This window comes from Phaenicophaeus curvirostris, chromosome 5 (assembly GCF_032191515.1).
Source record: "Phaenicophaeus curvirostris isolate KB17595 chromosome 5, BPBGC_Pcur_1.0, whole genome shotgun sequence".
NCBI classification, from domain to species: domain Eukaryota; kingdom Metazoa; phylum Chordata; class Aves; order Cuculiformes; family Cuculidae; genus Phaenicophaeus; species Phaenicophaeus curvirostris.
Genome location: NC_091396.1, coordinates 26,225,402 through 26,288,700, shown reverse-complemented (window position 1 = coordinate 26,288,700; position 63,299 = coordinate 26,225,402). Strand labels below are relative to the sequence as shown.

Genomic DNA, 63,299 nt, shown 5'->3' with positions numbered 1-63,299 from the left:
TTCCATTCACACAGCATCACAGTTCTGAACAACTGCTTGAATGTAGGTATCTAGCATCAAAACTATGTAGGCAGCTACCTATGTAAAGCAGTATCTGAAAGGATAGTTTCCTACTCTCCCACACCAAAGAGAGAGCAAACTGGGTTATCTTTTAAAATACAGTCAGTAGTATCAGTAGAGACTTTGCACTGGAATTTCCCTTGTCTTTAAAGGGCTGATTAGTACCTATCTCGTGTAAAACTTGATCAGGATTAAGAATCTCAACTTGATCAGGATTAAGAACCTCAAGAAAAATCACAAAAGTCATGAGCAAGTTATTGCAGAGAGATCTTGAGAAGTGTTTCCTTGATTTGGGTTAATACTGTAGCTGAATTCTTCTGAAATCCTTTAGGAGTCCCCTCTTCACATGTTCTTGTAATTTTGTTCTTTAAATATGTTATGGGTAATTCATAAAGTTTCTTGTCTTACATGCACACACACATATAATATAAAAATATATATACTTGGATGACTACATGCTGCTGTAGAGGTGTCAGACTTTGCATGTCAAAACGAAATTATATACAAGAAGCCTGACATCACAACTATATATTTTTCCTTCTTTTTAAAAGTATACTTAAGACAATCTAGTACGATGGACATTTACAACAAAATCACAAATTATATTTCTCCTATGGTTCCTCTCTGTTAAAAAAAAAGTCTCTGCAAAAGCTAAGAGTTGCATGGGAATCCAAAAAGTAGATCAATTGTGAAGAAATACAGAGGGATATTTAAATCAAGACATTCTTGAATGCCAATTCTGTACTTTATTTAGTCTACTTGCATACCTGAGACCTTTATTTCCCTTAAGAGGATGCTGAGGATTTCTGCAAGTTTAAAATAAACTGTGACTAAAAAATAAAAAAAAAAAACAACAAAAAACCCAACTCCCCCCCAAAACAAACAAATCCCCCCAGAACTGCGTCTAATAAAGTCTGTAACTGTGTTTCCTTTCAATTAAGTTCTGCAGCTTCTCATCTAATGTGCCATGATAGAGAGACTTCACTGTCCTTCACTTGTCATGTACCCACATGGAGAGGAAAGAAATAATTGGACAGAGGTAAAAAGGTTTTGTTCATTTGGAAACTGAAGTTGATTTATACACTCTCCAGGTGGCTTCCGATTCCATTTCAAAAGCTTTTGAAAATAATTAAACAAATGTGTTTGATGCTGAATTAAAAAATAAATCTAAGAACTGAATTTCTGTTTAACCAGAATGAGTGTGAGTAGGTGGTGATTACATGCAAATGATTATTGAGTGAAACAACACAGTCTGAATTGATGGGTGGACATGAGTTCTCCGTCTGTATCATATGTTCTTTCTGAAGCTTGCATCTAATTTGAGATTATGACTTGAAGTAAGTTCCTGAACTCTTTCTAGGCTCACTTTTTCTCCTTCGTTTCACTTCTTTCTTCCTCATAGCCATTATCTGAGATGCAAATTCTAGTCTTTGATTTAACAGAGAAGGCAAGCTGAAGTTTACAGAAATTCTTGAGGCTTTGGAGTTACCTTTCCTCTCTAAAATCTGTTGGGGTTTAGAGTATACATAGGGAGAAATGTCAACATACTATTTGGCCTAGTAAGGCATATTTTTTTCCTGGAAATAGTTCTACATTTGTAAGTGTAGAGCCTTAAGGAAAAGTTTTGATTCCTAACCAAAGCTAAACTCTATAACTGAAAGCTCCTTGATTTAAATACTTCAAGTATGGAACAGACCAAATATCTAAGACTTTGTTTTGTATCTTATTTTCCTTTTGTTGTAGTGTTAAGTTTGAGGTGTCTGAAAGATACGGCTAAGTGCTGTTTGTGTTGTTTGTTGATCATAATTCTTCTGAAGATGGACTGAACATCTGCATGCAGGCTGCTTTCCACCAAACTTGTAGACTGCCTGATAGACAGTACTCAAATCTCAAAATGCTGAAAGGGTCCAAACTATCAAAAATTGTGTTTGTCCTGGCAAAAGGTATTTTTACACTGATATGTAAAATGAATTTCTACTCAGATCAACAAATTACTTTTGTACCTCAAATAGGACAACTCCTTAGAGTTTTTGCATTCAGGACCAGGGACTAAAAACTAAATATACAGAGGATGAAACTGTGGCTGATGGTCCCAGCTTCATTCTGGAACTACTTAGCAATGGGGAATGCTCAGCTGGGACCAAAACTTCTGGTGGATTTGAGTATCTGCCTGTAGGAAAGAATGGATGAGGCCAGTGTTGCTGGGTCATCTTGAGAGTCTATCTCAACTCAGCTCTGCCCCAGAAAGGAAAAGGAGCCATTATCATGAGAACCTCTACTGGAACTCCCTTTTTTTTCCTATGCTTTCTGTATCTTGTCTTGTGGCTCTCAGATTTATGAAGTTATTTTAGTGTTACTCATATGGTCAGTGTTGTATGGCTAAAACCATACACAAGAATGAGCATTATAAGGAGTCATCTAAAGGACAATATACAAGTACATTTTGCTTGAGATCTCTGTCTCTCTAGAGTTGATATTTTGAGTAACAAAGAAAATATCTCCTGACAGATTTTATACTTGTTCCTTACTTTGATACCATATTTACAGGAAGAATGCATTACATATTTCACGTTTCTGAGCTGCATGGGATTCTCTTAAATGAATCATAGATTCATAATTAAAATGTTCTGGTCCTCTCATCCATTATTCAGCAAGAATGAGTGTATTCTCAGAAGCTATTACATATGTAGTTGATATCATAGAAGGACCTTCCTAATATTCAGCTTAATTTTTTTTCCTATCTGAATTTTATTGCTTACTCTAGTTGAGTCTGAGGAGGATTTTTTCCTAGACTTGCTTGGGCAAGCTTTCTGCTTGCAAGAACTTTTTATTTGGCAAGGCCAAAATCTGTTACTGAATATGCGTAAGTCTCAACCAGCAAAATCTGAAATCCTGCAGAGCCTTTACAGAAAAAAGAAGGGAGTTGGAGAAAGCCCAGACTTCAGTGGCAGATAACCCCTTTCTTATCTGAAAGGCCATAAGCAATGTTACTGGTGACTTATGACTAAATCCTGCAATGTGCTGATTTTTTTAGGTAAACTTACCTTAAGGGACAAGGGACATGACTTCAGCATACAGTAGAAGGGGGTGAAGAGAGGCACCTAGATGGTACTTACACATGATATAATGCCAAGCTATGTAGAGGCAGGAGTTCCTGAAAGCCATAGATCACCACCAGAATGCAGCTGGTCCTACATATTTAGGTTGATCTGTAAGGCTAATTAGCTTATATGCAATGCCATCTTTTCAGCTCTCAAGAAGGCTCAGGTAACAGGCGGACAGAGATTTCTTTGCTATGCATATGTGCAAATATATGATAAACTGCCTACCCACCAAGGAAATAAGAGGACCTCAATTCCCCTACAAGGCTGTCAAACAAAACCATCCAGCTATCAGTTTAGTTTCAATCTGTGGCCTTATAGTTCCCTCCCTAAAAAAAATGGAGCAATTTCAGCGTGAAGACTTGAGAGACACCAAGCTCAAGGGGACCGAATTGTCCACCAGGTAGCACACACTCTGGGGAAAGTAACTGTGGTTAAAATTCTCATAGCTGGTAAAGGGCTAGATCCACATCTTCCGCATCCCAGACAAAAAAAAAAAAAAACAGTACAATGACATTTCTATTCTCTGTAATTCTTATTCTGAACAACGTTGTGCATAGGATCTGTTTTGCCTTCTACATGACACACCCATGTTCTGTAAGGAAATGGATACTATTTGAACCTCCTCAGACATTCAGTAAGAGTTTCTGGCTGCATGTGATTAGCAGCATATGATGTATTTTTATGGTTTTTTGCTCAGTTTTCTATGAGTGCTTCAGTTAGTTCTTTAACGGTCTAAGCTAGAAAAAATGCAAAGTATTCTGAAATTGCTAAATCAAGCAAGACTGGGTGTCAGGCTGTAGAGAAATGTGTGATTAAGAAGAGAGGAAAAACTAGCTAGGCCGAGATTGAAGAAATTAATTTGAATATGGGAGAAAGAAGTTAAAAATGAATGCTTAAATATTTGAGATAAACTTTAATAGCCTTATATCTTTATTTGACCTAGACTGCAGAACAGCTTGTCTATCTTACACCTATGACCCTTGAGATATGCCTTGTATAATTTATCACCTAGGTAGCAATGCATTTGTAAGAGCTGATGTTGATGAAGATCTATCCTTCCAGGGCTAGCTAATACCAAACAGTGACTGACGCTTTTCCTGTATGAGGGAAAGAAGTTTTGCAGGAGAGCACTCAACACATTCAATTTTGTCCCAAGACTCTTAAAAAACTGTTTATCAGACTAATAGGACATTTTTTAATTCCTTCTATTATCTCCATTCCCCTAGGGAAACTTTCCATTAAATTCTTGTAACAATTAAAAGAAGGGTTGGTTATAAAAAGCAAACTGTGCGGCGTATGAATCCCAGCTAAATCTTTATGTGTACAGACATCTTTCTCTTGATATATCTTGCAAAAGATAGGAAGAGGGGCTTTTTACTGATGAGACTTTCAGGTACAATGGACAGTAAATAAACAACAGACTCTCTTGCTAGTTCTCAAATATATTTGTATACCACTGAATTTACTCTCATAGCATATCTCTGAAATCTCAAATGACACAGAAATATATAATTTCTTGTAAATTTAGTGCAAGTTGGCTGAAACTTTCACATCTCAAGGAGTCTTAATAGCTTTCTAGATCTAACTTGTTCAAAATGCCGCTCAGACACGACCTGCTTAATTCTTCCAGAAATACAATAATATTTTTAGCATATATAAGTAATGTTTTAGAGGTGAACAAATAAGTCTTTATACTTTATTTAATGTCAGTTGTACACTTCTGCAGATTAGAAGTTCATATTGCAAATAGTTTAGACATTCATTATTCAGAAGAATCTGGTAAATTCCTAAACAAATATTTTCTTTACCTGTAAATGACAAATGATTTTAAAAGTAGTATGCAGGAAACAAAAGCTTATGTGAAACTGTTATTTGATGATTAGTGTATTTATTTAAATCACCAGTATGATGTAAATTTTCTTATTTACAATTGCATAAAACTTTGAACTTTTTTTCTCTATAAAGTTTTGATCTGACTAATTTCACAGAATGGTAGGTGTTGGAGGGAACCTCTGGAGATCATCTAATCCAACCCCTCTGCTAAAGCAGGTTTACCCACAGCAGGTTGCACAGGAACATGTCTAGATGGGTTTCGAATGTCTCCAGAGAAGGAGACACCACAAGCTCTCTGGGCAGCCTGCTCCAGTGCTCTGTCACCCTCACAGGAATGACATTTTTCCTCATGGTCAGGTGGAACTTCTTGTGGTCCAGACTGTTGTCCCTTGTCTTGTTGCTGGGCACCATTGAAAAGAATCTGGCTCCATCCTCTCGACACCTGCCCTATAGATATTTATAAGAACTGGTAAGCTCCCCTCTCACACCTCTCTTTTCCAGGCTAAACAGACCTAGGTGTCTCAGCCTTTCTTCATAAGAGAGATGTTCCAGTCCTCTAATTATCATTGCGACCTCCTACTGGACTCTTTTCAGTAATTTCTTGTCTTCCTTGAGCTGGAGAGATCAGAACTGCACACACTCCTCCAGATGGGGCTTCCCCAGGGCAGAGCAGCAGGGGAGGATAACATCCCTCAACCTGCTTGCTGAACTCTTCTTGATGCACCTCAGGATACCATTGACCCTCTTGGCCACCAGGGCACATTGCTGGGTCACATTTGTCCACTAGGACTCCCAGATCCTTCTCTGGAGAGCTGTTTTCCAGCAAATCAACCCCTGACCTCTACTGGTGCATGGAGTTGTTTCTCCATAGGTGCAGGATTATATGCTTGCCTTTGTTGATCGTAACTAAGTTCCTCTCCATCCAACTCTCTAGACTGTCCAGGTCTCACTGAATGACAGCACAGCCTTCTGGTGTAGCAGCCACTCCCAGTTTTGTGTCATCAGCAAACGTGCTGAGGGAGCACTGTCCCCTTATCCAGATTGTTGATGAACATGTTGAACAATAGTTCTTGCTGGTAGATCCTGTAACCTCAAATGTCCCTCAAAAGGTGACCCAAACAGACTGCAACTCAGTGCAAGCACATTTTCAAAATCAAACTCAAAGGAATATTTTTTTCTTAACTTCAATAAGTTATTATCACTCAATATTACTAAGGAAATGACAAGGCAAATAAACCACAAATAATATCAGCTTTAGGTCGCTAAGAAACATACATTCTCAAACACAGCTGTGTTATTCTAGGTATGTAATGAAAGAAATAAACATCAGTATATAATTGAACTCTTACCAACTATGTAATAATACCCCAAATGAGTGTTTATTTTTCATTTCTAAAATATTGGCTTTCATTGTTACTTAAGACAGGTTGTTAAGTAGTTCATGGATGTATGGTCTGTTGTGACAATTCCCAGTCATAAGATAAAATTACTGTGTTGTAATAGCATTCAGCGCCTCCCTTATCTATTTCTCTATGAGATATTCATGAACATGGAAATGTGCAAAACCAGGGTTCCTGTCTTACTGATTTTAAGAAATCTATTTTCTGTGTCTCTGTCCCAGTCTCACATAGAACTCCTTCCTGCAGGGTCACCCAGAATTACCTTCTTTTGCTTACTTATAGAGAGCAATTTCTCTCAGAAGTTGTCATTAATTTTCCTTCACAATTCCCAGATAAATTTTCTACAGCTCAGAAATGAAAAATATTTTCCTAACTGCCACCTCTACACACCCAGAGTGACCTTAAAGAGGCAAAACGCAGGGTGCGGGGGAGTGATTCCTAACTTGTCCCTCTGTGGAGGGACACTTAGTGTCATTTGGACTTGAGGCACTTACTCAGGCTACCTGTTTTCTGGTTGGGCTCTGGTTGACTTTGTCAGGGTATGCTCAGGCAGAAAGGATCAAATATTATTAAACAAGCTGTTGTTGTTGTGCCAGGAGGAGCCAAATTAATTGATTCCTGGCCATGCAAAACTACTGGGATGTAAAAGAATTTAGGGGCAGAGGGGGGCAAGAAGGGCAGAAATGATAGTTGCTGCTGATGTTTGCACATCCAATAACGTAAAAGGACTGCAAGTCTGAGGAAGAAGACGCACATTGCTACCACTGTGGCAATGCATTACCTAAATCCATATATGAGGATCAGAATGCTTGTGGTATCTTTTACCCAACAAGTTTAGCAGTCCACAACCTAGCACTGCTATACATGTCAGCCTCCTCACACTCTTAATTGTATAATGTGCACACACCTGCACCTTCCCACCAAGAGCCAGACTGGAATTAGCTATTATCTTTGCCTGAGAAAACAAACATGCATATTATGGTCTAAAATTAAAATACTTTTCCTTCCCCTCTCACAGAGGCCATAAACAGACTAACAGAGAAACTGCTGTAATTCAGTAAGTTGATGTTTATATACAAACCAGGTCTGGTTTTAGCACTCTTCATAGTGGGAAAAGAGAGGCTTAACTACTGCTATGTTTAATGCGCAGCCTAGAGGTGGCTATTTTCTATGTGGCTATGGCAAGACTGGCACAAACAGACCTGGTGTGAACAAAATTCAACTAAAATTTTTCACTTTCTTTTGATAGGAAAATATTTTATAAGTGGCTATAAATCTGATATCATTCCCCTGTCCTCTCAGATAATATACATACATGGAAAAAACATAAGACAGTATGCAGAGTTTTAATAACATAGATACTGGGACTAAACCAAACACTGTTCACAACTACTTTGAGTCAAAATTCCTCAAAATCAGCAGAAAATTTCCCTTGACCTTGAAGGCCTCTGGTCAGGTCCACATAAGAGGTAAGTGTCCCTGGATTTATTTGTTAACAGTTTGCTTATACAAATATCAAATGTACCCTGAGTCATGTGAATGTTTGCAGTTTGCAAGGTTCCCCTGCTCTTCTGAAGCTTGAAATGTTTTATTTAGTTTTTCCAACATACTATATAGAATTGAGAGTGGATGAGAAAGGATGGGGATTAAGAAAACGGAGAAATGAGTGGAGAGGAGAAATAGAAGTTGAGGCAGAATCCAAGAATCAAAATAAGAAAGAAATTAATGGAAAGACAGTGTGGCAGAGACTGAGGGATATGAGAGAGCACATCCTGGAGATGGCATGATATAAGCTTGATTTACCTATTGTTAAATGGCAAATGAAAGAAACAAAGTTGGGAACAGAGTGCTTAGGACAAAGATTGCAGCCTATGCTTTGATATATCAGTTTCCAAGTTCTTGTGTGGCATTTGCGGGGAGGTCTGGCAAGGGGAAGGGAAGTGGGAGAGGCAGACTGAAACCACCTACAGAGAAAACTGTGTCTCCCCTTCTCCCCTCCATTTCCCCTGTACTTCACCCCCCTCCCCCCCACCCCCACTTCCCACTCTCCAGCCCTCTACACAGCTGCTTGTGTCTCAGTTAGTCACTAATGCACTCAGCATGTCTGCACTACGTGCTTGGACATCTGGTGGCAGCTGCTGTGTGCCAGCTTCCTGCACCATCTCCAACAGAGACACAGTAACTATATGGGTACAGTAGTGTGAAAGTTGTGCATGGGCACTGGTACTGTGCTCTGCTGGGAGCCATGTGGGTCAGCCAGAGACTGGGTGCTTTGGGATGGTGCTAGGAACAAGAAAGTTAATGGGTCTGCACGATCTGCCACAGGAGAAACCTTGACACAAAGAGTTTCTTACGAACTACCTGGGCAATCCTGCCTGTGTTGGATTAGTGTGTTGTTTTGGGATCTGGGACAAACCAGTAAAACAGGCTGGTGAATCCATGAGGTAGATGCCAATCTGGGTTGCTGCCTTTTTTCAGAAGTAAACAACTAAGAGACATTGTCTTTCTAACTCTCTGTGGGACACAGGCTGTAAATTACATCTAGGAATGACTGATGAGAGCAGAACCGGGTGCCCAACTTCCAAGGGAGTGCTTTGCCCTCCAGCCGAAAATAGTAGCTTGTCTTGCTTCAATTAGCACAGCCTCTTCTCATGCCTTCCTATCAGTACTCAGAGCCCAAGAAAAGTATGTAGCACAGGACTTGCTACACTGGAGCATTTACAACCATTCCCATTACAAAACCTGGTTTCAGGGTTGATTATGGAAATGAAATCCAGTCTGAAATGCAGGAAACAAGGTTGCAGTCTAGGGACACAGGAGGAAAACTTATTAAAAATATCATAAATTATTGAGATTACAGTTAAATGGGTATAAAATCCTCCCTCCTCCTCTAACAGACCAACTGTAGTCTATGCAGAATGTACACTACTAGAGTTACCTAATGAGATTTGTGGTTTTTATATTCACCAAAGCTATGTTCTTCAACTCCCCTTAACAAGCTTGAAATTTTCACCAAAATATGTTCAGAAAAATATTTTTTTTAACTGGAAAAAAAAAAGTCTTTCTGCTGGTAACAGAAAAAAACCCGTTTTTCAAATTAGAAGCTTCCTTTTTCAAAGTTTCTGGTTTTTTTACAATATAGTTGTCTCCTATTTTCACACAAAAATAATACCATTCTTGCCCCCTTTCAATTGTTCCTGTTTGCTAACAAAACTGATCTCTATTGCTGTGATTTTTTTCATCATAGGTTCAAATAAATTCATTTTCTCGTCTGTCCACATAATAAAACCTAAATAAATGTATGTTGTAAGTAGAGGCTGTTCCACTGAGTTCAGTGGAATTTTGGCCTATTAGCTTCAGCTAGGCCAGAATTTCATTCTCTATGGGGATTCCTGCAAAAACATCTCTATATCACTGTAAGCCATGCATGGTCCTTTTCTGAGGCTTCAACACATGTCCTCCTTAATGGGATTGCTATCAAAACTAATTGGTGCTGGCTATGGTTCACATATGTAATAAAATCATGAGTGAGTCATTTTGGTGTTCCTGTACTACAAGGTCCAACACAAAACCCCCCAGACTGTACCTGTAACTATTTTTATTTAACAGATTAAGAAAATCTGCTATGATCAAAATGGTTCCCTTCTGAGCTGACACACAGATGCATATGGTGCTGCCAATGTTCAAAGCAATTCAACAGATAATTTTCTGAAAGGCTGTTGAAGATCTCTGTGGGTTTTGCTTTCACATCTTATACTGCAAAATATAGGTTCCATTGAGCACCAATTTGATCTTTGGAAAGAGGAAGAAATCACAAGGGGCCAGGTCCAGCAAACAGGGTGGGTGCTCAAGCACAGTGATGTTGGTATTAGCTAAAAACTTCTTCACAGACAAAGCGTTAAACTGCTTCACAGACAAAAAATCATGGGCTGGCATACATCAACATTTTCCAACCAAGGGCAGGAAAAATTCTATATTTGAACGTGTCCATTCGCAGTGAGTGAAGCAGTCAAGTTGAACCTTGTCTCACTGTGATGGGTTAGAATGTGTTCTATAATCATCTCTTTGTCTCTCCTGTCACACTCTTGGTTTCTGAGTTTTAGGATTAGTCTTGGGGGTTTTTGTAGAAGACTTCTATATGGCACTTTAGTAGATTCATTATCTACTGTGTCAAAGGCTTCACAGAAAACCGCTTTTTTGAATGCTGAGGGTTTATACTTTTTAGTTGTTTTGGTTTGTTCTCTCTGGAAAACTTAATTAATTTTGTACCACATATTATTTTACAAATTTTTAATGCCAGTAATTTAACTGGTTGTTGCCAAGGGATTAAGCAAATTCCAAAAGTTCAAAAATTTACCTATGTGATTTGTGTTGCTTACAATAGTGTCATGGGAACAAATCCGCAATGGGAATAAGATAGGTATAACTTGAAGCCATGCTCTGTTACGTTTCCTCACTGAAGATTTGCTTTAGGATTTTTCTGTTCCTACATACTAGGATCATTCCAAGCTAAAGGAAATATTTTTTTTATTTCTCACAAAGAAACCCCCTCAAAACAAAACAACTTATCCCAGAGCTATCTCCTTTGACTAAATTTTCTGCGCAGCATGAGGCCTTGAACCCAGGTTAAATTTGGACTGCTGTGTATCTCAGAGCAATATATTTTAGGGGAGAAATTCCATGTGACTGTGTGGGAAAGAAGGACATATTTTTGTGTCAGATTTTTTTATTTATCTGTTGATGGCAGCTCTTTGAATTGGTCAGTGTGTGTCCTACAATGGCATGTAAGAAGGCAGATGGTATGTGAAATGGACAAACTTATGTGTTATATACTCAGAGTTCATTAATTATTTCTGTGGTTTATCACATTAAATGTCATGTTGTGATGAATTATTTTTCTTGTATACATCTGTCTTTTCTTTTTGCATCACATACTAAAACGTCCATGCACCTGGTATAAACATGCCTAATCTTAGCCTACTTTTATAGAGCAACAAGCAAGAGAGAGACTTGCCAAAGTGGAATAACATCCATCCCTGCTAAAAACGCATGGAAGTACTGAAAATCCTAAGACGCATATCAAATAATAGTACTGAGAAAAGAACCTGTTATTAATCTGATGTCAAAAGGGCTAGAATTAGAAACCTCAAACTGTGAAGAGACTAAGAATTCTGCTCCTGGTAAAATAAGACTTGCCTCTCTTACACTTGCCTACGTCCCTGAAACATACATTATTTTCTGTTTACCTATGCCAAAGAAAACTTATTTTCATTTATTCATTTCATATAATTGTGAATACATGACATCAAGAGAGAAGTATTTTATATTAATAAAAAAAATAAGACTCAAATATACCTAAGTTTTAATTAAATATTCCACTCTTTTGTTTCATCCATAGGGGTGAACTTTAAGTCATTTAACAACAGAAGAAAAAGATACGCTTGGTAAACTCACAACACGCATTAACAGTTCACTAGTATTTTATCATAGAATCAAAGAATAGTTCAGGTTGGAAGGGATCAGCTTAAAGATCAGCTAGCTCCAACCCCCCTTCCATGGGTAGGGACAACTCCTACTAGATCTATCTGCTTAAGGCCCTATATATCTCATTAAATAGTCATATATTTTGATGCCAAAATATCTATAGCAATAAACACACAAGAATTCACAAAACTGGGCTTTTTTCAGTGCTATAAACAGTAAGATGTATAGGAGACTTTTTCCTTGCTTTTACAGCCACTTTGTTTCACAAGAAAATCTAGCATATTCATTAAACAAAGTGTATTTTAGCTGTAAATTCAAAGTTGTTAGCTTCTTAATAAAAAATTCCCCTGTATTTTAAGGAAGGATTTTCACTTCAACTTTGTCCCTGTAGGAAAAGCCTGTTGGAACCCGTTGCTAAAAATCTGGCTGATTGAGGGAAGAAAGGATAGCCAGCAATCTATAAGTCAAAAGTCAAAAAAATGGCCAAGTCTTGAAAACCAACTTGTGTAAAGTTCTTGTGCCTGGGTCTGAAAATACCTACTTGTATTTTTCCATTTTTTATTTTGACAGGGATTAAAAAGTAATAAGAAAATTCTTTCAAGTCGGAGGGTTGACAAAATGATAATCTGATATTGAACCATTCATTTCAAATCTGCCTGGTGAAATTGAAAGCAAGGCATTACTGGCTGCCAGTCATTGTCCCATGTTGTTTGTTAAAGTGAGATATACTGGCTTTGGTGATCCTTGAGCAGCCTCTCATTCCACTCCAGACAAACCAATTCTGCAGCTCTGAAGAGGCCAGTGTATGGGGATAACACGAGAAATTGCTAAGGCACATAACAGACGTGCTTCTCGTTTATATACAGAGTCTTTGAGATTTTCACCAGAGATTTCATGTAGCATCTAGAGTCACACTGAACACTACACCACAATGAACATATGTTGCAGGAACTGAGACCTTGTCTGACTGTCAAAGACTGTTGAAACAAGGCATTCTTCAAAACAAGAATGTGTTATCAGGAACACCAGGTGCTCAAGCCAGAGCTGTGGAGCTATGCTTCAATGAGAAAGGAAATTGTCCAAGGTTAGCCGTTTCTGTGGTTTGAAACACAGCCAACTCAGCTAAGGTGAAGTGCGGACTTATGATAATGGAATAAAGGAAATAATTGTAATAGTAAAGCCCTTTTAGTGAACTAATTGTAATAGCCTAGCCTACGTTAATGAATACGTATGCCTTTACACTATAAGTAGCTGTTTGTTAGAAAATACAGTGTGCAACCTAGGAGGAGAAATTCCCCTTGCACCCTAGTGCTGGCAATAAACTGCTGCTTTATAACTCTCCTAAGTTGTGAAGTTTGATTCCGCGCATCACTGTCATGTTATCATCCTGTTTCTCTGCTTTGGCAGTTGGGAATAGGAAAAATAGTTCCTTCCACACCTTGTACCATCAATACAATAAAATATCAGCCTCAGTCCTCAGTATCACTGCTGGCACTGGCATTTGTTACTATTTTTGTTAGAGAAGCCTGTCCAGAGAAATCAAGGGTAGAATGGGCTGTGGCAGACTGAATAGCCTCGATTTACCTTCTGCACGATGTTATCCTCCAGGGATGAACAGAAATGTTTCAGAAAGGTTCATTGCAGAGCAGGCATTTTGCTTGCTCTAAATTAAACTGCAGAAAGAGAAAATGGTGAGATGGGACAAAATAAGCAAAATATGTGGGGAACCATGCTGGCAGTTGTAGATGCATTGCTGAGATTCAGAAATTTTAGTGCTTCATGTTCACCTGGTTTCTGATAATGAGGAGATTTTAAAATGCAAGAGAGGAAACTTTAGCTAACAGTGCCTTTCTTAGCTAACTCATGAGAGATTGCAGAAGTTTTCCTGCAAGCACAGTAAGTGTAACTTTTGACTGTACTTGTGTAAGACAAGAAGGTCTAGTGCCTCTTTAAAAGTCATGTGTGGCTGCTTAGTCAGTTCTAGTTCCCCTCCTACTCCTTTTTCTACTGCTGGGTAACTTTGGTTGCAATATGGGTGTGACTTGATGGATCTTCCCCTCCCAGTTATGTCATTACTTCAGTTCCTCTGAATCAGAATAAAAAGTGCAGCAAACTTCAGACTCATTGACTGCAGCCTTCACAAGTGTTGGGGCTTTTTTTCTTTCTACATCTTGCAAGAATCTCTTGGTTTTGCAAAACAGTTCCAAGAAAAAAATGGTCAGCTTCTCATTATGGGCAACTTTTGGATTATGTTTCCTGAAGCTTTGTCTAACAGAAACAGGTAAGTTTTTTATGAATGAAAATACTTATAGTTGTTGATAAGTTTGTGCTCAGACAGGAAGAGCTCTCCGTCTAGACAGCTAATAGTTTTCCTGTGTCTGTCTTTATGTAAAGTTTTATTATTTGTAAAAGTTACCAGAGATGTTTTAGAACTGTAACCTCAGCTGCGCTGGTCTATGTAGTTGTGGAAAGCTATGTATTGCTTGCAAAAGGCAATTCCATATCTATAAATAGTGAATAGTAGATGATTAAAATTAAGTTTAAACTAAGAACAGAAGTATTTTCAGCCTTGATGATTCTATGATTCTTTGAATTTAGAATAACTCTGGTAAAGCTCTGTTCAACAATGTGACTGCTGTTATATACTTAGCTTGCTCTCCCAGCTCCATTTCGCGCAGCAGAGAAAAGAGAGAAGATGGGGGAGGGAGGAATGAACACCCCGCCTCCAGCATATAATAACTGCATTCTTGAATTTACAACTGAACTAACAGCTAATACATATAGCATTTGGACACAGCCTTGCTGAACAGAAGCAGAAATGCACTGATCTGTGACTGAAATTTTATGCCAAGCATGTTTGTTTTGGACTTCCAGATGTTTCTTTAGGATTAACTGATAAGATTTTGTAACAAAGTGGTTTAGAATTGACCAGAAAATTCAGCTGTTTGTCAATTAGCTTTCTATGGCTTGGTTATCTGCTTCAAAGATTTGCGTTTAAAAACTAAATGCTAATACAGAGAAAAAAAAATAAAGAAGTATGTCCAAAATGACAAAATGCTTTTGAAATTTCACATGGGGTGGATTCAACCATGTGTGAGCAAAATGGCCATGCTTTTAACAGGCTGTCATCGTGGCAGAAACTGATTCAAGGCATTTTATGATTAGGGAAAACAGTTACGCTACTACATTATTTTTCCACTCATCAGACCCAGGAGCCTAACGAAATACCTTTTTCATGGCCATTGTCACCCAGGTACTGCAGGTACATGTATAGTAAGTATATATAACATTTGTTTGAGTGGTAGTGGATACTCCTTTAATGGTTGTAGTGCTGCTGGACTGTAAATGGGTGTGTCAGAGTGAACAGTTCCCAGTGCATCTGTGGTAGCTGAAGCACCCACAATGCTTTTCTTTGTCTGTACATTGTATCAAAGTATTCTTGCTAAAATCAGGTATAGGTACAAAGCCCTTAGAGAAAGGGCAGAGGTACCATAGACAAGGTATCTGATGTGTGTTTAAAATCTTGATTTGGTCCAAGTCTGTATGCTGTGTAAGTATTGTAATTACTTTGTTTCTGTCTGCTCAACTGATTTCTCTTTATATGAGCTACCAGGGGCGTCCTAAAGAACAAGGTCTGTACTGTGGACTAATCTGGGAGTAATGCATTTTTACAGTGAGACATAGCAGAAACCCGTATCATCTAGTCTTCAGCACAGTTACAAAAATGTGCCAACTCCACATAGAATCATAGAATCATTAAGGTTGGAAAAGATCCCTAAGATCATTCAGTACAACCATCAGCCCAACACTACCATGTCTACTAAATCATGTCACAAACTGCCATGTCTACACCATTTTTAAACACCTACAGTGATGGTGACTCCACCTGGGCAGCTTGTTCCGATGCTTGACCACTCTTTTAGTTAAGAAATTTTTCCTGAGTTCTAATCTGAACCTCACCTGGTGCAACTTGAGGCTATTTCCTCTTGTCCTATCAATTGTTACTTGGGAGAAGAGACCAGCACCCACCTCACTACAACCTCCTTTTATGTGGTTGTAGAGAACTCTAGGATGTCCTCTCAGTTTCCTCCAGGCTCTTCCTGTTCAGCCACTCTTCATAAGATTTGTGCTCCAGACCCTTCACCAGCTTCGTTGCCCTCCTCTGGACATGCTCTAGCATCTCTATGTGTTTCTTGTATTGAGGAGCCCAAAACTGTATTCAAAGTATAACCTCACTAGAGCTGAGTACAAGGGCACGATCACTTCCCTAGTCCTGCTGGCTACATCATTTCTGATTACAAGCCAGGATGCTGTTGGCCTTCTTGGCCACTTGGGCACATTGCTGGCTCTGAGCCAGCTGTTGACCAGCAACCCAGTTCCTTTCCCATCAGGCAGCTTTTCAGCCACACTTCCACACAAGGAAGTTTCTTTAATGACTTAGCAAAGTATTATTAGACTATAGCTACAATATATTTTAGTTGGTATGCGGTACATTCCATAATGACTTTGCAGTCAGTCATGACTTCAGAAGAGCAGTTGACGGTATTTTTATTTTATTTTTCTCAAGCCAGTGACTTTGCAGTGTATCATAGAGTAGTGGACATTATTGTTGGGAATCACCTTGCTTGAAGACAAAATTCAGATCTATTTTTGAATTGGAATTTTGACACAAAGATATAGGATGGTGACGTCTTGTTTAATGGCGATTCGGGGGAGATTTTCCTCTGTGAGCACCATGTTTCTGTAAAAATATTTGTCTTAGAGTTTTGGTTAATACAAAGTAAATCCTAGAATTTTGATCCTCAAACTCGAAGATGCTGGCATAGAAGTAGCAGTCAATATGAAATAAAAAGAGGGAAAATGAGTCAAACAGTGGGAGGTAGGAGCTTAGCTGCTAGCACTGGAGAAGCTGGCAGGGTTACAGTACGAGGTAAAGATCTCAGACAGAGCTACTATTGTTATCAGTCAGTTGCAAAGGAAGGGACCTTCCTGCCTCTTGGCTTATGAATACTCATTATGTACATTTGTAAATAAAGCAGGTTAAATGTAAATTTGTAAATAAAACTAGCTCTTTGTGCCAATTTATTAGACTTTACATTGTGTATCTTAGCTATTTTCTCCAGTCTGCAAATAACTAGACTTTATTAAAGTTCACTTGAGCTTTCATCATCATTTAATGGAAAGGTTATATACCTACCCTTGAAATACTGTTACACACACAACCATGTGCAGCACACATAAGCCATGGCAGAGGATTACAGAATAGTTCACAGAATAGTTAGGGTTGGAAGTGACCTTAAAGATCATCTATTTCCAATCCCTCTGCCATGGGCAGAGACATGTCCCACTAGATCAGGCTGGGTCTCCTCAGAGCCTTCTCTTCTCTGGGTTGAACAACCCCAACTCTTTCAGCCTGTCCTCATAACAGAGGTGCTCTAGCCCTCTGATCAACTTTATAGCCCTCCTCTGGACCCGTTCCAACAGCTCCATATCCTCCTTACGTTTAGCTTTTTTTTTTTTTTTAATTCTGAAATTTTTTCAGATTTCAAAACAATGCAAAATATTGAAAAACAAACGACTAATAATATGACAAAGTAATTATAAAGCACCCTCCACTGCAAACTTTGGTGACATTCAATGTAGGTTTAAATAAGCACGAACACACTAGAAAGGCCGAATTCTCCTCTTTCTGCTGCCTAAAAGAGGAAATTTATCGGTGGGAGGCGTCACACCCCAAATTGGTACAGATTTCTTATAAAACACCGAAAAAACCTTGCAGTCTTTGGAAAAATGTTTGTTGATTCGTTAGTTACTGGTGTTCACCACAATGCGGAACTGTGATCTTGAAAACAGGAAGTCAGAGAAAGACTTAATGAAGGAAGATAGCATCAAACATTTGAGGAAGAACTTTTCAATCCAAATACTTTTAAAACTACTGGTATGTTTAGCCAAGGTTAACTGAAATGTGCCTCCATACCTAGTGTGTCTTTCTTTCCAGAACAGCCCCCACACCTTTTATGAGCCAGGACTTGGAGACATTATTAATATTCAGTTATTCATCTAACACCTAAATATGCATGACGTTCCACTATAGCAAGAATGTGCCAGGAGGATGAGATGTCCTAAGATGCTAATAGACACGTATAAATAGCAGTAAAGATCATGAGCTCATTGCTGCTAAAATACTTGTAGAAAAGATAGATTCTCAAGAATTTCATTAAGGGGTAAAAAAAATGCTTTCATTGAAGGACAACTGTAATTTCTAATGCAAGAACTTACAAAATTAAAGAGCAAGAAAATATAATGTGGGAAAATGTAGAACTCAGAGGGATGTTTGGTTGTATGACAAGGAACATGGTGGATTGCAGGAAGCAACTAAAATTAGTTACATAGACAGCATAAAGTCTTGAAGAATCTAAGTTGGAGAACAAATCTGAAATGTACCCAAGTGAAAACCTAGTGTAAACCTTACAGATATGTGCACTAATCTGGACAGCAAATGTCAGGAGCAAGCCAAAATAGATATTGAATAAAAAAACCCAGTGGCAGCAACCAAGTTAATGTGTAATAGGAGTGGAGCCTATAGGTACGTGGAAAGTCCGAAAAAGTAAAACTCTGTTGCTGACACGGGGGAGAAAAAAGCTCTGGTGAGCTCTGTGGGATGCAGGGTAATTAAAAAGCAAAGGGCAAAAAATACATGATAGCAATATTCTTGACAGAGAAGAGATGGTATTCAGAGGGAGTAGCTAGACAGTAGCAGTAATTAGTTTTGAAAATAGGTTGCTAAGAGACATTGTTTTCAAGGACTGATTAGATAAGGGTAGTTTAGATAAACACCTTTAAAGGATGCTTTGAGTATTGGTGTTTGTGCTACTGGGTGAGAAGATGGAGTGGAAGATCTTTGGTAACTGTTTCTTCGATGGAAGGATCATTTTAGTTATGAATGTAGTTGACTGGTAGTGGAATGCATTGTGGAGAAGTAAAGAAAATATTATGTAAATCTTCTTATATAAGGAGAGGATAAGTCAGCCAAAGAACTTAGAAGTTTTTCAGAGATGCTTATTAGAAGGTTCCTCTGTTGGCTTTCTGGTCTTCTTGCCTTGTTTCTGCACAAATGGATAAGTGTTAGAAAATACAGTCAAGCTGGAAGATGACAGTTCTCCAACTCATATGACATGTACTCTGTTATTCACCAAATATTGATTTTTTAAAAATTATTTTTGAGGGGTTTTTTTTGGTTTATTTTTTAAAAGAGAACCCTATAGAAGAGGGAAGTTGTTCTGCCAATGTCTTCTCCAAAATTGCTTTTTCCAGGACTGAGGATAAATGTACACAGTTATCTGGGAACTGTGACTTCACAGAAAGGATAATCATGAAACAAACACGACCCACCATAGTAATCTTGCCTACTTTGAAAACGATACAACATTATACTAGAACAATTCAAGGTGATTGAAAAATGTGATATTTTAGCATCAGCTGGTTAAATAAAAGCATGCTTTATCATATTTCATTTTTCAGCACTAAACTGAATTCTTAGACTAGAGGCATTCAAACTTCCAGCTGAAGGCCAGCAAAGTGAGAGGAGCAAGACAGAGCTTGGGTTTATCAGCAACACGTGTATGATACATGCGTCATGGTTGCTACCAAGAAAAACCCACATCCACCATGTATTTTGTTCTTTGCCTTTACCTGTAAAGGTTTCTTTGTGATATATCTGGTTGGTTGAACTGTTCTCCATGGGTTATTTACAACTGTAATTATGAAATCAGTTTGGCATAGCTGCTAGTCATTTTCCAAACTAGGCTAGAAGGTCATTAACTGTTAGCAGTTGTCTCTCACTCCCAGGGTATTTCAAAGCCATCAGACACTTTGATTATCAATGATCATTATTGCTGGTGCTAATACTGGTGGCAGAGAGGGTTGTGTCAGTCCTGAATGTTTATCAGTTTCCTCCCTGCCAAATCACAGGCCACCCCACAGTGGCATCAGCAGTAGCATCAGTAGCAGCTGGCTGTGATTTTACTTGCACTGGCTGCTGGAGCTGACCCCACCCAAGGGATGACACAGCAGCTTACCATGTGAATGCATTTACAGGCAGTAACGTGAAATGGCAGCAGAGAGAAAGAGGGGTTTTCCTTGGAGAATCTTTTCAGTCATACTAGAAGTTCAATTAATTATGATTTAAAACTCAAACCTCCGTGACTGTTTCCTGCTGAACAAAACCTGCAGGAATTTCTGGAGTGTGTGCCTACAATTAAGAACATAATAGAACTCTTTTTCATACACGCTGACTTTGGGTCTTTCTAGTTCTTCTATTTGACAACACTGACTGCATTATATAATGCAGCAATTTTATTTCAGCACAATAACCTTCAGCCCCCACATTGTGAAACAGGAAAAAAAAAAAGACAGAAAAGAGTTGAAGAATAATCTACAGTTTTAGTGATTATTAACAAGGGAGCTCTAGCAACTGTACCAATTACAAGTAAGAATCACAGAGAAGACCTGAATTTTCCTTACATTTACAGTTTGAAAAATACATTGCTTCAATTTTTCTTTCTATTTTTTCTTTCTATTGATGAATGAGCTAGGCTTAGTAGCTGGAAGCTCTAAAAGACTATGTTGTGTCTTTACAAAAAGAATCTAAAAAAAAAGAAAAATCAATCAGACACACAGCAGCTGTGGTAAAGTTTCTATCTCTGTTGCTGCTACTGATACTGTTCCAAAAGCAATATAAGATGGTTGTAAAAGAGGTTGCCAGGATACAGGCTGACAGCTGCCTAAGAAAAGGGCATTAGCCAGTGATCATCAGCTAATGTCTGTTCTACTAACTATCTGCTTTCATAGATAAGAATCTACACTTTATGTATAATAGTAAAAAATTCTGCTATGGCACAGCTTTTCTTGGTTATATAGGTCTCACAGTGGCAGCATGTTAGCGAAATAGGTTCTCAGAAGTATATTTCCCTTGTGTTTTTTTAATCGTTATTTTTGTTAATGGATGGTGTCTGTAAAGGAGCAGGGTGAGGTATGTGTTGGTAAATGTAATGAACAGTTTCTTGGAGCATTGCCATACAGAAGTGAACGGTTAACTGGAGCTCAGTGTATCATCTATGGCCACCCAGGACCCTGTGGGCATTTCTTTCTTGCTCTGACAGTTTTATCTTGTTTACTTGTGTGTGTGCTATCTACACACACACTGAAGATTGGCAGCTACTTTCAGTTCAATAGCACTTGGTTCCTGTTAGACAACAGCAAATACAAAGTACAGTTTTCTTGAAAACTTCTTATTCAAGACAGCTTTTAATGATTAGGGATGTTTGAAGATGTTTGGCAAATGAGAACTGACTTAAATCTTTTGTTTTACTGACAAGCTTAACACTTCTTGAGGTTTAAGAACTTTAAAATAGATTTAATAATTAACTGAAGAATGTTATCTTAAATTTAGTTAATTTTCAATTTGTGAAGCAATACTTCCTAGTTTAACTATCAGCTACCTTCTTGAGATCTTGGAGGTATTTGTACATAAAGGCTTGATACTCTGGGAAAGCCAAGTGCCAAGAGACACAATGACCCAGTAAGTCAGAGGAGGAGCGAAGAAGAGCCCCATTGTTTCTAGCCTGAATGCTGACCACATGGTCACAATTCCAGAAGGCCATGTTGCCAGAATGTTCCAAGTTCAGAGATGTCTGAGTGTCACCGTGCAGCAACTGTGTGGTATCCAGGTGGTACTCAGGCATACCTTTTAAATGTGCACATCTTCCTTTGAACAACTTTTTCTCTTTTTTGCACCTATTTACTGTTTTCCCTGCTAATCCATCTCTGTCTCTCTGGAACATATGGAACATTCTGGAACTGAAGCAGTCTAACAGACCTGATAGGCTCTTCAGCATTTGTCTGTAATAGAAGGTTATATCCATTTGATCCAGTAAAACTTTTGCTCACCAGCTTACTCATTCTCAGTCAAAATGAAATGTAGAGACCAAGTTCTTCTTCAAAGAGAAAGACGTCAGAGAAGGCTTAAATGACAAGAAAATTCTCTTATTTATATTTTTTGTGACTTTCTTTTGATTTCAACCTACTGTGCTGGCAAGTCTGACTTACTGCCTCTGTTCAACATCAGGCTAATAGGGTAGAAGCATCCAGTCACTTCAGACGATTTTAGTATTAACAAAAAAACCACTCTTAATTTTCACTAGTAAGTCTCTTCAGATGTTTGTATTCAGAGAGTAGTGGTCAATGGCTCAAAGTCCAGATGGTGATCCATGACAAGTGGTGTTCCTCAGGGGTCTGTACTGGGACCAGTGCTGTTTAATATCTTCATCAATGATATTGACGGTGAGATTGAGTATACACTCAGCAAGTTTGCAGATGACACCAAGCTGAGTCGTGCAGTTGCCACAGTGGAAAGTCAGGATTCTTGCTTTTGTGGCTTGCCGTAGAAAACTCTTTGCTTGCTGTTGTGGTGTAAAAAGTTGCCTTGCCTTGCCTTGCCTTGCCTTGCCTTGCCTTGCCTTGCCTTGCCTTCCCTTCCCTTCCCATCCCTTCCCTTCCCATCCCTTCCCATCCCTTCCCTGTCTGTGATTTTTGTCCTTGCCTCACAGGAAGGAAAACATCAACAAGATTTGTGCCTGTTTTGCTCAGATTTCAGAAAGCCACTATGATTTTACATACAGGGCTACTCCAGCTAAAATAAGCATTATTATTATTATTATTATTATTATTATTATTATTATTCACAAGAAAAAAGTCCCCGTGCAAACATTTTTCTACTGGTGCTGATGTGAACTAGAGTACAGAGGACTGGATCATCCTCTAAAAACCAGGAAACTCTCTTCAGATGCTAACTGTTTGGTGATCCATCATTGAGCCTGGCTGTGCTGGACAATCCATGTGAGAAAATACTCTTCATGAGTAAAGCTAGGTATTTTCCTATTTTTGTAAATACCCTTACAACCTTGTTTGCAGACCATCACTGAATTTATTAATAGTATCAGCCAAATACTTTATCTGACTTTGTTACTGCTACTCATAGTGCTCAGGTCATGTCAGTTTATCAGCACTAGTCACATTACTGTTTACTTACAGCAATTGCAAGGCCATACACGAATACGTTTCTTCCATACCTGACATGATTACATATACACAATGATAGTCATAGCAACATGTTCAAGTCCTAATGTATGACTATCTTTCACTTTTTAACTTACTGGTTTGCTATCTTGAATTGATTGCTGTATTGGGAGATATCTCGACATCTCATATCCTTCCAGAGCAAATAGTTTTAAGAGTCAGCTGAATTAGCAGTGTTTCAGGAGTTGATATAGACAGATGTGTCTAAGATGTGCTTGCAGACTGTTCAAGAAAAACAGATGGGATCTATACACAATTACTGGTAGCAGATAATCTAGAAAAGTGGTTCCATGCTGTGTCAGCTACTTCTGCTGTTCTTAGGAAATTAGAGATCTCCCCTTTGTTTAGAGAACTTTGCACTTATATTTTTTGTGAGTACATGATGAGATCTTCTTACTTCTGATTCCCAAGTCCTTTATAGGCTTGCTTTCCTTTTCAGCTCAGGTACAAGTTTACTACTCTCAATCCATCTTTTTTACTGTATGTAGTTCATATTTATTACTCATTGTCATGTGGCAATAACCAGACACACAAGATCAAGTTTTAGCTTTGTCTAGTGTTCTTTACAGACAGCTCAAGGAATTTTGCTTCAAGAATCTAAGTAATGTCCTTGGGGGAGAGAATTGTTGTGGTACTCTATTAATAATAAATTGCTACCTCTCTAGGATTTTCTGTTTCTACAGATGCCGATTTGCTATTGGAATTGATTCTTGTTCAGAGTGAATCTGACTTCATGATGCTTTCCAATGTCGATAAAATCACAGTACCTGAATTGAGGTCTGTCACTATCATTTGCCATTCAAACAGTGCTTTATTTCTGTATGTTTTCATAAAATCCAGCTATCAAAACAGAAGATTGCTCAAATCAACAAGCATCACAGTAAAATCACTGGTTTCACAATGATTCTAGCACTTTTGAGAGACAGGAATGCTTCACTGTTTGAGAATAATAACATGCATTGCCCCCACATATCTCCACTGTCTATGGACAAATCCTATGTAGGATTTACTGTAGTATTCGAATTCATAGAATATTGAGGCCATGCTACAACTGCCTCTTTCCCATTCTTCCCTCTCACAGGTGAAAGTTCACTCCCTTCTTAAAAAAAAAGGAAAAAAATGTACTAAAACCAAGGCATGTCAGTATTCTCACCACATTTGTGATAGTAACATCATTCTGTACATACAATATTAACTGCAGACTCTTGTTTTTAAACATATCTTTTTACTAAATCAGTTTTAAAAGATTCAAAACTCAGACTGTAAGAATTATGGGAGAAATTTAACTGAACATCTAGCTTGGGATGCAAATAATCTGCATTTGGCTTGGTTAAGTTACTTGCTGGTCAGTATTTTCAGTATAAATCTCAAGATTCTTGAAACTGTAGTATGTGGATGGGTAGAGTCACACAGAGTCCAGAAAATGGGATTCCAGTAGAAGTTGATTGCTAGCCTCAGTATTCTTGTTACAGGCTATGGGATGGCAGCCCTTCTGGTATTAGGGAAAAAAAAGAAGGGGTTGCAGATGTGGCAGTGTTGTCTTCCATCATTAGAAGATTGCAGTGATTTAAGGCAGGATAAGACCTTTCCCATTGATTTATAAAGATTTTAGATGAGAAATTATTATGAAAATTACGTCAATCATCACATGTCTTTTAAAAAGTAATCATTTCCAAAGGTAGCTTTTTGTTTGAACCATACTTCAGATTCCAAGCCAAGCCTTTTTGACAATGAGTATCCTAAATCTGGGAATTTTTTCACTCTCAGTCTGTCCTAGAACTTCCAGAGCAAAATTTTAAGGTCCTCAGCGAGTGAAAATGAAATGTGCATTTCATCAGTTTTATTTTTTTCAACAGTGTGTAGTATGCTTCCCAGTGCTCCTAAGGGCACTATGGTTGTTATCCCTCTACTGAAAATGTACTTATGGGTGTGTTCTTCTTGGGATTTTATGGAGAGGAACACATTGAGATCAACCCATTCCCTTCTCTGAAACTGTCATAAAATTATGCATTACATTGGAGTTCTCAGTTCTCCAGTTTGATTTCTAGCAGGCTGAGTTCAATAAATATTGGACAATATATTAATCAATAATAATAAAAATCTATGATCCCTGATTTAAATGTTTAATATAGTGCTACTTTCTACTGTTCTGCAAGGTACCTCCTTACAAATTTTGTTCTACGGAAAGGGCTGGGTTTCGTGTTAATTTTCCCAGACATTTGGAAAAAAATGGTGAGGAGTTGTGAAAGAAACTGGGAATGAGTTCATCTGGATTGTGGGGAAGCTGACTTTGGAACATGTACTGATACGTCTCGTGTTTGGACAGTACTCTCCTGCCTTTATTTGTTTCTAGGATGTCTGCATGTGTCATTCGTCCTTAAATATGTCTTACATTGTGAAGCATATTCTAACCAGCTGCCTTCTTTTTAGTACATCTGCCAGACTGATGTTATCTTTGTTTTAGCTGACTGCCTTTCAGAGATTTTAAAAAGATTCTTGGGGTTCCTTTCTCTGTTGTTTTCTTGTGAGATGGCCTTGTTAAATTAAATAGATGTTTTACTTTATTCAATGTCTTTTTTTTTCTGTTTTTCAGTTTTGATCATTGCTTTCCTGTCTGTAATGATCTTCTTGTACAAATTAGTTTGAAATGTAGAGAATACTTTTTAGAGGTTTACTTGTGTAACCCAGAGGAGCAGAGGAAATATGAAGAGTGCAGTTTTTTAGTTTAGAAAAAAAGAATCAATGTAATGTTAAAAATAGTTTCATACCACACCTGGTATTACTACTGAGTAGCATACTGCAAGTAATTAACATTAAAAATCTGCTATTTAATTGGATACATTAATCGTAGGTCTGATTTTGTATTAATTTCTTATCTAAATAACCTTGGCACTTAAGCTAGAATTCCATGACTTGTCAAAGCTTAGATGGAGGCTGAATGTGAAAGATGTAAGAACTCCAGAAAATAACAATGTAATAGTTCTTTGCTCTTACACCATTCCTTATCAGTAAATCTAAAATTGCATTATTAGGCCAGTTACAAAATGAGGTAAATAAAGATGGATTGACTTATCCAGGATAAACTTACATCAGTGGGTAAATGACATAGCAGAGTGTAGGCATAAGGTCCTTTGAGCTCCAGGATCTGTCCAGGCTGGGGATCTGTTTGCTGACCAACACTGTCTCTCACCTACTTTTATCCCAAATGACTAAACAATTTGCTTTCAGTCAAATGATGAAAATCAGACTCCTAGCTATTATTCACCAACTGTATTTCATGTGCGTTTCTTCACCTGGATTGTATGGAACTGATCCCAAATGATTCACTTCAGAGTCACTGTTACTCAGCCTTCGGGATTAGATTACTAACTGTACAGCCTGGACCTTTCCTAGAATTGACAATGATGGTTATACTTTCATCAACTCAGAGGTGGTATATCTGATAACAGTTTTATTCCAGGCCTGTGATTTCACTGCCTGCAATTTTTCCGCAGAGGTAATGCACGGCTGTACCATGTTGTAGTAGTGTCTGAAAACTTTCAACTCACCATCGGGTGAGACCCATTCTTTTTACAAAAAGAAGAACATTAATGTCAGCAGCAAGGAAGTTTATCCTCAGTGATGAATCTGTATAGGCTCATTCAGGATGTTTACCAGAGCAACAGTTGCCAAGCAGATAAAGAATGTTTGGAAGATGCATTAGCAGAGTTTTTTTTCCTGCAGCAACTTCCAAGGAGTGAAACATATTTCTTGTATTTGCTTGCATTTTGAGTGACTCTATGAATGCATGATTCACTGAGTCACACTCACTTTTTAAAATCAGCAGCCAGGAAAGCTATCAGATTAAGATACTGAAGGTTTATGTCCATTGGTAAACATTTACAGAAACTATTACTTTGGTGTCTGGTAGGCAGATTCATTAAGAAGCACAGTTTAAAAGGAAGTCAACAGCTTGAGTTTTGTCCTGCAACCTGTTTCCAGTCTGCACTTACTGAAGTAACACAGAAGTGTAAGAAACACACTAACATTTAGTGGAAAAAGGAGATCCTCCTCCTGCAATGTACCTTCTCTGGCTACTGTTTGTATACCCAGACACACCTCTCCTTTTCATTTCAGAGGTGTAGGTGCTTATGGTGTAAGTGGCTTATTTCCAGGTTTGTTTAACTGCTTTCTGTAGACTGGCAGCTAGCAGAGCAGAAACGTCATAACTGGGAGAATAAAATTCGTCACCAAGCCACACTAAATGACAATACATGTTGTTTGACCCTTGGTGCTTTCTTGTAGTGATGGTAAAGGACTGCAGCCTCAATGGCACGTGCTTTCTTAAGTTACATGGATCCTGCAGAATCTGACTTCTAAATTTTGATTGGTGTGTAGTCATCCCAGTTTAGAGTCTGATTTTCCAAGCACAAATTTCCTTTCCCCATCAAGCCCTGAAAGATTCAGGTATAGGCATGTTTTAATGATGTTGACATATGTCTGTTAGTGACTGGGCCTGGGACTAATGAATCCTAGAAAACAGCTATCTAGTGGTTTTCATTACTACTGACTTCAGCTTTAGTTCAGTTTCTAACATAAAGGTGGAAGCCTCTGTATCCTATTACAGTTGTGTGGGCTGTGAATTGCTTCAGTGAATGGTTTTACCAATAGCCTCTAAAGAAATGGTGGAATACTCAGCAAATAATAATGCCATCTAGGCTTACGTGTATTGTAGTGTATTAGGTAATCACTGAAGGATAGTTTTATATATTCAGATTCTCTCAGATGTCAAAATGGTGGTAATTGGACTATCCTAGCAAAACTATTGACAAAATATCTTGGATCCTGAAATGTTTCATAAATCCATTCCAGATGAAATTTTGTATTCAGAGGGCATTTCCTCTGTTCAGGAGTAAAATACGCATTCTTACTTAGCCATGAAGTAGTTTTCCTGAGAAACATTAAAAAAAACAGACATCAGCTGGAAATAGGTCTGAACTGAGAACCAAGATCTGAACTGTCCTGACCTCCTCAGATCTTAGGACTCATATGGCTCAATACTTAGATTTGCCTGGAGAGGAAACTTATTTACTAGGAGTCACTTCTATACAGTTATTTATCTGTTTCCACTATGCCACTTTTATCTACTTTATTAGTAGCATGCATTAAAGCAGGTGCTAACATTAAAAATACATATATGAGTGCTAAGATAATGCTTTTTCCTGTTCAGAAGTGTCAGTACAAGATTAAATAACCTCTCATAAGGAAACAATTAACTGTGTATATCTGCCTAGAGCTTGAAATCTGTTTAATAAATTTAGAACGACGTTCTGAAAAAAATGTATATATGTCAAAACTATATTCTATTCAAACAAAAAGAGAATGAAAACTATCTGCAGCATCAAACCCCTAGTTCTGTCCATATTTTCAGCCCATATTTATCACATCCTGGTGGCCTATCAGTCATCTTGAACCACAAACCAAAAAGGAAAATCCCCATGAGAACAGCACACTAACATTTCCTGGTTGCCATGCAATACAGACTGGTTTTACTAAGAAGTCTGCTAGCAATCTTGTATCTAAGTATTCTACAGATTTTCCTTTAAGTGAGGGTAGAGCTTTTGTGAATCTTCCACTTCATTTGGTTTGATATATCTCTGCAGTAGTTACAATAACATTTTTTTTAATACATGACAGCATATACCTCGAGAATGAAACCTCTAGGTATTGTCTTGAAAACAATGAAAAACAGGGAGATATGCATGAAATATCCATATGGTGGATCAAAACCATTTATGGAAAATCGACTCTAAGGGGAAGAGTTTGCATGAGTCACTGTTAGTCATTATGCATAAGGGTTGCAGAACCAGGGTGGAAGTGGAGACCACACCTGGCTTCTTACTGTGAGAGCTTCTAACAAGCCACTAGTATTCATTTTCAGGGTGTAACTCACTTTCAGGAAAAGGTAATGCTCTTTAGTCTTAGCCAATTCTATCACACCAGTGGTGTGATAGCAAACTGTCTGTGGAACCTGAGTTAGTAGTTTGGGCTTGTGTGCAGCTGCTTGAGACAGGGCAACAGAAATCCCAGGAAAGGCAGGGAGAAACAGCTTGTGTGAAAGTTAATGTCCTCCATACTCGTAAAACTTGGTGTGGGCTTAGGGGCATTCCATGTCTATGGGATGAGTCACCCAAGTCACACGGTCTGGATGACATTAATGATGATGATAGTTTTGTCTGCTCTAATGCTTTTTGCTTTTTTTTAAGAGCTATTATTAAACAATTTTGTCTTTCAGCTGTAGCAAATCATGTGGATGTCAGGGAAAGATTACAACCTGTCAGGACCCAAAGCCAGTCAGCTATAAGAAGGGGGAGAAGGGAGGTTTTGTGTGCTGTTTGTGATTCCACTTTAAGTCTTTTGAATCAACTTCTTTGAAACTTCAAATGGGTTGAAGTGATCAGTAATAGTTTGACATGCAGTATGAGTTTTGTATTACTTTGTCTCTTGAAACAGAGAAAAAAATCCATCCTTTGCATAACTGAGTTAAAGCCAGCTGACAGCATAAAAAAAATATTAAAGGACTTCACTTTCCTGCATTACAGGAAAAGATGGAGTATGCGTTTAGATTTGGATTTGGCAGTCATGGTTCTTCCTTAACTCAAAATTAGTCTATAAGCCTCAGCATGGAATAAAAGATTTAAGGTGTTAATTTAATTTAGGTCCTGCTTTTTGTTTTTGTATTGATGTGACTAGAAAAATACATTCAATTAAGGGCCCCCATTGTCTGAGTGTTAAAATATGAGACCATAAGGTGAAAAAATCTGTGTTCCCTGGCAGCTCTGGGCGGTGTGCTCTACATCTGCATTTTGTGATTTTTTAAGATTTGGTAATTACAGTCTTCACAGAAGAGATGCTGAATTTATGCAATTTGCTTAGATTATGGAATGTCATGTGAATTTTATATAATGCTGTAGTGCTTTTTCCACACTCACTGCTTTGCAAACAAGAGTGTCTCTACTACAGCAATGATACAAACATTTTTTAATAGCAGGTATAGAAGATATCATCAGAATAAGAAAAAAGCATGGTGTCTGAACATTACTTTAGGGCAAAGTGTCAACTGGTTTTGATGGCCTCAAAACTGGTTTTGAGAATTAGATTGCCACATTTTGCCTGGAGTTTCCTGTACACCCACGTGATTTCCCCCAAGGGAGCTTTGGCCGTTCTGTGTGAGCATGCAATTCTGTTAGTTAGCACACACACAATAAGCCTAATAATTCCCAGAAGTGTCCTGGTGTACACTATGTACTCTGTAGAGCCAAGCCAAACATTGCCATGGAAAACGTACATGCATGTAACTGTAGCCCACAAGTAGCGTCATTTAGTCTGTTTGTGTAAATAAGGCTATTTATTCACAACAGTTGGAGTTTAAGGAGTTGCTTGCCTAATAAATTGAAACCTGACTATGATTGGATATCTGTGTGGTAATAGAGCCTGTATTGCAGTGTTTTAAAACCATGAACAAGCTGATGACAGCTTGAATCAAATTCACTCTAAACAGACGTGAACTTCGCTTAAGATTTCAGTGAATATGGGGTGAGCTGCAAGATTCAAATGCCACCCAAAGCCAGTGGAAGTAGTATTTGCTTTCAAAGTGTAAGTTCCACAGAACTAAATTTATTGAAACATATTACAAACAAATCTAATTCCAGAATCACTGAGCTTATTACTTTTAAGTAATCAAGTGGATCTTTGTAATCTGATGCCCAAATTTAATATTAAGTCTTGGCATTAACATAGTATGTTTAACAAATTCAGGCCTACCTTTTTCTACAGGGAAGAGAGAATCAAGAAGGGGAAAAAAATGAAGAGATTTTTTTCCTGTCTAGATCATTTACATTTAATGCAGTGTGACTGGACAACCTCCAAAATTATATCAGGCTTTGAATATAGAACATTTGTAGTCAAAGTAGAAGTCACTCATGTGGCAGATGTGAGAACACCTCCATCCTATAGCAGTAGTCATGAACCACATCTTTCTGTGCAGAGTAACTATTCATTATGTTGTTATAAGAAAACTTCTGTTGGAATCTCCAACCTGAACGTCTGTTGACCGCATTTGTGACTTGCAGGTACACATAGTGATGGCTTTTAGGCACACAGTGCTGTTAAGTGAGCAGTGTGGCCGCAGAAGGTCTGTAGTTCATCGGCTATCCCCAGGACCAGTGCTGTGCATGTCTGAATCTGGCATTTGTGGAAGCACTACAGCATTTTCAGAATCATGTATGGAAACTTGCTGAGACTGTCATTCTGTGTTAATCTACTAGCTTCTCCTCAGACTGTGAAATGCAGCCCTCTTAAAAGAAACAAAGCACTCCAGGAAAAAAAAATGCATCTGTTAGAGTCTTCTCCCATATAGGATCCTCATTCTTGTCTTCAAAACCTCTCATGACATGGATTTCATCAGAGAAATTTTCATAGAACTATTTTCCCCTCAAATAAAACAGCTGTTCCAAAGCATAAATATTATGAAAAAAAACATGTTAACAAGGTATAAATTTTAAAAACTGAAAATTAGGTACTCTTTAAGTTTTTTTTATAATATTTGATAATAAAAATGTCAAGAACTGTTAAACAGCTATGCAATGTACATCATTTTTGTCTACATTAAATGTTTTTCTTAGCCTAAATAATTAGGGGTGCATAGGAAAGAAAATATGTTTTTCACATACTTTTTGTGGAAAGGCAATCCAAGTGACCATGGCAATTAATTCTATTACCTACGGTAAAAGTATTTAAGACTGGATGGACAGATCATCAATACTACTGGACTCCTGCCTATGCTGTGAATAATGATTGTCTTCTCATACTCTTCTGACTGGATCTAGTCTGGTATTTTATCCCCTTTACTGTTTCCCGTTACCTGTGGAAAAGAACATTCTTTGTAGCTTACTCTGAGTAGATACGCTATAGGCAGAATAACCTCAGACAAAAGCAGTTGAGGAAAGAGTGCACAACTTGATACTATCATTTGCTTTCACATCTATGCTACAGAAGAAAACAGATCATCAAGCAAAAATGACATTAGGAAAGCTGGTTATTATTCACATAAAATGAGTCAATGCTAATGTGCATGAATTGCGTTTCAGGTCTTTTAGGAAAACAGTTATTATACAGCATCTTCTATTGCAAAGAGGTGGTACAGACGCTCCCTTTTAATAGTTGGAGAAGACTGGTCTGTTTTTCCCTTTCTTGTACACAGAACTCCCATTAAAATTAAGATAAAAATGAGTCATGCTCCTCTTTGCATTTGGAATACCAGGCTACTCCAATTTAGTGTGTATTGCTGCTGTCATTCTAGTCTGGAATTGCAACTGCTTTTTTCTCTTCAGAGAAAGGTGGGACAGGAGCAAAGTTAATTTACATTACCTTGAAGCATTCTGATCTTTTTCCCAAGCACTTGATTATTCAGATTCAGATTCATATCTTTTTCTTATCTGTTCATGTTAAAAAAAGATGATAAATAAGTGTTTGTTTTTACTCTCATTTTACAACTTATGCATGTTATTGTTAATCGTATGTTAAAAGGGCTAGATCCTTGAAAAAAACACAATGTATTACTATTTTTGGAAATGATTTGTCTTCTGTTTCATTCCAAAGATGAGAAGTGTGAAGAAGGGGATCTAAAGTTTTAGCTCTCTTTCTGAATTAATTGGTTGCTACTTGTAGCCAGTATACATTGAAAGCACTATACTTGAAAATAAATCACTTACAAGTCTTCAGTGAACCATTTAAATCTAACAATTTGTAATTCCTGTTTTTCTGTTCTTTCAATGACAGAATTCAACATAAGTTGCAGGTATGGAGGGGTTTTTCATGTTGAGAGAAATGGTCGCTACAGTCTGACACTATCTGAAGCGGTTGAACTCTGCAGAGCACTCAATAGTACTTTGTCAACGCTGGAGCAGTTGAAGAAAGCTCATGAACTTGGATTTGAAACTTGCAGGTAAATAAACTCTTGAAAAAATAATTTCTCATGACAAATCTATCCGTCCATGCTATAGTATAAGAACTACAGTTGACTCCATACAGTTGTTAATCAAATGGCCATATCAGTCCTCAAGTAAGTTATATTTTCATAGAATCATAGAATCACCAAGTTGGAAAAGACCCACCAGATCATCAAGTCCAACCATTCCTATCAAATACTAAACCATGCCCCTCAGCACCTCATCCACCCGTCCCTTAAACACCTCCAGGGAAGGTGACTCAACCATCTCCCTTGGCAGCCTGTTCCAGTGCCCAATGACCCTTTCCATGAAAATTTTTTCCTAATGTTCAGCCTAAACCTCCCCTGGCGGAGCTTGAGGCCATTCCCTCTCGTCCTGTCCCTTGTCACTTGGGAGAAGAGGCCAGCACCCTCCTCTCCACAACTTCCTTTCAGGTAGTTATAGAGAGCAATGAGGTCTCCCCTCAGCCTCCTCTTCTCCAGGCTAAACAACCCCAACTCTCTTAGCCGTTCCTCATCAGGCCTGTTCTCCAGCCCCCTCACCAGCTTTGTTGCTCTTCTCTGGACTCACTCCAGAGCCTCAACATCCTTCTTATGGTGAGGGGCCCAGAACTGAACACAGGATTCAAGGACCAGTCTCACCAATGCCGAGTACAGAGGGAGAATAACCTCCCTGGACCTGCTGGCCACACCGTTTCTGATACAAGCCAAGATGCCATTGGCCTTATTGGCCACCTGGGCACACTGCTGGCTCATGTTCAGTCGGCTGTCGACCAACACCCCCAGGTCTCTCTCCTCCAGGCAGCTTTCTAGACAGACTTCTCCTAGTCTGTAGCACTGCATAGGGTTGTTGTGCCCCAAGTGCAGGACCTGGCATTTGGCCTTGTTGAACCTCATGCCATTGGTCTCAGCCCAGCGGTCCAGGCTGTCCAGATCTCTTTGCAGAGCCTCCCTGCCCTCCAGCAGATCGACACTTCCACCCAGCTTAGTGTCATCCACTAGCTTGCTAAGGGTGCACTCGATGCCTTCATCCAGGTCATTGATAAAGACTTTGAACAGGGCTGGACTCAGCACTGAGCTCTGGGAAACACCACTTGTAACTGGCCTTCAGCTGGATTTCACACCATTTACCACCACTCTCTGGGCCCGGCCATCCAACCAGTTTTCCACCCAGGAGAGTGTGCGCCTGACCAGGCCAGAGGCTGACAGTTTCTCAAGCAGAATGCTGTGAGAAACTGTGTCAAAGGCTTTACTGAAGTCCAGGAAGACCACATCCACAGCCTTTCCCTCATCCAGCAGCCGAGTCATTTTATCATAGAAGGTGATCAGGTTAGTTTGGCAAGACCTGCCTTTTGTGAACCCGTGTTGACTGAGCCTGATTACCCAGTTTTCCTGCATGTGCTTCATGATAGCACTCAGGATCACCTGCTCCATGACTTTCCCTGGCACTGAGGTCAGACTGACAGGCCTGTAGTTCCCTGGATCCTCCCTGCGACCCTTCTTGTAGATGGGCACAACATCAGCCAGCCTCCAGGCCAGTGGGACTTCCCCAGTCTTCCAGGACTGTTGGAAGATGATGGAAAGGGGTTTGTCAAGCACACCCACCAGCTCCTTTAATACCCTTTAATACCGTATTTGTTCTTCAGGGGCAACTAGGGTTTTGTTGTCTGTGTGTGGGGAGCAGGTTTCCTTTGTTGGGCAGGAAATTGGGCAGGAACTTGTGATGAACGAAACATCTTTTTGCATATGTATGCTTGTAAATGTGTCCTTAACTGCAAATACTCTTTACCCATTATCTTTAAAAAAATATAACCTCTTACAGATAAAAGTCTAAAGATAACAGAAGATTGGCAGTGTAATAAACTAATTAAGAAGAAGTTCAGATCATACTGTATCACTGACTAATTGGTAAAATAAGTACATGAAAATTATTTATGATTTTTAATGATCTGATCTAAGGTCAAATTCTTTCTGGCCAGCCCTCTCATCCTCTTACTTTCCATTTTTTGATCCTGTGCTAGAAGTTCTTGTAAGTATGACTAAGCTCTTATCAAGCTTGAATAGGAGAGAAAAAAATATACTGCATATAATCATCAAAATACACATAGAATGATGAGGGAGTAAGAGTCAACAGACCATAATACAAATGGGTGTTTAATAGATTGCAACGTCTCAACATCATAGGCTCAGCTGGAAGTGTGAGTGAAGTAGTTTGTAATTCCACCTGCAAGACACTTTCAGAATTACAAGTATCTACACAATAGATGTAACTGGAATGAGGCTCACAAAACTGCAAAGCTATAAAATTTACTCCTCCCTGATAAATTCATCCCCTCAAGAAGCAAAACAAAACCCAAATGCCAGTTCTTTTTACCATTCTGTCACACTTTCCAGCTAATTTAGAAGGAGTTGCAGGTTTGCAAGACAGCAATAAAGCATTGTGTGTTAGGCAGCTCTGTTAACCACAATTTTCACTGAAATATATAAGGTCTACACACAATAGCCACATTATTCAACTGAAAGTTATAGTAAGAATTCATGGATGAATGAGTGTTGTATCCAAATATTTTACTAAGCTGTCAGCTTTTGCAGAAACTCATGTGTCTTACAATCATTTTCTAAATTTGTTCAGGTACTACACATTGAGCCTCCAACATTTCTGTGTGAAATGTCATTGAGCAGACACTGCACCTTGAATACTGTCTTCAGTTTGGGGGCCTCTCAATACAAGAAATACATTAAGGTGCTCAAGCACGTGCAAAGAAGGGCAATGAAGCTGGTGAAGGAATCAGTCTTATGAGAAGCAGCTAAGGCAACTGGGATTGTTTAGTCTGGAGAAAAGGAGGCTGAAGGGAGACCTTGTCACTCTCTACAGCTACCTGAAAGGAGGCTGTAGCGAGGTGAGTTTTGGTCTCCTCTCACAAGTAACAAGTGATAGGACAGGCTGCTCAGGGAAGTGGTTGAGTGACCATCCCTGGAGGTATTTAAGAGATGCATAAAAGGGACATGGTTTAGTGGTGAGCTTGGCAGTGTCAGCTTTATGGTTGAACTTGAAGATCCTAAAGGTCTTTTCCAACTCAAACAATTCTGTGATTCTGTAATTCTATGTTGTGCTCAAAGAAATGAAAATGTGACTTCCTGAAGATAAAAGAAGGCAGTCTTTAGTATCAAGTAATACAACATCACACTGGACAAAAAGTGCACGTACCTTTCTGTTCCTTACTTTCACTGCCTTGCTCTGGAACCCATCACTCTAGCTAATGAGATGTTCATGTAACTAAAATGGGTTTAACTCTAGAAATTACATGCAAAACAGTGTTGAGTGACTGGAGACAGATGTAGCTAAGTGGGAGAAGAGAACACCTTTCACATACAAAAATATGTGTAAACACAGGCACTTTTAAAAAAGGATGTAAAATGAAAAGTATGGCTTCTTCATAGCTTTTTCATGTCTGAGATAGCTAGAACATTTATGTCATCTGCTACAGTAAGTAATATGGTGTATTTTCCTCTGTTCTTCACAGGTACGGTTTTGTAGTAGGGAATGTTGTTATCCCACGAATCAATCCCTATCATCTTTGTGCAGCAAATCAGACTGGCGTTTACAAAATTTCAGCAAACACAACTGATCGGTATGATGCATACTGTTACAATGCAACAGGTATGATTATGCATTTATGATACTTATTAGATATAATTAACTAATGATAACATACGGAATCTCCTATTTAAGGCATTGGAATGATGGTTTCTGTGTTAAATACAATCTATTTTTCTACTGAGAAGAAATACTTTTTGTCAGCTTCTAGTAATATATCTATAATGCCAGCAATCAATTTGACCAATTTTGTCTTTAGTGTGTTTTGAACTAAACTATTTTCTGCCCTTAGGCTGCCCTGTTTTTTAGCTGCAGAATGGTTTATTAGAATCATAGAATAGTTTGGGTTGGAAGGGACCTCAAAGATCATCAAGTTCCAACCCCCCTGCCATGGGCAGGGACATCCCACTAGATCAGGGTGCCCAAGGCCCTGTCCAACCTGACCTTGAACACCTCTAGGGATGGGGTATCCACAGCTTCCCAGGGCAACCTGTTCCAGTGCCTCACCACTCTCATAGTGAAGAAATTCTTCCTTATGTTTAGCCTAAATCTGCCCCTCTCCAGTTTATACCCGTAGTCCTATCACTACAAGCCTTTGTGAACTGTCCCTCCCCAGCTTTCTTGCAGGCCCCCTTCAGGTATCGGAAGGTTGCTATAAGGTCTCCTCAGAGCCTTCTCTTCTCCAGGCTAAACAAGCCCAACTCTCTCAGCCTGTCCTCGTATGGGAGGTACTACAGCTCTCTGATCACCCTTTGTAGCCTTCATCTGGACCTGTTCCAACAGCTCCATATCCTTCTTGTGTTGAGGATTCCTGAACTGGACACAATACTCCAGATGAGGTCTCACAAGAGAGGAATAGAGGGCCAGAATCCCCTCCCTTGACCTGCTGGCCACACTCCTTTTGATGCAGCTCAGGATACAGTTGGCATTTGGGGCTGTAGGCACACATTGCTGGCTCATATCGAGCTGCTCATCAACCAGCAACCCCAAGTACTTCTCTGCAGGGCTGCTCTAAATCACATCATCCCCCATCCTGTACTGAAATTGTGATTGCCCCAACCCAGGTGAACAGCATAAGGTTCTCACAGGCCCATTTCTCCAGGTTGTCCAGAGCCCTCTGGGTGACATCCTGTCCCTCTGGTGTGGCAACTACACCACTCAGCTTGGTGTCATCTTCAGACTTGCTGAGTGTGCACTCAATCTCACTGTCAATATCATTGATGAAGATATTAAACAGCATCAATCCCAGTATGGAACCCTGAGGGACACCACTTGTCACGCATCTCCATCTGGACATTGAACCATTGACCACTATTCTCTGAATACAACCATTCAACAAACTTCCACCACCAGTGGATAGGTGGACTATCCACTGAACAGTCCACCTATCAAATACATATCTCTCCAATTTAGAGAGAAGGATGCGGGGGGGGGAGTTTCAAAGGGTTTACAGAAGTCCAGATAGATCATATCCGTTGGTCCTCCCATGTCTGCTGCTGTGGTTACCCTATCACAGAAAGCCCCTAGGTTGGTCATACAGGACTTGCCCCAGATGAAATCATGGTGGCTGCCGTTAATCAGCTCCCCATCCTCCATGTGCCTTGGCATAGATTCTTGGAGGATCTGTTCTGTGATCTTCCCAGGCACAGAGGTGAGGCTGACAGGTCACTAGTTCCCAGGGTCATCTCTTCTACCCTTTTTAAAAATGGGCACAATGTTGCCCTTTTTCCAGTCATCAAGGACTTCTCCTGATTGCCATGACTTTTCAAATAACATGGAGAGTGGCTTGGCAATCACATCAGCCAATTCCCTCAGGACTCTGGGATGCATCTCATCGAGTCCCATGGAATTGTAGATGTTCAGGTTCCTCAGGCGGTCACGAAACTGATCCTCCTCTACAGTGGGAGGGCCTTACCCCCTGGTCCCCATTTTGTTGTCCATTGACCCAGGAGGGGTGAGGAGAGCAGCTGTCAGTGAAGACAGAGGCAAAAAATTTGTTGAGTACCTCAGCCTGCTCCTCATCTGTTGATATGAGGTCACCATTTTAATCCATCGGTGGGGGTAAGCTTTCTTTAACTTCCCTTTTCTGGTTGGCATACCTGTAGAAGCCCTTCTTGTTAGTCTTCACTTTCCTTGCAGGTTCAGCTCCAGCTGCACCTTGGCTTTCCTGACCCTATCCCTACACAACGGGGCAGTGTCCTTCTACTTTTCCCAGTTTCCCTGTTCCTGCTTGCACTACCTGTGCAGTTCCCTCTTTATCTTTAGTTTGACCAGCAGGTCTCGACTCAGCCACCCTGATCTCTTCCCTTCCCTGCCTGATTTCCTTCATCTGGGGACTGGGCACTCGTGCTTCATGGAAAGCATTCTTAAATATTTGCCAGTATTGTTTTGGTCTCTTGTCCCTGAGGACAATGTCCCATGAGGGCCTACTGAGTAACTCCTTGAAGAGCTGGAAGTCTGCTTTCCTGTAATTTAGGGTGCTGACTATACTCCTCGCCTGTCCCTTATCCCTCTGGACCCTGAACTCCACCAGTGTATGATCACTGCAGCCCAGGCTGCCTCCAATCATAATGTCACTGATGTGTTCACTTGTATTAGTGACCATCAGGTCCAGTATTTCATCCCCTTGTGTGGGGGTCTCTATTAGCTGGATTAAAAAAATACCTTCAATGCACTCCAGGAATCTCCTGGATTGCCTAGAGTCTGCTGTGCTACTTTTCCAGCATATGGCAGGGTGGTTGAAGTCCCCAAGTAGGATGAGAACGTGTGAGTGTGAAGCCTCCTGTAGCTGGAGGAAGAAGACTTCTTCTGTTCATGCACATATGAGTTTCTATAGCAAGCAATAGTTGCATTAAAGGACACTAGGAGTGGCTGCTACCTGCAGCCCAGGGTGGCCATCCCAGTCGCATGGACATGGCTGCTGTTTTCCTGTTTGCAGGTCTATCCAGTATTTGTCTCCATTCAGACATTAAGCAGTTAGATAGTGATGTGGGTCAGAAGCAGATCACTTTCTTCTAAGTTTTTGAACTTTTTAATAGTTGGACATATTTCACTAAATTATTAGAAAAATGTGGATTATCTTGTGTCAGTACTGAACACAGTATTTGAAGATAACATCTGGACCAACTTCAAGTATCTTACATTTCGGTAGACCACTACATACACAGTGGAAACACAGATATTACAGAAAGCTGTACTCAAAATTCATTGATGATTTGAATGGCAGTGACATTTTTTGCTTTTGTTCCTGGTGGTCATATCATTACAAATCATCTTTGCATTGGCATAGTATCAAGTGAGCTGCCATCCTCAGTCACCCGTGGATTAATTTTCTGCTACAGCAATGTCCATCTCTACCAGAGCTTTATAATTCCTCATGAGTCTTATTTCCTTAGGGCATCATAAGCAGCTGGCTTACATGCTGGCCCCAAGTGTGGTACTGCAGCACAGTGTGGCACAGAGATCACAAGACCAGAGCACATTTTTCCTGTACAGAGCCCTCCACTGAGGAGGTGAGGTCCCTGCGACTAAAATGAATTAGACCTGCCACTGACAGTCTGTACAGAAACTAGGTCAGAAGGCTACTTTTACTGATCATAGAATCATAGAATAACCAGGTTGGAAGAGACCCACAGGATCATCGAGTCCTATCAAACATTCCTATCAAACACTAAACCATGCCCCTTAGCACATTGTCTACCCATGCCTTAAACACCTCCAGGGAAGGTGACTCAACCACCTCCCTGGGCAGCCTGTTCCAGTGCCCAATGACCCTTTCTGTGAAGAATTTTTTCCTAATGTCCAGCCTAAACCTCCCCTGGCGGAGCTTGAGGCCATTCCCTCTTGTCCTGTCCCCTGTCACTTGGGAGAAGAGGCCAGCACCCTCCTCTCTACAACCTCCTTTCAGGTAGTTGTAGAGAGCAATGAGGTCTCCCCTCAGCCTCCTCTTCTCCAGGCTAAACAACCCCAGTTGTTTAGTGTCTTATTATTTAGTTGTTTAGTGTTTTATTGTCTGGAGTGGTTATGGAACTAGAGAATCTCATCATTACCTGGCAGAACAATCTTGAAGTGTCCCCCCTGGGAAGGAGCAAAAAGGCAATGCTGGTAGATCAGTGAATAATGTTTAATTTGGAAATTTGATTTTTATTGTCCACATCTGAAGCTGACCTTTTGTGATTATGTATAATTAATATGGGTATATATGTGGCTTTTTTCTCAGTTTTCTCAAATTAATATTTTCATTTTCCTCCTTTTACAGAAACAAGAGACAAAACATGTGAGCCAATTGAAAGACTGGATATTTCTTTCCTCAATAATCAGAGTGAAATAGGTATGGTATTAATTAGAAAGATCTGCAGAATCTTGTTCTTTTTTTTTGTTTTATGTAAGCAATTGCTAATATTAAAAATCAAGCCAAACATAATAGTTATCTCAAGAGATTTTCAACAGCACCTAAAGGAATTAATCACTTGTCCTCCCATAAATCCTATGGAGCTTGGTTTGCTACCAAACATTTTTTATGTGTTTGATATTTTCGACCACCTCACAGCTGCTAATGTTTCTTTGATGTATAGGACTTTGCTCAAGACGGCAACCTTTCTAGATTTCATTTGATCTGCCTGTTAGAAAAGCAACTGGAAGTGGAAGAAGACTCTCATAATAATTTGTCCAAATTGTAAAATTCTGATTGACTTCACAAAGACCAAGTTTTTAGTTTCAAAATCAAACTGTCTGATCAAAATATCCAAATATATGATGCAGAGTGGGCCCTATGTGTTTGACAAATATATATGTTAGCATGTATCCATTAGACATAGTTTAGTGATGTATGATCTAGACAGATTAGATAGGATGGCAAAAATGGACGAAATTATATTAATCCACAGCTGTTTCTCTTTATTTTTTTAAGGAGAATTTAAACTGTTTAGTATTACTGAAATGTATCTATGTGGCTCCTTGATATTATCAGCTGCTTAATTTCCTCTTTCCAACAGTCATTGATAACACAGATGGCTCGCGTTATAATGCAGATGGTATGCGTCACAGTGGAGAGTCCTCAACCTCAGGTGCAGATGATGAAAATGTCGGTAGTGGATCAACACAGGACACGACTCCAATGGATACCTCCATCAGAAGATCCAGCCCCTCGTACTATGGAAGTGCCACTCCAGTCTTAGAGCTGCCAGATCATTCTTCTGGAGGGAGTGAAAAAGAAATTCCTAGAAAAGAATCTGGTAAGGACACTAGGTTACCATAGTAGTCCCTTTTAAATAACTGAGTGAAGGATTATATTACTAGTTAAAGGATATCATAACAGAATTAATCTCTAATTTGTATCCTGGCAAAGTAAAAAGAGAATGTGTGTCTTTGAAAGAAAATAGAAACATTCTTAATTTCTAAGAATTTTTTTGATTGCACAGAGTACAAAGCAGCCACACATCAGCATGGTTTCCCACATAAATCTTTCCAGGATATTGAGAACAGATGGTTCTAAGAATTTGCTCTTGTTCTTATTAAAATATTTATTTCATTAAAGGCTCAAAACCACATCCAACAGCAAACAGACAGAAAACAATGGGGCTGAGGGTATGGCTATAAGGATAACATGTTCTTATCTGTTCTCTTAAAGATGAATTGGTACTAAGTAGTAGGAACAATGAGAAGTATGTAGTTCAAGTGATTTCTCTTTGCATAAATACAAGGGTATTTTTAAGACATCTTCTCACTAAAGCTTATTACAAAATGCACAGATATATAAAAATGTGAAATTAAAATGATAGTAAAATCTTATTCCTTAGATGGTAAAGTTAAATTCTATTTCCATGAAGCCCTGCCAAATGCCATGCTCTTTTCTACAGCAAATTAGTGAATTAGAGAGCTTTGCCTGTTACTTGTTTTTTTGTGAAAATGGCATGTATTTTATTTCATGTCTTATGTTGCTTGTGTGGCTTAAATTATCATAGATCTGAAAGAGTAGCTCCCATTGAACCTAAGAGAAACTAATATAATTTATCGACAGTAAAGTTTACTTTGTGACCTCTGACTACAGTGTTTTATTAAACCATCAATATTTTATCAGTGAAAGACATCACTAGTTTGCATCATTATCCTCATTAAATACTGAAATTACTTTACACTAGAGGTATGCTCGTGATGTTATACATAGTTTTAGATGCCATTAGCATCATGTAGGGTAAATCCTAACATTAATTTGTTAAGGAACTAGGATGAGGGCCATTCCTCAAGGTGTATGCCATGTATTTCAATTGCTTGCCATGACAATTCGTATCACCTCTGCTCACATGCAGAGTTTAGTCTTGGGGTTTTTTTACTAAATATCAGAATATATGTCATTAAAGAGGGGAGTACAAATAACTTCACTCATTGCTCTAGAATCACTGTTCAGATGGTATGCAACTACAGTTAGAGCTTGAATCAGATGAACAGTTTATTGCCAAAAAGTTCATTATACTGTAATGCATACTCCTCTTGAAATAATCTACTTGGTGACACCTTTACTGTGTTAGTAAAGTAATGCTATTTGAGGTTGAAGTATATGAAGAAACTACTTTGTATCTTTCTTGTCTCTCAGACCAATAAATGAAGGAATGAAACTTGCAGTATAGAATAACAGGCTGTTAGTAATGAGTTGCAATTCTGCTAATGAAATAGTATTCATCCGCCACCATACAGATTACGAAGTTTCTTCTGTATCTTCTGACATCTCTTTGGTGACAGCAGCTGATGATTCCCCTGAAAAAGATGGTGGACAGTATCCTGCGAGTACTGGTAAGATTTATGTATTATAGTAACTACATCAAATACAGATTGCATTAAAACTGCTTTCCTCCTCCAGCAGGGCATTCTGGTAATTGGTGAAGGATACATCATCTCCAATTTTGGAAAGACATTGAAAGAGTATTTTTCAGATCGATTAAGTCAGAAATAAACTTCACGCTCTGGGATAAGGGGAGCAAAAATATTTACTGTGTGTTTACTTCAGTGTTTCTATTTGAATTCAGAAAGACTATTGTTTTGTGTACCTCACTGATTTTTTATCACACCTAAATACATCCAAATGCAGTAGAAAATTTTATGCTTTGATGGATTTTCCTTTTATTTGGTTTGGAGCATTCCCTGAAAACTAACTTGTCAAGAATTCTTATGTCCATGACATAAGAATTGGCTGATCTGACAGTAAAGCATCTACATTAGTATTTTGTATGTGGAAGGAAGCCATGAACACACATTCATCATGTAAGAAAATGAGCTCATAAGGGTTGTTGCCGAAAGCAGGTAGAAGTGAAAATTTTACTGTGACTACAGCAAGTCAAATGGCAATTTTTTAGCTGTTCACTAATTTTCTTGTTAACCAATTTTTGATGTTATTATTTTATTTACAGTTAAATGCCAAACCTCCAAATCTGAGACCAAATCTGGGTTTTGGTGGTCTGTTGCTCAGAGATCAGACATTGAATGACCAGGTTTCCCATTTTCTGACACCAATATCAGAGTAATACTGGTATTACTAAGTTTAGGAAGCAATTACCAACTGTGAGAAGAGATAATATTTATTCAGTCAAGGAAAGCTTCTCAAAAAGGCAAAATCTGTACAGTTTTGCTGCCAAATCAGCTACACCTTGAAAATGTGCAATTCCAAGCTTAAGTCCATACATTTTGTGGACTTTGTGGTTTACGGATAGGCAAAACATAACTGCTGCAAACTGAAGAACATCAGTTTATCCATCTAAACTAGTGTCTTTGATGTTATTCTTCAAGGTATTTTTCTAAATTGAAGGTTATTTAAAGTTTATTTTCTAAATGAAAAAGAGTACATGATGTAAATGCATATAAAAATATTGCTTGTGAGGAATTGCCAGAATAAAAATACTCAGCAACATTTTGAGGTAGATTTGGGATTTTTTCTGGTGAATATGTGTATGACTTGAAGTACACTTCTTCTTGCAACTCTTAGCAGAAAGTTTGACCTATCAACTGGCTTGATTGAGGGCTTTCAGGTTCTGTGGTGTGCATACTTCTATTAGCTTTGAATGCTTCTTTTCAAAGTACTGGGGCATATTTCACATACAGTACACATTTTGATGTATCTCACCTAAAAATGCTATGCAGAATTCATTTACTTATCTTTCAGAGCTGGTAATGCAACCTTACACTTTATTAGAATGTTTCCAACTCACTTATACTAAAAACATTGTATATTTTTGCTGTTTGAGGAATGTAATGATACCATGGGTTCATACATTTACCTTGCACTCACATCCATCTCGGTGGCATGAGCATGCTTAGGGTGCTGGTGGACTTGACTTTGCTGGAAGAAAAGTGCTTTTCCAGAAATAATAACAAGATCTTAGTTGAATAAACCATATTCTAGCAGCTCCAGGGCCTCATCATGACAACTCGGAGATAGCTACCACCCAAGCTCAGTGAAGTTTGTTCTCAAAACACTGGTGGTGGTCAAATCCTGGTGAGAGGACACAAGAACCCGCACAAGCAAGAAAGGGTAAAAAAATGTCATGCTGCGAGGGCACTTTGATTAGGGACTGAATAACCAGAGCACCAGGGCAGCAAGCTGCAGAAGCTGCGGATGGGGAGTTGAATGTGTGGAATACTTACTGCATTTTGTTGCCATGTCTTTGAAATGGGAAAAACAAAGATCAGGGCTATCTCTCACTGACTGTACATTTGGTAGCATTGTCCACATTGTTCACGAACAGCAGAGGCATTCTGCATGCCTGAAGGGGACGAGTATGTGAGTCATGTTTTAGAGGATGTACTTGGGCATTTTAGAAGTAGGCTATTCCAATGAGATAGACCTGTGAGAGAAAGGAAGAAAATTTTTTCAGGACAATGCACTATGCTCACTCTACTAGAAAAGGACAGAGTACTGTCAGTGCTGCAAGCTTGCACAGGACAATAAATTGTAGCTAAGGGCCACATCAGAGCAGCTTCAGCAGGGCCATTACAGAGTGATGAATAACTTGTAGGTGGAAGAACCAAAAGGAGATATGGGAGCATGGTGCTGTATGCTCTCCTCTTGTGACTGTAAGGCTATTTGTAGGGGAGACAGGAAAGCATAACTGCTGTCAGCAGAAGACCTTGTGGGTTATGGCTTCATGGCAGATTTAACATCATCACAGCAGATGTGACTTCAAGTGGGAATGGTTCAGATGATGAAGACTCTTGAGAGGAGATGATTTACCCAACAGTATTTCCAGGATGGGACAGGAGGTTGGCCAAGGACGAGAATGCTACAAGTACTAGTAAGGAATTCCTTTCTCTTTGGATGGTTTCTTTCTTCTTTTTCCTGTCCTACCTGACGTTCTTCCTCTTTTGCCACGCTTATATTGTGTGAAAATTGAATGGTCTCTCAATCAGCTCTTGTTTCAAACTCATCTCCTGTGCCACAAGAAAAAAACATTTAGATCTTGAGAGATCTGTACTTTTAGACATACCATTTTCCATTGCTTCTAGAATTGATGTCTTGTCTCCTTCCATATCAGATATGTGGACTTTCCTCATGGCATGTTTTGTTTCAAGGAATAATTCCTCTTTGGTAGGAGTTTCCAGCAAAACTATTCAATTGGCAAAATTATATCTGTTTGCATGCCAATACTTACTTGGCTTGTCTACCACAGTCAACAAAAGGATATAGATATCTGAAATTCTTCTAAACAAGAAGCTATTTCCATCCTTAAATGCCTATCACAAATGTATCGAACATTACTATTTGTAATGTGTTCTGAGAAAATATTGTGCTTTCTCATCAACTGTTCCCTCAGAAATATCTCTTTTGAGGCTGAAAAATCATATGAGGTCCATATTGATAGAATGAGTATCATTATTTAAAATTATCTTCTGAGTTTCATGCCTATTTGAATGCATGCATTCACTCCTGATTTTCAAAAAGAAATATTTAATTTTTTCTATGTTTTTCTGGTTTTGGAAAACAATGTTAAAATAATTCCAGTTAATGTTATTTATAATCTACATCTATACAGTAGTCAGCTTCCTGTCTGTGGAAGCATGTGCTCGTTACAGTTCAGTTGCCAAACCCCAAGCACCCTTTTCATTCTGAATTGCCAGCATATAGTTTGTTTCATATTTGCTACCTTCCACACTCTTCCAACACCATCTCATTTCTTCTGTGACCTCAGATGTTTAGGCATGATCCAATACTGCAACTCAGATATTTTAATACACAGTCTTATTTTTATGATATGAATACTCCCACAGGGATCGTCTGATAGCTCTGTTTTAAGTAAAAATGTCATCTATATCTAAAATGATTTTGCCTCAAAACCAGAAAACCACCACATACGAGGATCAAAACCAAATGCTGTGTGTCACTGAAACACACAGACCTTACAAAGCACACACTTGGCCTTATGAGAAAGGAATAGCCTCAGCCCTGCATTTCTGTTCAGTATAGGTGTTGCAACTAATGACTATACTTTAAGGCTCTTATTTGTATAAAGATACCAATCTGTTCTTTTATGTTATTTAATTTAATTTGAGCCCATCTTAATGTGTCTTTCGTCTGTGCATTTATTTACTTAGTAGTGTTTATAAGGGTTTTTTTCTGAAGGCAGTGGATTATTTGGTTTTTTTCAGCAGCAACTTTTTGTAAGGGGTTTTTTTCTGAAAATAATGGAGTATTCAGCTTTTTTCAGCAGTGGTTTTCATTTTTAGGGAAAAATAGTTGCCTAAGCTTGAGGTATTTCTGATGTTTATTTATCTTTGAGACTCTGCATTGGTGCCTTATTCCACACGGCGGATTGTATTCCAACTATTTTCTATGGTCTAGTGCTGTCTACATGTTCTGTGGGTGAAAATGTATAAACCTGCTGATCATAGACTCTTGTGAAAGTATTATTTTATTTGTTCAATTGAATTATAAAACATCGTGGAAACTTTCTTGGTTTTTTTTTGATTGGGTTGAGGGGTGTTAAGGATGGTTATGCTACTTATAAGATTTTTTTGCTATGACTGTCTTAATAAAATCTGCAGGTTATTTGTTTGGACGATATTATATTTTTCTAAATAACTACAGTATCAAATATTCTCCAGTTGAATGTTGTTGAATGCTCCAGTTGAATCAATTGTGTGCACCATTCACAAATTTGCAGTATGTGCTAGCCTTCTCTTCTTTCAGAGTTTTTTGTGCATTTTCCTGGAGATGCTTCCACTGATAAAACAGTGAAATTCTGAGAGGAAAACATTGGATATAGTCAATGTTCTAAAATTCCATGATTAAAATCTTTATGATGGGTCATATTCTTGCAACTATTTTTGCCTTTACTATTCTTTGTTCTGCATCAGTGGATATTTAATATTCAACAAATACTAGTCAACAGCATGATTTGGGGAAATACTTTTGAAAAACAGTGAGGTATCTTGATTCTGAAAGGCACATGTTCAGCTTGAGGAAGAAGTCAATCCTGTTGATGACAGTAAGCAGCTTTTCTAAACATAAACCATAATGAGAAGCAAATCTGCTTTACTCCTTTTTGCCATTAAATGTAGTAGACATGTGAGCAAGGCCTGTCATAGAGAAGAGAACCAAAGAGGATAATAATATGAGAAACAGATATTTTTATACTGAGTTCATAATTGTTTCACCATGATCGTAACAGCTATGGCCTCCATCCATGGAGCCAAATGGAACAACTCAGAGCAAGACCCATTGGTATTCCCAGGTTGGGACAAGGGAGAGGATTATGCCACACAACCTGCTGTAATGGATAAAACTATTCCTTCCAGAGAGAATAAAAATGAAAAAGAGTCTTCCACTGCAGGTGCTAGTAGTAAAGTCAGTTATTTATACCTCATCACTTTTGTCTCTCTGATGGCCTGTCTTGGAAAGATATTGCATGAACTTGTAAAGAGGACTAACTTACTGATCCATTTAAGAAAATTGTATAGATTATAGAGCGATTAATTTTCTCTGTCCTCTGCCTGGATGGTGGTGAGATAGAAGTTTTCAATTTTCACTCTGTAGAAAACATTTAATTTTTACTTGCCACTACCATTTATAATGCTTTCTGTTCCCTAGTGAAGCATGACTGTAGATCTGTGTCCAGCTCATTATATAAGTTACATTATTTGGCATTGCAAAACTGTACTTAGAATGATGAGAGAAAGAAACTTACAGAACTGGCATGACACAATGTGATGCAGTCTCCCGTAGCTTATACCATTTATACCATCAAAATAATTTTGTAATAACATGGTGTGAGAAACAAATGACCTGTTCCTGAAATAAGAGGAAAGGTAACTTTAGTCTTTTCTTAGACAGACAATACTCAGAACCTTTTTTTGTTTTTATGACAACTAGTTAAATTTCTTTTACAGTTGCCTTGTCTTCCTCTTATGGTATTGCTTCTATCTCATTGCTCCTTGCATTATATAGCATTAGCCACCTATTCCAAAAAGCAGGACAGCTTAGTTACAAAGCTGGAAAGCTGATGACAATAAAAATAAATAAAAAAGCCTGTTTCCTTTTCTTCTGGATGATCAAATTAGAATAAAAACGTAAAGTCTGCTCTGCATATAGGAAAAGAAGAACAGTGTGAGTGGAGGTTTCAGTAGACACCATACCACAAACTAATTCTAATAGGTAAAATACTTCAGTAATGCAGAAATGTGAAGCTGATTCTGGGAGGAAACCTAGTCTTATGACTAACATCAAAAGGACAACAAACTCTAACCATTTTCTGTAACTTGTCACCACTCACAAAGTCAACAAAGGAGAAATCGGTGCCTGTAGAAAGGGTCCTTTACTGTCAGTACTGATAATCTGCAACGTAAAACACACCGTAGCAGCACTTGACAGAGTCTCTGAATCTGTCTGTGGTCAGCCTGAGACACAGGTCAGGGAATTCTCCTGACTGCTGTCTCTATGTTGTTTCTGTGTGTCCACTGTCCTTGGGAATCTCTTGGTTTAAGTAGAGAAGTGGATGAGAATAGCAAATGAAAATGTCTGATCAGTACATTGAGACAGGAGTGATGGTGTATGGGAGGACAGGAGATCTACCTGTTCTGCCCCTTTTGTGGTGAGAAAAGGGTAGCAGTGATTTAAAGTGAGCAGGAGACTCGAACACAGTGGGAATGGGTGGGGCATGGCAGGACACGTGGAATTCACAGCTGATTAAATCATCATGGTAACATCTCTTGCCTCTCCTGATGGTACCCACCATGACGATCCAAATCAGCCACCTCTGCCTTCAGATAACGAACCAGGACAGTACACTGAAGTCATTATGCATCCCACAGATGCCCCTGAGAATGAGGTCCTCCACAGAACCACAGACAGTATGAACAGTCCTGGTGATGACTCCCGTCTGATGAGTACCAGTAAGAATAATGGATCATACTCTTTTCTTGATGCAAAATGAGACATTACTTCTTCTGAAATTGACTCCTTTCCCCATCTTTCCCATCTTGCTGATCTACATTCTTGGTGTGGACTTGCAGTATAAAAATCGGTGGTGGGACCTGTGCTGTTGGTAGAATTAACCTTGCTGTAACACTTGAAAGTTTCTGTCTTTCTTGAAGCGTGTTTCTGGGTGGCCTCCTAACTCTTCTGCAAGACACATTTTGGTGATTCTGAATCCTCAGCCCCATCTTCCTTTCTTGTGCACCAGTGTGATCAGGCGTGATATGCTTTGGCACCATGATTGATGTGGTGGAGGCACTCTGATGGGTTAACCAGATGGCTTGCTCTTATGACTCAGCAGCAACACCGTCACCAGGGAGTGTTGTCCCAGTGGTGAGGGCAGGGCAATCTTAGAAAATTACATATCATAAATTCTGCCTTCAATCCCTGACTCTTCTTCACTAGTGGATTGCCAGGCAACACCACCACGGATCTGGGTGCATTACAGCCACTCACTCCTGAATTACAGGGTCAGGTAGTTGCTGCTGTGGTCTCTTCTTCTGAAGGTCTTCCCTCTCCATCTGTCACTGAGATCTGTATATGTAGTCAACATACACCTCCAACAGGGTGAGCAAGTATGTGATATTTAAGGCTTTCTAAGAAGCATGTGACAGTGTGGAAGAAGGTGAGACCTTCCTGACTTCTTTCCTTCTGTGCTTTGAATGAGGAAGTGTTTTCTGGCTTGCTGTGGTACAGGAAAGAGGAAAATAATGTGGGTGGTAGCTTTGTGAGTGCTCACTTTTAAAGATGATCATGATGCCATCATCACAGTCACAGAGCCCATGGATGATGTTAATCAAGAGAAAGCAACTAATGAGCCACTAGCACCTAGCACTCTACCTGGAAGTGGAAGTGAACAAGCACACACCACAGAAGGTTCTCAAGCTAATTATATACCTGAAGTTTTTCCAGACATTGAAGATCATCTTAACCGATTGCAGACCTCTCTTCCTACTAGTAAGAACTTCAAGTTACAAGTTTTTTAGTTTATTTATCAGTTATTATTTTGGATAATGGTAATCATCCAAAAACATGTGTGCTAACCATAATTATTGTCATATTATTATTTCCTTTTTGTTTTATTTGTTTATTTATTATAAAACATTTATTTATTAACAAAATGGTGTTAACGGAAATCTCTTCCTGTGCAAAACAGAGGACATTTGCTAAAAGGCTGAAAATAGTGTTTTGAAAATATACTTTTCTTATATTCTACTATCTGTAAGTAGCAACACAACTATTAAAATGAACAAGTGTAAACTTTCTGCTGATGCCCATACATACATGATACCATTTTGTCTTCTTTCTTGCTGGGCACAAATGATAGCTATGTAACACTTAACTGTCTGTCAGTTTTTCCCTAATCCATTTTCCTTCTACGTTAGTTGAGTATGTGCCAAAATAAAGGTAATTCTCCATGAAAAGGTTTTTTTTCTAGGTGTATTTTCTGCTGGTATCTTGTCAGTGATTAATTATAGCTATGTTACTGGGCTGTAACTAACTTTTCTTTGTGAACGTCTTTTATTTCAAAAAGCTATTTTCTGATAGAGTTAGTATAGTGAGCAGTAACAGTGTTTACTTATTATACTTCATATAACCTTCCTTTACTTTTATGTGATAACATAAGAGAAATGAAGGGATTTTTCCTTCATTTGAAGTTTCCACAGAAATAATCATCCTAACTATAAGGGTTTTTCAAAATGCTACTTCTCATGCACACTAATCCAAATACTTTCTTCAGTTACTTTCTTGCGAATTATTGGAACCATCCCAGGGTAGATTTTGGTCAATGTATGTGGAGATTGTTTGCACATAAGCAAGATTCTGTACCTATATTTTTATAATATTATACAGAAAATACTTTAGAGGTAATTCTGTTATTAATTAATTTACTAAAGTTCATTCATATATTGTCAGGTAGAATTTTGGCATAGCAATGTAAATGCAATGTAAGTATTTGTTAGAAATATATTGGAAAGATAAATCTACTTTTAATAATGCCTACTCATTACAAACTCATTTCTTTACTTCCACTGCCCTGTTCGCTTAATTGATCCAAACTGCCTCCTTAATTTTATGTGCAGACATTACGCACTACTAAAAATGTTTTTTACCTTTCTGGTTTGAGTACATAAAACCTGTAGGAACTGTTTTGAAGGTAGTTTTCAAAGTGAATGTCTGCATCAAATCTTTGTATTGTCAGTGCCCTGGCAAAAGCTCATAATGTCACATTCCCCAAACTCTTCATTATTCCATTTATCCTTTCTTGGTGCTTTTTAAAAACACAATGCCAGGTAATTACTACGACACTACTATCATCATAAAAAAGTGTATTTATTGAAGGGTCTATTCATTTGTTACTTTGGCCCACATAGCTGTAATGGAATGGAAAATATACACTAATGTATTGGCAGACAAAGGCTTTCTCTGAACAAATGAATGGCTTGATGTACTACACTACTTTCTTTCACTTGCTTTTTTCCTTGCAGCAATATTTATGCTGTAGTCTGAAGTCCCACTAAAGACTGATCTGTTGTCTGAATGTCCATGAATAACAAATCAGTCCACTGAAGGAACCCCAAAATGAAAAAGAATCTAGTACATCATCAATATGAAATGTATAGAGGTTTTAAGGATCCCTCCCTGCCACTTGCAAGGACCTCCCCAGAACCAGAACAGTAGGGAACATGACTAAATCCTGCTGCTTCTCAGTTCTCAGAGGATGGGAAGGGAAGTGTAAGGGTAAATGAAGTAGTTCTCTAAGCACAAGAATTTTAACAAATGTATGCATGACTTTCTAAAGGGCTTTGTGGTGGAAAAGCTCTGGCAATTTTCAAGAATGATATGAAGCACCTTAAAAAATCAGCTGAGATTTGGGGCAGACAAGTGAATATGTTCTTCTTGGTCATCTTTCTTGGTGACTAGCTCAGGACTCTTAGTTGCTGTATTAGTGCCCCGTCCTTTGTGGAGAGAATAGCACAAAACCACTCACCAGCCAACAAGTTTCTTGTTGATAAAAATAATGAAAATACCTGGAAGATTCCTGTAGTATTTACCAGCTAAATATGACAGAGGGAAAAGAAAGGGTTTGTAGTTTTATTTTACCAGCTGCTATTGAGAAATGAGAAAGAAATGCTGGCTAGAATAAGTTGTAATGTGAACTTTACAGCTGCTTAAATTAATTGCTTAATTTGCCCTGTTAGAGTCTGGAAAAATTCAGAGATACAAAGATAAGGAATATCTTTTTTGTAGTGCCTCAAATGAAACAATGTCTCCTGATAAATTTAGACTTGGGATACCTATATTGCAACAGCATGGGCCAGAAATATAATTGTATACAAGTTCAAGCAGCACGGCCAGCATAGCAAATATTTGAGACTAGAAGTGTGGATTTTGATTTAATATCTAATACTGTCTTAGAACCTAATTATACAGCTTATTAAAAAGGACAAGGAGATCTGCCTCTAAACTTACAGAAAGCTTTTTTTTCCATTACAACTATCTGGAATTTTTCAAGCCTTCGTAAGTATCCAGAAGTAGCAAATTTAAAACCATTCTAAGAATTGTCCTTCTATTTTAAGAAAGCATTAGAGTTTTAGAAATTCAGTTTTATCCTGTGCAGGAATAAAATTAAGTTTCAAAATTTCTCCATATTGGTCATTTTAGCTTTAAATAAAAATAAAGCACATGCTTTCTCTCTCTCTCTCTCTCTTTCTCTTGTCTTTTCTCACTCTCTTTTCCCCATGGAATGGACAAGATGTTTGACTTCTATGCCAAAAACCACTTCAAAAAGTTGTCAACATTCACCCGTCTTTGCATTTTCTCCAGAAAATTGTAATTGCCTTTTCGTTCAAGAAAATATAATCAAAACTGAAACATAGGAGACAAAGAGGGGACACTCATGAATCTTCTTATTCAAAATACTAAAATTAGTTGCAGTTGAGATGAGCATGATTGTTGTAGTCTATGTAATGGTTTCCAGTATATGTACTTTTTAATGACACCAACATGAACTTCATAGAATAAGGTTTTTTAAATGTGAAAGTCATAGTCTTTGTATCTTGCTGTTAAATATTCACTAAGCATATTTGGTCTAATGGACAGTTTTGTTCTTTAGGATCTACCTCAAGGAAACATGGGAGTCAAGGACCACATAAGGGACATTATGAGTCCACTACTTTTCCTGGGGAAACCACAACAAGAAATATAACTTCACAGGCAAACTCAGCCCATCTACCAGGTAGGTATTGAAGTGATATATTTTCACAATTTATCACAGAATGGCATTAATATGAACTGAAGTAAGAGATGAAAATTTAAGTCAAGTACATTTATTCAGGCTTTATTATGAATCAGACAATATTTAGCATTTTCACTAGTATTCTGAAAAATGAAGCATACTGTAGCTTTCATAATTTTCCAGCAATATAAGGATGAGAAAACTCATGCATTTGGAGCATGGGTTTCTGAACATTTGGATTAAGATCCAAATAACCTTTAAAATTGATATAAATCAGGCAAAATTCAGTAAAGAAACTTGCAAAGTATTGTATCCATGAGAATGTTCAGTGAAAATAATAGCTGACCTGCAGAATGGGGCTTGCAGATTAACATGGAGTAGGAAGAAGCTAATGCCATGATAGAATTGCATAAGAATGCAAATATATTCTGTGACATTAATAGTAAAATAACTTTTAAAACAGGGAAAGTAATTGTCCCACTCTACCTACTTATGTGTAGCAATCCCAGATCTCAAGCTCTGTATGCATTTCAAGACATTGCACTAATTTCATAGGAAAAAACCAACAAAACAGGGAGGATCACAAAGAAAATTTTTGAAATATAATCTTTGAAGCACCTTTTGAAGAACTCATCATTTTCAGAGAAAACTGAAGGGGTATATGAGAAAAGTATGCTACAAAAAGACAGTTAATCATTTTTTCACCATAAAGGAAAAATATTTAACTAATTAGAAATAGTAATTTGTTCCAAATGAAACATAGGAGACTTATTAATCAAGAAAGACTTGTTTCAAATAAACAAAAGAGTTAGCTCTTAGGAGAGTATGTGTATAATGGGAGTACAGCAGAAATACTAGGCTACTGGGAAAGTTGTGAAATTTCCTTTACTAAAAATGTGAAGAGTAAATCAAGCATTCCTCAACCATCTTCTTATTAACCCTGTTTCACTGGAGTGAAATGTACCTGGTATGACTTCTTAGCGTCCTAATGCCCATCAAAGTACAGTGCTTATAGGTGCTAACAGTGATAGGGTATTTTGTCTGAGTTGGCCTGTCTGTAGTTGAATGACGAAAATGTGTTCAGTTTGCTTCATAAAATAAACAAGAATTCATGTAAGCTATGAAAAAAGTCTGGCAGTTTAAAAAACCTAAAAGTGGTATTGTTCTTGCAGTTCTGTGAAATGGCAAAACTACATGAGATAGGTTAACATAGTCTCCTCCCCTCCCTCAACTCTCCCCACAGAATGGCTGATCATAGTTGCTGCTCTCGTGGCACTGGCATTGATTCTTGCAGTGTGCATTGCTGTTAACAGTCGAAGAAGGTAAGGTAGCCCCTTCACTTTTTCAAAAAACACTGCTTTGCTATTTTGTTCATCAAAACGCTTCAAAGCTTCTTGAAAAAACAGCGCAGTATAACACAGAAAAGACCTTCCTTGGCTAAGCTCTGTGACTTGTGGTGTGAAGGCCAGGTCACTGAATCCTCCACAAGTCACACACCAGCCTTCATACTCAAGTGGAACCACATGAAGTTAGCTATATAAATCACTTGGTCTTTACATGTAGGTGGAAACTAACTGTATATAAATCCCAGAGAATTAATTATTCTCTACCTATTACTTCTTAGTAGGAAAATCCTGTCCATGGAGAGTGATAACTATGAGGTGGACATAGGAGCAACCACAGGATGAGTGGAGGATAATCTTCCACCATTAGCAGTGTTGTCTGTGTACAGTGTGAAGGACTGTATTACACAAGTTTAATTTGTTCCTTCCGAACAAAAGGTAGTATCCCATCTGGTAGTCCCAGGGCTATATTCTAAAATTGCTATCAAAGCACTCAGTAGCTTTATTTACTCCACTTTATAGATGAAAAAGCAGAGGAATAGAAAGCTGCAGTGATCTGTGCAAAGTTAGCCAGGAAATCTGGAAAAACTCTAGTCTAAGGGATAGACTATACTGTTCTTACTCTTTCTTTTCTCTGGGGGACGTTCTGAGGTTACTTTTCAGTTATCTTAAACAGCTTTTTGCTACTAAAGTTGAACCTTTTAAAAAAGTAACTATTTCTAATTAAATGTTGACTTTTAAATTAACTTAATTACTTTGATATTATGTAACCACATAATATGTGGAGATCTTTGGTGAGGAAGCAGTGAGCAAACTTGTTCCTAAACTGGTGGTTGCAGGAAAGCACGTGTTCGGACTTCTGTGAAATAGCATCAAGGTCCTCTCAAGCATGGCACGGGTGACAGAATAAAGTACTGCCACCATGGTGAGGGAGCTACACAGGCAGTCCCTGCCCATAATGTGGAAGGCTTCTATGAGACAAAACAGTGCAAACTAAATGCCAAATTGTCAGACAGAGTAAACTGATACAGTTTTACTGAAGTCAGTAGTGAGGTGCCTCCTGGTAGGTTAGCCCTATGACTAAATTCACAGTATCAGTGTTTCTCTGACAGTATTATCAGAGACCTGTTGAAATAAAGAAGCTATGAAGCATATTGTGAGACAGAAAACTCTACAACTTTCTTTCTATGAAGTGATTCTGGAGTTACATGGCTTGAATGACATGGCGTATTTATTTATGTGTTACTATGTTATGCCTTTAAAAGTAGAGATTGCCGTTGTTTCCTCCCTCTTCACTCATAATCACCACAAGAAAGGACAAACAGGGCCATTTAGGCTAATTATAGATTACATCTGGCAAGAAATGAAACCATCTCAGAGCTGTAAATAATGCCCTAGATACTGTCAGTGGAAAACATCGTAGAGCTTCCATGCAGTTGGGAGTGAGTTGCAACGAGACAAAGTTCATGTAGGTGCATATACATGTATGAATGCATGGATTAGATCCTAGTAATATGTGTTAATCACTTTAGCAGGATTCAAATGATGACAAGTCAAGAATCCTTGTTATTGTGATAACTATCTATTCTGTTAAGTGCTAATACGCTTAAAAATCATAGAGAGGTAGTTACTGTGCAGTCAGCATACTGCTAGTGAATGCCAACTAATCTGAAACTAACACAGCATCTGTGCTGTGAGAAAACTGGATAGCTGAGAAAAGAGGATTGAGCATTTCGGTGTTAGCTGAGCAATAAGTTGAGAATATTTTAAGGATTAATTTCTTTAAATAGTGATTTATTTGTGTAATGCCATCAGTTAAACCATTTTTAAAATGAGAGCTAACTTCAGCTTCTCCAGTTTCAGTCTTGTTCAGGTTGTCTAATGAAGTGTAAGTCTTAGTTTCAAGGTAGTTAACTTCCTTGTTCTGAAAATAATAGATTTAGCCTTTCCAGTTAGGAAGTCAGTATGACAGAGATTTCAGGCATTTTAAACAAGCAATTGGGCCTTCTCAGTAAATAACAAACTGCTTTGATATGTATATAAATTTTTTTATGAAAAAAAGAATTTAGACTGTCTGTGTCTGATACCTGTTGTAGAAAGTGTTAAGGATCTCCTTCCATGGTCCAACATAACATGCTGACCAGCCTAACTAAAGTGTTAGGAAAGACACTCTGACCAAGAAAACATTTTCCAGAGACTACAGAGCTTCACAGCTCCTCTTTCTTTTCAGCGCTACAGAGCAGGAATCATTCCTAAGAATGTGCAAATGTGTGTAACATTAATTCAGAGAACTGAGTTACTTTAATTAAAATAACACTCATCTATTGGCCAGTAAGCATGAAAAAAAGTAAACTTTGAGAAGGATAATAGTATAACTGAACTACCAAATCAGTAATTCAAGCAAATATGCTTCATTTAAGATGAAAGTACTTTGAAGTACAATTTTACAGAGACATCTTTCCTCTTCAGAAAGATGGCTGTGCTTTGTATATTCAGTTTACATAACTGTAGGATGTGCGTAACAAGTAGGATATTTAGCACTTGGTAAGTAGAGAACAATCTTAACGGTCCAGGCACACCTGCCGATACTGTTTTACTACCCTGAAAAATACTCAGCCCACATTTACCAGCGTGCATCAGTTTTGGACTGGTGACTCTTATTACACAGCACTGCAATGAGTATAACTTTAAAAGCAAAATAGCTATTTCCTACCTTAACATCATGAGGAGCCGTGCTACTGATAGTTGCAAGAGTAGTTGTCTGTTTTTCTTTGCTGTTGGCAGGCTTCTGCGCCTGACATGCTAATACAGAGAAGGAAAAGGAGGCAAGATCTTGATCCAAATTTTCTACTGTCTCAAGAATTTGAGCATTTGAAGAATGAAGAATGCTCAGATTTGAAGATTTTGAATTTGCTCCTAAGTCTGAATTTAGAATGACCCTGTCCTTATAGTGGGATGTACACAAAGTTCATAAATGTGGATATATCCAAATGTTAGATAATCTTTTCTCACTGTAATGAATTATTTATATCTACAGTAAAGATGGACACAAATTCAATAAGTGAATTGCTGTCAAATTTTATGCATATACTAGAGGATACTTTCAAATTAAAAATAGTAATATGGAGAAACTTTACACTTTGCATTATTTAAATCTGCACTACCAGACACATTTCATTTCCAAGCACCTTTTCCTGAATATTGGCTTTGAATTTTTTTCTTATTTCTGTTAATCATCATCTATAACACTTATTTTCTTTTTATTTCTTTCTAGATGTGGACAGAAGAAAAAGCTAGTGATTAACAATGGCAAAGGGGCAGTGGAGGACAGGAAGTCAAGTGGATTAAATGGAGATGCCACCAAATCACAAGAAATGGTGCACTTGGTTCATAAAGAACAGTCAAATAACCGAACAGGAGCATGTGATGAATTCCTGACTGTTAATGAAACCCAAAATCATCAGGATCTTGACATGAAGACTGGAGTGTAATGGCACCATGTTGCCTAGTACATCAGAGCTGGGGAAATAAAAATCACACGGAACTTGGAGAGGAATTCACAGATGCACTGTGCTACTGAGATCTTTTGAACATAATTAAAACTAAGTTTTATTAATTTTTAATCACTTTAAAATAATGCCTGATTTACAAAATTGGCATTTGCTTTTTGAAATAAGCTCCCAAGTGTTTCATAATGTTTTCAGTTCCCAGTTTCTACACAGAGGACATCAACTGTGTCCTTAATGTTAGGAGGGATACCAGTTTATATCAATGTTTCCCAGACTTCACTATGCAGAGCTACTGAAGTATCCAGTCACTCCATTTTACAGGCTTTTAAGGTACTAAACTTGCCATGGTAGAAGAGTGAGTAATAAATATCAAGAGCAAAAATAAAGTTTAAACTGAAAAGACCTCCTATATAATGTCTAGAACATCAAAATCCTTTGAAAACATCTTCCAGCCAGAAGAGAAGTCATGCATTCAGGCTCTGCCAGTGTAAACAAAAAACGATATTTTATATAGATTTATAGCTTGGTCTGCAATGAGGGAAACACAAAAAGAACAAAAATATAATATTTTTGTCTCTGTTTTAAAATGTCTATGGGCATAATAGGATTTAAACATGAGCTGATACATAAAAAAACTTCTAGACTTTATTCTCCTAACAATCTATACAATTGTCCTTGAGTTTTTGAAGTTTCCATTGTTCTTCCCCCTCTCTGCTTCATTGGTCACAGTTTGTGCACATTTTTAGTGAGCCTGTTAGTTAGGATAATGAATAAACTAGAATAACCCCAGCTCTATCACACATGCCCAAATCAAGCAGTTGGAGACCATTAGGGAGTTGGAGACCATCAGTATTTTATTCCTGAAGAATAGATCTCTTTTTCCTTCTGCTCCATTTTACTTAGGAGATGCTGGGCTAGTAAAACTTTCTCCCCCTATTAACTATTGTTAAACCAGTTTGCTGATATTTTAAAAGTTGCTTTTCTGTGATTTCACTCACTTCCTCTGAATACTGTTTCATCCATGTTTTTCCTCTGCTTTTTAAAAATATCAAAAGAAACATTGCTTGATTATTGGTAGTAGAAGTTCAAATTCTACAGAAAAGATCAAAGAAAATTAAAGGAAACTCTCCCAGCCATGTAATGTAGTACAGCAGTGCAGCTGCATTGGTATATGCTTTTGATTTGCCCTTATTTGTGTGTTATGTAGAGTATTTGTATTAAGCTATGATGCTGTGCATTATATGGATATGAATTGTCAGAAAGAAAATTACCTACTAGTAGTGGTCTGTGCAATTTTTAGGAAAGCACATTGGAATGATAATTTCTAATTGGACTGCTTCAAAGAAACAGAAGTGAAAACAATCTAAGGTAATTGCAGCCAGCAGTCTGTACCAGGTTTGGGATGAGGAATGTCCTGTAGCAAGGTAGTTCAGGTATTCCTGTTCATTGACCTTATGACATGTCTTCAAATATGGTCTGCCAAAGTGCATTATTTTATGTTCTCCATCTGAAGCAATTTGGAGGATGAGTATTCAGCTGGCTAAATACTGACATTAGCTAGCGCTGTTCTCTACTGGAACGTAAAGCACAGGACTGTTGATTATATTTCTCAAGCACAGCCCTCTAGCAGTTTCCCATGTCTTTCATCAAGTTATTCAGTCCTTGATATCTGCAGGCAGATCTCCCCAGGGACAACTTACATCTGGGCAAAAGGTCCCAAGAAGAGATGTGATTTTAAAATACACATACGATGTTTTCTGACTTTATGTAGGTCAGCATGTTTTGTCTATGAATGGTCACACGGTTTGTGGTCCAAATGTGCTCAAACAAGCTGAAGCTAGTGGGGTCAAGGTGATTTACATTACCAGTACTTGTGGTCCACTGGCAAACTTGTCAGTCCTTTCATGTGCGTTAATACTGAACAGTGTAGTGGGAAGTCTGTTTACTCTGTGTATTGGTGTATCAATTTTTGTTTAAATCTTTTAATGTTTTTAAGCAAGCTCTTCTCTTTGCCATTATACTTCAAAATGATCTGTTGAAAGCTGTCTTTAAATTAGCATTATGTACTCACTTCACAAAGTATGGAGGTCCAGAGTAAGAATTATTCTTTTCTTTTGGGTCTCAATCAAAAGGACATATTTCATTGTCTTGAAGGTTAAATTTTTCTTTAAAAAAAGAAAACGGTTGTGACATGTTATTCATCTCCCTATTCAGATGTTTAATGAAGAAATTGATTAACTCCTTCCTTATTTGTCTAAAGTTCAGTAGCTATTAATGCATGGACAATACTGATTGGCTTCTTTTTATATTTTTAAACTCAAGTCTTCTTTAGAGAGACAATGCCACTATTTTATATATGCTGATTCTTTTTATATTTTATCATGTGATTCATGTGTAATTAAGTTTCCTTATAGCTTGAAAGTTAGATGACCATTTCATATATGTAATATAGTACATATTTTTATTAATCTTGGTTTTATTATTTCATGGGGTTTTGTTGTGTGTATGTAGTTTTTACAGAGAGCATTTGATATATTTGCATATTTATTTAACAGATTAATCAAAATGAAAGAAAATACCATCTCTAAATTGTAACTAAAAGCAGAATTGCTAAAAAAATATTGAACTGTAAAAGATGCTTCCATAACTAAACTTGATTCCAAACCAAGGATAAAAAATAAGACCTGCATTATGCGTGGCAGAGAAATATTTATCAGGAGAGTTATATATAGTAATGGTAAGTCAGGGGTCTTTTTTTTTTTTGCTTGCAAACTCTAAGCCAGGCTCAGCTGAATGCTGTGTGACCTTGTCTGCTCTGCCAGCTTCCCAGATGTTCTGGGAGTTAGCAGTTAAATCAGCTTTCCACTAGGAGCAGACAAGTTGGTCCAGTTTAAGATCGGTTCTTGATGACTATTGCAGCTCACTGAACCAACAGCATTTGGGAGAGCACAGCGCCCAGTGAGATCCAGCCCTTTCTTCAGGGTGCTGACAGACGAGTTAGGTCTTGGTCTAACCTTCATGTCTTTGAAGAATAAGGATCTCTTCTAAAAATGCTGAGGAGACCTGGCTGGACCTAGAACAGACCCCATGATCAACTTGTGTTATTCCTTTGTTTTGAAGAATTTCAAATAAATGTAATTGAGGCCTCTTCTGCCTTGAAAATACTGCCTAAAGCAGTTAGCCTACTTAAGATAAGGATCATATATTTTATAAGAATGTAGTATTTTCATCAAATAATCTGGGGTTATTTTTTAACCTGTACTTTCTTGAAGATCTTACAAGAAACATCTGATTAAAGCAAAGAAAGGGTATGTGGCTGCCGTGTCTACCTATGTGGGCGTGCTAAACCTTTTACACATCAGTTCCCAAATTATATTTCTGCATAATGTTTTTCACATGATAGGAATGCCTTTTGTGTGTCCTTTTCCTCTCTACTAAGTTGTTTGAAGCACATTGCCTGGAGTATTATAGGAGACAATTGCCAAGTGTCTGTTTAGTACATAAAAACAATGCTAGGCAAGGACAGAGGTCAGTGTATCATCCTGGTTAGGTCTGGTCCTAATCACTCTTTCTGTAGATGAAGAAAAGTAATTAAACCCTCTGACAGATATGTTCTGCCTTAGCGTACACAGACACTAGGATATTTTTGTAAGTTAATTTTTTATATTATGTTGTATTAGGCCATTAGCCAATAATTACTTCTTAGCCTTATTAAAAAATTGAGGTTGTGACTTCTTTGATTGCAAGAGATTTGATTAGTTAAATACAGACCCTTTGGGTAATCACAGGTACTGACTACTTTTCCTCTGTGGAGGGGAAAAGGACAAAAATGTGGCAGGAAAAGTGGTGCTCTGGGCTGACCTTGGGGTGCAGTTCTAGCTGTGTGGGAGTGGGTGAATAAACTTCCATTCCTTACAGGGGGCAAGAATTGTGGAAAGGTGCTTTGCAGGTGAGAACTCCAGGGAATTAGTGACAGAGAGAGAATACAGTCACTCGGAGATGAAGTAGAAGGAGATAGACATTTCTGCGCTGCTACTGGGAAAGTCCTTTCAACGCCCCCAGAACTTTGGCACCTGAATGTTTCACAGCTCTGAGAAGTATAAAAGATTGTCCTTTTCCTGTGAAATCCCCACCTCCAAGCCACTCTC

General features: G+C 38.3%; 1 protein-coding gene across 4 annotated transcripts; it reads left to right on the top strand.

The window, feature by feature from the left end:
* Positions 1–13,940: 13,940 nt before the first annotated feature.
* CD44 (CD44 molecule (IN blood group)) lies at positions 13,941–62,882 on the top strand. 4 transcript variants are annotated; one of them, XM_069858098.1, is made up of 11 exons: positions 13,941–14,162; positions 32,837–33,002; positions 36,530–36,666; positions 40,862–40,933; positions 41,598–41,837; positions 43,297–43,403; positions 49,836–49,971; positions 50,831–51,016; positions 54,177–54,299; positions 55,543–55,621; positions 58,917–62,882. In XM_069858098.1, exons 1-11 carry the CDS (start codon positions 14,096–14,098, stop codon positions 59,131–59,133), a joined length of 1,530 nt encoding a protein of 509 aa, XP_069714199.1. In that variant the 5' UTR covers positions 13,941–14,095; the 3' UTR covers positions 59,134–62,882. The 4 variants fall into 4 exon arrangements, with proteins under 4 accessions (XP_069714199.1, XP_069714198.1, XP_069714200.1 ...); XM_069858097.1 differs by having other exon boundaries at positions 13,942–14,162; positions 49,836–49,977; XM_069858099.1 differs by having other exon boundaries at positions 13,943–14,162; positions 43,297–43,392; positions 49,897–49,977.
* The last annotated feature ends 417 nt before the right edge of the window (positions 62,883–63,299 follow it).

Excerpts from the sequence above, each read along its gene's own strand:
- CD44 (XM_069858097.1), top strand. The coding sequence starts at position 14,096 with ATGGTCAGCTTCTCATTATGGGCAACTTTTGGATTATGTTTCCTGAAG. Across the intron at positions 41,838-43,296 it reads AATTCCTAGAAAAGAATCTG|ATTACGAAGTTTCTTCTGTA; the intron begins GTAAGGACACTA and ends GCCACCATACAG. Across the intron at positions 51,017-54,176 it reads GCAGACCTCTCTTCCTACTA|GATCTACCTCAAGGAAACAT; the intron begins GTAAGAACTTCA and ends TTTGTTCTTTAG.